General features: G+C 38.9%; 1 protein-coding gene across 1 annotated transcript; it reads left to right on the forward strand.

Annotated features, from left to right (window-relative positions):
* The first annotated feature begins 24,131 nt into the window (after window positions 1–24,131).
* Window positions 24,132–54,404, forward strand: olfml2a (olfactomedin like 2A). Its single transcript, XM_005802176.2, has 8 exons — window positions 24,132–24,429; window positions 35,350–35,613; window positions 38,546–38,653; window positions 38,730–38,906; window positions 43,640–43,886; window positions 47,796–48,101; window positions 48,306–48,491; window positions 51,091–54,404. The coding sequence occupies exons 1-8, from the start codon at window positions 24,340–24,342 to the stop codon at window positions 51,693–51,695; spliced, it is 1,983 nt and encodes a 660-aa protein (XP_005802233.2). The 5' UTR covers window positions 24,132–24,339; the 3' UTR covers window positions 51,696–54,404.
* Window positions 54,405–71,433: the final 17,029 nt, after the last annotated feature.

Here is a 71,433-nt window from a genome sequence, read left to right on the forward strand (position 1 = left end):
ATTTATTAACCCAAGAACTATGTAATTATTGTGTGCATGAAAAGAAAACAAATCAATAGGTGAAGGTCAGCATACATATGTTTCACAAATACAACAGACAGCTGTGGTTCAACAGAGCATTAGCTTTACAAAGTGTTAAAATGGTTCTTCCTAATATTTGTAAGAACTCAATAATTATGAGCAATACTAAAAATCTTACTAACATAAGAAAGTCTTCCTTTTAAATATGCTTTACAGTTGATCTGAATACCTAAATATTTATCACATAAAAAACCTGCAAAACTAAAAGCTTGACTGTCAGTGTTTTGGAGTTGCTTTCATGTTCCTGCAGCTGCACACCCCACTGTTTATTTTTTAGTCATAGTTACTGTTTGTTTTAATATTTCTTGTCTCCTTCTAATTTTATCAAATTTTGTTTTGTATCTTTCAATTTTCATGTTATTTGTTTCCACCTTAGATTTTAGTCATTCATAGTGATATGGTGATAGTTTTCTCAGATTGCTAAAGGGCTAATAATTTGCGAATTTATCATTATCACCATATCAATGTAAACAGTAAGTGTTTGGATTCCAAAAAATTACCTGATTATCCAACTACAACGCATTCAGGCTCTCTATGACAAATACATTTTGAACTTGTTTACTAGAGCAGTATGAAAACTTTCAGATGATAGAAGAGGTGGTGATGCCACCATTAGGTGGTCAAGTCATTATGAAACTACAAGTAAGATGGTTCAATGTCATAACGGAAGATGTTGGCCAAAAATAACTCAATAAATCCTTGCTGTTGTTGTCAATATCTATAGTCTGTATCTTAAGGCAATTCACAGTACGTAATAAAAACATTGTTTTTAGAAATTCTCTGAATAATGGTTTTAAATAACCTAATATTTTAATATCACCAAACAGATTGTGTTCATTATGCTGCCGTTCTAGTCCAAAGTGTTGTCCCATCATGAGTTGGACATTTGACCTCTTACTGCTGTGGAAAATGCTTCCTACCTTACAGAACCCTGCTTGGTGTCACTAATCGTTTTAATCTACTGGGCTGCACACAAATTATGAACCTAACATACACTTGACTTGACACAGAATAATTGTTTTTTGTGTTGCATTTGTATTGAGCCTTTGCACTGATGTTCAACAGAAACACTGTCCACCTCACTATCCATTCATTCACGTCAGGTAATGTGGTTATTATTTTTGCTGTTTTTAGGGAATAGTGTGATGAGTCCTTTCTGTAGACCACCTCACAGACTGTTAGACCAAAAATGTATCTCACAACACAAACTGCTGCATCATTTTTAGCCATAAAATGAAATCAAGCTGGATAATTGGACTAATCGATATAATAAATAATGGACCAATCAACCAATGGACCACACTGTCTGATTTTAATGCACAGCCTGATGTATCATCTGACTCCCATAGCTGAAGAACAATCTGTTTTCTTCAGATCAGTTACCCTCTTGGTGCCAGAATTTATTTTTACCCACTCCCCCCTCCACATCTTACCTCCTTGAGCAGCGCAGCCATCTGTGCGCCCACCAAGTAACCACTTCTCACTTACACAGCGCCCAGTAAGCCACATCATTCATGTCCAGACTGATTCAGACCAAGGGGCCATCAGTATCGAGTCCACCAAACCACTCGCCTCCCCCGATTTGTGTCAGCGTATCTCCGTGCTACCAACAGCTGTAGACCCCTGACCCGACACACGCTAGCTGCCCCCCTGCCCCTCCCACCTCCTGCCCAAAACCAGACCAGCAGTCAACAGCAGCATATGTTCTCCCTGGAGCATACACCAACACACACGTGCCTCAGTCATCTTCCTGCTGAACAGACACACACTTATACAAATGTAACAAGAACAAATGTCTGCAGGCCTCCGCTGAGTCAGTGTACAATCTAGTTCACTGTCGATGTTTCAAATCATGTGATTGGCCATCCTGGTCAACAATAATGGCGATGAACTGATTATTGAAATAATCATCAACTAATTTAGTAATTAAATAATCATTAACTGGAGTATTCACACTAAGGCCATTTGCTAAAAGAACACCACACTCAAATTAAGCCAAAGCTGCATGAAAAATATATGCAGTTTGATTTTTTTTAAAAAACAAAAAACTTCTTTGTCTGTAAATCTCTTCTACTCAGAGCTCCTCAAATGTCAGTTTCAGCTTCACCTGGTTCAAAAGCAAGCAAAAAAAAAAAGATATTATATTATGCACCTTTTGCTATCGGAGTTTTGATTGGTTAATTGGACAACTAAACAGATCAGCCCTCCGCTGTCCTGATGGCTTCAGCTTTACACAGGTTGATGATAGAGGGATTTTCTTAGCCGAGAAAGCATCCTTTGCTGCAAATAATCCAGTGTTCACTGAAGGATAATGTTATTGCATTTTAACCAATATAATGAAATTGAATTATTTATTTATTTGCATTTTTAATTAAATTAAATGGTTAAATGAAAAATTTGCAGAATGTGCCATTTTAAAAAAAATCCAGATTAATCAAAAATATTGTTTGAAAAATAGGATACTCCATTATTAAAATATGTGTTAGCTGCAGCCCTAAATAAATGGCAGATTTTTAGCTGTTGAATTTTCTTATGAAATCATAAATTAAGAATGTCAAAGAATTTGTGAAGTTACAGTGAATGTTCACAACCTAAGAACAAGAGAAAACGGAGCTCTTCTTTAACACAAAGCCAGCTTCACAGTGTACCCCTTGCCCACTGTGAGGGTCCTGGTCCATCAACCCTCCACACATTTCTCTCTGATATTTTTATTGTGATGCTCTCTGGTCAACTAACAACAACATTTCTGAGATCAGAGCCAGGTGTTGTTTCAGTCTACTCTCCAAAGCTTCAATTTTCACCATTACCAGCCCCACAGTACAGAAGAACAGAGAGCTTGAGTGTGTGGTCTCTGTCACTAATCCCCACAACAGCTTATTGACCATCATAGCCTGAGGCTGGACAGGTTTCCAGCAGCAGCTAATACAGCCAGAGCCTGCTCCACTTTGGCCCATTGTCTGCTGACAATGAAAGGCTGCATCTTTAACCTTTCACCTTTAAAACCTTTGCAACCTCCAGCACAATCAGCTCACCATCAAAACAACATATCGTCTTCCCCCCTGGCTCCCTGCTTGTGGATTGGGACGTACGGAGCATGATGGATTTGTGTGGTTTACCACTGAGTGGCTCAACACTGTAGCATCCATCATCTCTGGATGTTCTGATGACTTCCAGCCAGGCTGCATCAGCAGGCTATGATGTACAGCTCGTATTATAGTACGACTCATTCTGTTGTACATAATTAATGGTCTGTTCATAATTAACATGGAAAAATTACTAGGCAGTAATAATCTATAGGGCTACCCCATATCAGGAAAATGGAAATGAATAAATTGATTTATTCATTAAGTTTGTCATTACCAATAAATATTACTGACAGACCCTGAATGTTTGCTGCAGCTCCTTATACAATAAATTATTCTTATTGCAATCCAAGTAGTTTTTTGCTAGGGGTGGGCATTTATCGTATCGTTTCTCATTATAAATTTCTAATAAGAATTTTGATTCATTGTTGTTGCTTTAAATTCCAACTAATTATGCTTTAAAAAAAGCTGTCGGTATTGTTAGGATTTTAAGTTGAACTATTTTCTCTACTGTTTGTTCAATGACAGGGTCAATAAATATTAGTACATTTGAAAATCTGAGTAAATTGCCATTACTGTGTTCAGTTTAGTGATACTAATCTACTTCATGCAACCGGTGTCCTAAAGAAGCGTATAATAAAGGGAAATGTTTTTCAAGAGAAGTATCTCTGTTTGCTCAGTCCTGCTCTCAGAGCCACACAGTTACCTACATAGAACGTAATAAATCATTCTTATTGTCCCTTTTATCGCAATCTTATTGTGACAGTGATAAAGGTTTAATATTTTTAATATATAAAATTTTTATCATTAACACAATAATACCACAAAATACTGTGACAAAAATGTAAGTCCATATACAGCAAAATTGCAATAATAGTGAATGTATGCTATACAGTGTTAAGCAGCTCTGAGAGAAAAGGTGTTAAGAAATTAGGAGTTGTGATGCAGCACAGATTCTGATGTTTATTAATGTAATTGTGTACTAATGTAATTTATGATGACAAAAATGATCATCATAATTTTGATCTATGACCTGCTTCATCCTAGAAGCAGGTCAAAAAGCATCAATCAACAAATCTAATGTGATATTAAGAAGCAAGCACTTGGCAGAGTATGGTAATTTATCGAGGCTCGCTGCAGAGAATAAACCAAAATAAACTCAGTACTGTCAGACAGCAGTTGAAGCAGTCTTCAATTTCCAACACCCAGCAGTATGAGCACGACAGGCAGAAGGCTAAGCAAATAATCCCAAAAATTATTTCATTTTGCAGACATAACCCTGCCCAAGCTCCAGCAGACAGAGTCCTCTCACATCGAACGTCTCCTTAAAAAGGTGTTGTATCTCCAGGATGTTTCACAGCTCATATATGGAGCTGGGACTTCAGTGTTAAGTTTAACATCTCTGCGGAAAAATCCAGATTTTACACTTTAGCACAATATCTGCACCTTACACAAGTGTGAAGAGTAAGCGCTTAAATTCAGTGATGCATCCACCATTGTGGACCAACACAGGAATAGACTCATGACTGGAAAAGCGCAGATCTTGTGCTCTTTATAAAAATAACTTTAGTAAATGCTGTTGAAATTTTTTTTGCCCGTTTAAAGTAAATGCTCTTTAATTTCACTTGTGCCTTTTTCTGCTTCAAGGTCAAGACTAGATTAATATGGTTTAAGTAGCAAATGAGCTTTTAATGTGCATATGAAGCACTGTATTTATTTCTTTTCACATAATAAAAAAGGTAAACACTATTTTTTGAAACAAGGCACAACTGAGTTTGCTCATGCACAAAACAGTGTTGAATGCAACTTTGATTTGACTTTGTTTCCTTTTTTAGCTGGACAATATTTGATATATGCAATGATCTATTTGACTTTCTGCATAATTTAGGCTGCTGAGAGTTTTACTGTTTTCAATCTGTTAAATATTGCATCACTGATAGCAGATTTTTCAGTTGTGGTTTTGACTGAATTGTCATTACTGCAATTTACTTGCAAGGTTTTATATGCGTTTGTGTAAATTAAGGTGATTTTATGGTTCCTTTCCACCAGATCTATGTGATTGGTGTTGTGATCAACACCAATCAGCATTTAGAGCTGATTCAGTAGCATAAAGCCTGATCGGAGCATCCCTACTAATATTTATGCTCCAAAGGAATAGATAAAAGCATTTAAACTTTTTACAGGTTTTCCCCTATGCAGCAGGGGTCTCTAAAGAGAAATGAAGGGCAGCATCAACCCGGTAACCACAGTACATCAGCCTCGACTTTTAAGCCTGTTCTGATCTCAATGTCAAAACCCAAATCATAGTAAATTACCTGTTATTCCAGCAAATAGGTCTGTTTTAAATAAAGAGCTACAGAGAGAAAAGATAAAGAATTTGTTGCTGAATGAGTTTTAACACTGCCCCCCAAAAACTGTTGGTTGTGTGAGGTCCTAGTGGCAGCAAGGTGTTTCTTCCACCTTGTGATCTATGTGATCTATGCCATTACCATGAAGAAACTCATCAGATATTCTCTTTGCCATTGCGACTAAGCTGCCACCTACTGATAGTAAAACGACAATAACAAATTCAATCAACTTTAATGTGAGCACTTTCAAAATTAGGTGGAACAGCAGCTCAAAATCAAAAGGCTGTTCAAACCCTGGCATGTAAATAAACTCACAGATATTTTTTTAAGTATTTTGTCAAACACTCAACAAATTAATTGGATCTAGAAGAAAAAGCCCTTTGAAGGGGAGCAACACCAGTAATCCAATGCATCTTCTTAGACAGGAACAGCTTTTGTACATAGAGTTTCTATGGTGACCAACTGCTATACTGGCCTATAGGTGGTAGTAGTCCATCATTTAATTACAATATCAATCTTTAGCTAGGAGATGTACCACTGATTTAGATCAACCAGCACCAATGGAGCCTGATAGTCCATACTGCTAATAAGTTGTTGCTATGGATAAAACGAACAGTATGCTTGAGTGCACATGCTACACGTAATTCATTCATCCAGCCACTCAGTTTTCATCCATTGTTTTATTTGTCCCTAGTCCTTCCTGTTTAACATGACCAAATCAGTTGTGGGCTCCATCTTAAACAGATGGACAGTCCATCGTAGTTCCAACAAAGAATGAGACAAAAATACATAACATACTAAGTTTATCATCATCATCAATCTAAATTGGTATTTATTATTTAGCATCGGTTGGAAAAAAAAAAGTCTCTTGTGGTTTAGGTTTGTGCTGATTTTTGCGCATTGGGGAGGTGGTTGTGCTCTTGCAAGTCAGGTGCAGTGATAGTTTTGTGCTACCCTCCAATCTGTCTGACCTTTTGTTTTTTCTGACATCTGCTGGTGTCAGCCAGCGGGTGACCTGTCAACTGTTCAGTTTGCGAAACCACAAAAAAAAGCTAATAAACCGGCGACCCGCCAGAACTGCGCACACTGTAAAAAGCTCAGGCGGGCTCTTAGAACTACGGGAGGTTCAAACTCCACTGATTCATGTTTAGCTTACAGAAAAGCGCCAACCCGTGAAATAAACAAAAACAAACTGACCAATAAAGATTTAGGCTTTGGCGTGCCCCACCTCACCAACTTCAAACTCTGAACTAAGAACGTCTGATCACATAATAGCAATTAACCATAGCTGTCCTTACTGATAACTATTGTGAGTAGTCCCTAACATTAATATGATCAGGCAGAAAATGATCATATTTACTTATATGAATTATTGTTATAAAGGCTGAGCCAAGAATATTTAAGTCTGTATCAAACAAGTAGCCCTTCGTGTTACTCTGGACCTGTGAAGTAGCTCCCAGTCTCAAAAAGGTTGGTGATTTAGACCAACTTTCTCAAATTCTCTACTGCTCTGTTCGAATTCTGCAAAATTAGTTCTCTGTCATATGTGTCAAGTAGTATTATTTGAAGACTACTTTTGAGAGTGGTCATAATCTTGGGTTTAAAATCAATCATCATTAAACCTCAACAAAACTGAGCAGAAACATATTAACAATACTTTTACTAAATGAGAACATTCAGTTAGGCTAATGTTTGTCCCTACTAAATAAACACTGATACTTTGAATGTTTCAACCAAATTTATTAAAAGAAACTAATTTGATCTGGTAATCTATGATGTACTGCCAGCATGGTGTTTTGTGTAAATGTAACATGTAAAAAGGAGATAGTCGGTACAATCCTGCTTCCCAGGGTGACCCAAAAGAGGGCAGTGCCATGTTACTAATGCATCCGCACATCCCAGATTACTGGATTCTAATGAGGTTGTTACAGTGACAAAACTTATTTACAGGTGTGTGATGTAGAACAGACAATGAAGATGGACCATTACCTCAGCTGAATAAAGGTCAAAAAAACAGGTCTTAGTTGTGTGACATCAGCGCTCTGCTCAATCAATCACTCTTTCCCACTTGCAAGATGGATGAGAGGAAGCAGTGCCACAGATAGATCATTGTTTTCACTCTGCAGCAGCAGCAGGACATAATGAATCCCATGCTTGCCGAGAGGTCAGAGTAGAGAGGGCTTCTTTACCCCTTGGGCACCACTTTATCCCTCCACCCCCTCCAATAAAGACGTCCATGCATGACAGTAAGGAGTTTCAGTTTGCTTCAGACAGTCTTGAGGGAACAGATGGGGTTATAACAAAGTGAAGAGGGGAGATGTTGCCGCCAGTAACGTGACCACCTGGCTGTGATGTTGTGATAAGACCAAAGCTAGATCAGCTTGTTGTTATCAAAGCTCAACAAGTTCTAAAAAATAATAATAAAAGTCTTAGGAGCTTTATATCAAATGAGACATTTCTTTTTGTGTTTGAAAAGTAAAAAGTAATTTTCTTGAGTTTAACAATTGTTAAAACAAGAGTTTCTTTGTAAACCTGCTACTTGATGATAGGACAAAGAAATCAAAAACCTCTAGAAATCCAAGGGAAGCTAAAAGCACATTTAATGGACATTAAAAAAAAAAAATCAAAGGGTCCATTTTTGTTAATCCCAACAGAAATGTATTTAACCAGGTGATATGAAGACAAATGATATGTTTTGACGAGACATAAGCAGTGTGGGATCGTCTGTGTGCCACTTTCTCAGTATTCTGGTTCTATTTAGTGTCACTTTCCACCTTTTCCAGCACCCTAACAGACCAAGTCATTTTGGATGGAATAAATGCTTATAGATTTTAAGAAAAAGTAACTATCTAAACATGTCTAAAGAGCCAAGGACGTCACAGTGCGTTCAGTATCCTTTTTGCTCATCTAACATCGAGAATTTATTTATTCTGAGTATGTTGATAACAAACCAAATAAGAAATATTACAACAACTATAACACTAGTAATAATGTTAATATTTAAACTTGACTTTGATGAATTTGCAAACAGTAATGATAAAAGAAAATCTCCATATATGCCTATTCTGTAGAAAGAGTAGACTGTAGAAAGAGGATACTTGAAGTCTTCAGTGAGCCAAAAATTAAAAATATAAATTCTTCCTTATACAATTAGGCAAAATTGTAAAAAGTGATAAAAAAATATGTTTAAAATTACTTTTAAACTTGTGATTGTGACTTTGTAGTAATATAGAAATATTAATACATCACTGTTGTCATAGCATCCACCACCTAATTATAAGGCCAAGACAACTAACAACTTAGGACTAAAATGTTCCAACATTTCAGATTGAATAATCTATCAAAACTCAACAACACTATCGATACAGTTATTCCATCCATGTGTATTTAGCTCTTAGCTGAAGTAATACTTCAATCAATCAAAAATCTATCAATCAATTTTTTTATTTGTATAGCACATTTCAGCAGCAAGGCATTTCAAAGTGCTTTAAGTCATATCAAACACAGATATACAATGCAACATAGAATCAACAATCAAACATGACATTAAGTCAAGTTCCATCAATAAATTTGTAATTGATTACATTTCAAATACAATTCTAAACAGGTGGGTTTTTAGTCTAGATTTAAAGGAAGTCAGTGTTTCAGCTGTTTTACAGTTTTCTGGAAGTTTGTCCCAAATTTGTGGTGCATAGATGCTGAAAGCTGCTTCTCCTCGTTTGGTTCTGGTTCTGGGGATGCAGAACAGAACCAGAACTGGAAGACCTGAGAGCTCTGGAAGGTTGATACAACAACAGCAGATCTTTAATGTATTGTGGTGCTAAGCCGTTCAGTGATTTGTAAACTAACAACAGTAAGTTAAAGTCTATTCTTTGAGCTACAGGGAGCCAGTGGAGGGACTTTAAAACTGGTGTTATGTGCTCTATCTTCCTGGTTTTAGTGAGAACGCAAGCAGTAGCATTCTGGATCAGCTGCAGCTGTTTAATTGATTTGTTGGACAGACCTGTGAAGGCGCTGTTGCAATAATCAATACGACTGAAGATAAACGCATGGATTATCTTCCCGTCCAAGAAGAATATTGTGTACATGTAATTTAGAATTCTAATAAAAAGAAACGTGCATTTCAGAAATCTACATTCCTGACTTCTTGCTTACAGTAAAAATTATCCTGCGGAAAAAAGGAAATATTCAAGCGGCCAAAAAAATTTAATAAAAATCCTCAAAGGCACATCCTGAGTTGATTAAAAGATTATTTTAAATATCTTCATTTTATGTTGTAATTCAAGTAATTACAGAATTGCAACCAAGCTTAGTCTTAATCTTAGTAGTTTGCAACATTTGTATCTGTTTCATTATGTCTACATCTAATACGTGATAAAACAACTTTGTTTATTCAGTCAGTATTTAATGCAGCTGACAAAAAAATTAATAAAATATAATGATGTCCTTTTTAGCCTTTCATCTTAGAAATATAGAACTGATTTGTGCTCTTTCGGTACACGCACACACAAATAATACACATTTTTATGTTACACATATCAATTTATCCTACATAAAAAGCTCTGGAACATATGAAGAAACCACTGCACTGAACCCTATAGAAAACCTAGTGGTTATCCCACTAAACATTAATTTCTGAACTCCTCCTGAGTTAAAACATTCATATTGTTGTTTCTATGTGAATATGAACTTGTTTTATTTGCATTATTTAAGGTCTGAAAGCACTGCATCTTCTTTATAATCTTGACCATTTCTAATTTTCTGCAAATAAATATTAAATTTGTTTGCAGAAATGTCCATATCTCTCTCTCGCTCACTCAATCAGTTCTTCATTCCTAAGTGCTGATCAGCAGTCTGCCGTTAGGCCAAGATCAACGAGGAGCCTCTCAGCACACACTGGGGTGGATGCAAGATTTGACAGATTGTGATGGAACTTAAGGGCTGACTTAACAGGCAGTTTCGCAGTCATACGTTGACCTCGACATCTGACCCTTGACCTTGTTGTGTAACAAGGCACAGCACAGCAGATCCACATGTCAGTGCTGTCATACTCAGTGTTTCTGGCTGACAAAAGCATGTAGCCACGTGGTGCTGGCCTCCTAATGCCAGTTAAATTCACGCAACACCTCTACTAAATCTGCTTTTCTCGAAATAATCTCCAGTGGACGACTTTATGTAAAATAGTATAATACTTTTTACTAAAGCTTGGATTTAAGCAGTTTAACAATAACAGCCTCTAAGGAACATTAAAAAATGTAAGTTTTCCATCTGACGACCTAAAGCTAATCAATGCATTTTTTTAAATTGTATTTAAAATACAAAGTTATGGTTAGAGGAGAACTTTCTTCAACTCATTCAAGGGAAATGGCAATTTTTTTTAAACAAGTAAAGATATTCAAAAGAAAAACTTACTGTATTCACAAAACCAATCTGTTACATGAAATCGTCGGGTCAAGCTAAAGCTCTTGCTAGTAACAATTCCACTAACAACTCTGTTTTCAGGATTTCCGGAGACGAACGTAGCCTCTCTACAGCGACTCTGTAGCACACGCTCTCTGTGTACATACACATCAATGAAAATTGCAAAAGAAAACAGCTAGGAGTAGTGCAAATATTGATCCTATAGTTTCTCAGTAGAGCATCTCACAGTTGGATGTTCACAGTTTCGGACATTAATGATCTCAGTCTCACTTTTTTTTTTAATCAGATCTTCCTACTTTAATGATATGAGCAATACAGACGCTTCAGGTCTTCCAAAATACCTAGTTTGATCAAACCCAAAGGAAGAACAAAAACCAGCAGTGAGGAATCATTTTCTTAATATGACCCTCATCTTCCTACAGACATGAGGACATTATTAATGTTTTAAAAGTAAATAGTCTATCTTTTTGGTTATACTGTTCAATACTGCAAATATAGAACACTAATGCCACCAAAAAACTTCAATAATTATTCATTTCTAGTTTCACCTTACTACACATTTCAGCACATTGTTTTCATGCTAAGCCTCGTCTAGCTCATCATTGCTTCATCTCTTGATCTTAAGTAAAGCACACTCCATTACTGTCATGTATAGAGCCTGCTCTAAATAGAGAGACTGATTGTCTAATTGATACACTGACTATACAAAATCAAAGACAAACTGATGGTTACAATACAGCGAAGTAGATTTGTCAACAGAGTTTTGTGGCGGATGTTTTTTTTTTATTGGGGACAGTAGAGAGCCTCCTTTTAAAAAAGGAGGCTCTCTACTCATATCAACAACTGGATAGCCCCCCACTTTTAGATTATTATTTAAAATTGTTGCAGCAAAAAAGTACATGAAGGTAAATAAACCTAAATTGGTTACCCTCTTTAAGACGTCAAACAAACGATGACTTTTATTGTGTTGGTTCCATGCATCCAATCAACATTAACAGTTGATCCTGATGCGTGACTGGGCTCTGGGTCACGCTGTGGTCAGGGAGGGGGGGTGGAGGTGGAGTAGGGACTCTATCACCGCCACTTGACATGCTCAAAGGAGCAACTTCTCTTTCATCATACCAGGGGTCAGAGTTTTATTACCTCACAGAGCCAGCCAGCATATAGCACTGAGCAAACTCAGGCCTACAGCAGCCATCTGATTAGAATTAGCTCCAACCAGACAAAAGACCGTCCCCATCAGCTGGATGTGACTGGCAGCCAATAAACTCTGTGCCTGGACAATCTAGATACAGCCATACCATCCTGATATTAACCCGATATTTGAGAAAAAATTTAATATCCCAAGATTTTAATAAGCTTAAAAACTCTGACTCAGACATGGAGGATGTTGTAGACATCCTCTATAACTTAGTAACTTTGTTGCTACATTTACTGATTTTTCCAACAAAAATAAAAAAGGTATGTCAGCCAAAATCAGAATCAACAAGTCAGGTTTTATAAAGATCCCTGATTGGCCAGAAAACTGCAAATGGTGCACTCCTAAATATTGTGCAGAAGTAATATATTGTTTGTTTAAATATTGCTTGTGTTGATAATAATTGTTAAACAAAAATATGCAAAAACTGTCCTTTCACAACCTGGAGAAGTCTATGTATGCTTGTGTTTAGATAAGAAGAAGAGTTTCTGTTCAACAGGTCTATTTAAAAACCTCTACCTGCACGGCTCCATGTGTCTTTTCTGTTGTAAAACAACTGAAATGCATGATGATGAGACTTATCTGCAGGTTCTGCTACAACCAGCTACTGACAGCAGCTTACAGCCTTCTGGGTATTGAAGAATTTTTAGTTGTGTAGAAAACACAGATCAATGCTGGCTTTTCCTCATTCAATTGAGAGTTTTAGTTGGAACCAAGCTGGTTTCATTCTTTACAGGAGCTGATCTTTTATAACCCCCACCAATAACTGTACCAATCACAGCTGCAGCCTCACAGGAAGGCCCTCACTACACTACATACCAAGTTCAGTGCTTTACAGCTGCCTATAAAATCATCCTCCAACCACACTCAAACTGAAGACATTTACTGCCTCTGGGTTGGCGACGTGATGAATATCACAGAAGACTGACAAAAGCCCAACTTCCAGATCAAGCATCATTGCATCATGATACTCCAGTTCCTTCCATACACCCTCACACAGCAAGCATGGGCTTCCATTAGCATCTGTTGGAGTCCTTCTACCTCTGCCAGGAGCAAGCAGGCAAAGTGCCCCAGTCCTGCAGCTCATGGATCAAGTGGAGGCTGTAAATACTTTGCTGGGTTATGTTGAGGTCAGCCGAGCGCAGCGGCAATAATGCTTCAGGAGCATCATGCCACTGTCCCTGCTCCTCGTTCAAATAGCACTTACCTGCCGCTCCCCCCCACCTGCGTGTCACATGGTATACCTCTCCTCATACACACAATACATTTAGACTTACATTATAAATGAAGAAATTATTTTATATAATTTTTTTCAGTTCCACTGCAAAATTATCAGTTCTCTGATTTTACTTTTTATAGGTGTACGTTTGAGTAAAATGAACATTTTTCTTTTATTCTATGAACTACTGGAAACATGTCTCTGAAATTCCAAGCAAAAATGTATTTTTTGTTTTGCAGAAAATGAGAAATGGTCAAAATCACAAAAATATGCAGTAACAGACCTCAAAAAAAACAAAGAAAACAAGTTCATACTCATTTAGAAACAACAACCTTAATGTCTTAACCCAAGAAGAGTTTAGAAATTAATATTTGGTGGAATAATCATGAGGTTTTCAATGGGGTTCAGTGCAGTGGTCTCTTAATCTTTTCCAGAGCTGTGTGTATGTACATACGTACACACCTACACACATGCATACATAAAATTATTTTATATAATTTTTTTCAGTTCAGTTCCACTGCACTATTATATATATATATATATATATATATATATATATATATATATATATATATATACACTGTATATAATAATTGTAACAATCAGTCTGTCTTTGATCTTGTATATATATACACATCATTAATGAATGAGGATTAACTAAGATTTCAAACTTAGGGCATTAGTAATCTGCATGGACCTCAGTACTGAGCTGCGTTCCAGTGCTGCTGTGGCTATGCATCACCATTTGACCTCCATCAGCCTGACCTCACACATGTTGCCAAGAAACAAGAGCCAAAGCATCAAGGACTTTCAGCCTTTAAGGCTCTGGGGCAAAGGAGACTTCCTGCCACAACACTGCACATAAATGCTTTGTTTAAAGTTCAAAGTTTACATAGCAAAGGGCATACATCAACATTTTACCAATTGTTTTTACTTGCATCCATATTTATGATAAAGTGTGAAAATATGTATAAAAAAATGTGAAAGAAAAAAGCAAGAAAACAGACAGCCAAATTTGCAAGAGAGGTGCCGTTAAATCTAGAAAGCTAAATCATGGCATGGATAACATAATGGCATCCCGAGCCAAGTTCATAAAGTTAGGATGTATATGGCGAATTAGAGGGAACCAAGAGTACTTTTGTAAGAGTGTGACTAGGGTGCACCGACAAGTCAACCAGCCAATAAATTAACCGCAATTTTCTTAATTGTGAGATCAGTGATCGGCTGACACATGTAAAAATGATCTTTTCCACCGATCTCATCTACCTGAGCAAAGACCTGAAAATCAGCCACTGTCCTCTTTTTCTCTGCTGTGTGAGAAGTTTAACTGACAGACCCACATGTTCACAGTTAACAATAGTCACCTCACCGTCACCAACTCTCTTGCTATATTTAGCAACATTTCAGACAATAAATAAATAAATAAATAAATATCGGCAGGTCAAGTGTTTTAAAGATTGGTAATCTGCAAACAGCCAGGAAACTGCAATCGGTGCACCCCTAAATGCAACATTTTGGAGACTTAAACAACCAGGACTATAGGGAGAGACATAAAAGCACCTGGTGGTATAATTTGCCTTTAATTTACCACATAGGGAATGAATACTTGTGCTAAAAACTACAGTTCCAAACTCCTGGCAGAATTATGTTAGATACTGAATGTTACGCTCCTGTTCTAAACAACACGGATTTATAAAGGCAACATGTATAATGATATGTCCGTCCACCATTTTGTACGCTACAAAAAATATGTAGCATACAACATTTTTGTACGCTACAAGTTTCAGAAGTTTTTCCCACTGCAAACTTTACACTCCTCTATACATGAATGACCTGGTCAGGTCTGCTATCGCCTTAGAAACCGAATTTTGTTCTAGTAGGAACACTGTCACCACCATTCTACTGCTGATTACTGCACACACCATTGTTTTTGAAATCTCTAAACTGTGCAATGTAAAACATGTCTGGTCTTCCTTAAAAACAATGTCAGGATTGATAGCAGCATTTCTGTATAAACATTTATAGAAAACAATGGGAATTTGTAAATAATATATAATTCTGAAAAACAACTTCCATCTCTGTCTACTTTTCTTTGAATTCAAAGTATAATTTTTGGGCCTGGAACATTAACAAGTCAATTTAGATTAATCACATACATTTTAAGGCACTAAAAATTTTAATACAATTGTTTTTTGCAAACAACAGTTTTTTATTATTTGGTTCTTCTTCTTTTCTTTTTTTTTTTACATACAAACATTCAGGCAGAATCGTTTTATGTTTGCGACATCAGCAAATAACTGCCATGGAAAACAAAGCTGCTTCTGTTGCCCCACCGGGGGTTGATGTCTGCTTCTAAACCGATCTGATGGCGTGTTGGAAAAGACTTATTTTGTGCCAGTTGTGCTAAAATTAGTTTGTCTATCAGTGAATCTATCTGAGGCTAAAATAGCATCTCAGTGCTAAAGCTGGTGCAACAAGAGTACACTGTGGACAAGAGCAGCGTCCACAGTCCACATTTCTAAAAATAAAAAATAAAAAAGTTTTTTTCAAATAAGTTTCATGAATGATCAGGGCTTCCTGCAACACTGGAAAGCCGAACAGCTAATAGCAATTTGCATTAATCTGATGGTTGAAGAAGCTGAAGCAAAGATTAAAAACTATAAATATATTTGTTGTTGAGTTCATGTCTCTATTTATTCAATTTAGGAGCAAAAATGGTTTTTGAGTTGAAAATATTGAGTATTTTGTCAATATATAGTTTTCAAATAAAATGTGACTAAGTACAGATACTGCAATTGAAGCAATCAAATGTTTTTATTGATTCCCCCCACTAATAATTTTATAAATAGGAACAGTGGGACCATGAGCTATAGAGCAATTTGTGAGAATTATGTAAATAATTCTAAGGTTGGGTCGTATCAATTTCTGGTTCATCATTAAGACCTTCCCAGAATATACTCTAAATTATTTGTCCACCTAGATAGGCTAGTGATATTGAAGTATTACTCTGTGTACTTTTTCATTTAAGTAACCCAATACTTGGCATAATTATTTTTTAATAGACCATTTTGAAATACACTGCATTGCTTTTAGAGTTATAGCAGTCTTGCAAACACCTGCCCATAGGAGGCTTTAGAAGGATAAGAAAAGAGAAAGAATCTAAGAGAAAACTATCATTTGTAAAGCAGAATGTCAGGCCACTGTTAAAAGAACATCCATTCCATTTTCCCATGTAAACAGATTTGAGCTTTTGGGCTCCAATGAAGATGTTAATGTCTGTCTTTAGTTTTTTGGTCTGTATTAAGAAGGTTCCAGAGTTTGGGAGCCTTAAATGAGAAACAAGACTGTCCAAAGGATGTTTTGTATTTGTGTGTGTTTCAAGCATCTCATAAACAGCCTGGTTCTGAGTCTGGTTAAAGAAATATCTGAACCATTGCGCCGGTTATTTTTTTCTGCAGAGTTTTAGGTTTGGTTCAGACTCTTCTCTAGAACTTGCTCCACAGCACACTGTTCTTGCTGGATTCGTGTCAAACTAATCACTCCTCTGATTCCCCTGAGATGTCAAGCAGCAATTCTACAAGCCTTTTGGTGACAAAAACCCAGAGACAAGAAATGCAACATGATGGATTATATCTGCCCCCTCTCCTTTTACTACCCCCTACTCTCCCACCACCACCATCAGCTGCAAGAGAAACCCACTCCCATTCTACTGTACTGGTCATCATTCAATCATCACAGCGGGGGGGCAGGGAGAAGGAAAGAGTGGGGGTCACATCCTGTCCCTGTTCCACTTGCTTACCCTTCCCGAGGGACAGGACAGCCCCTCACCGGCTCCATGGAGCCATAGCAGAGGCTGACAAAGCACTTTCTTTCAGCCTACGCTCCCTGCTCATGCCGGGCCGCCCAAACCCCCAGGATCAGCTCCACATAAACACCAAACCTGTCGTCCTGCTTTACTCCTCCACTGCCTTCAGTCACACCTAACCTGCACACTTCAGGGCAGCTCGTGTGTTGTGTTTGAAGGGATCAATAGAAATTAGGTCTGTTTCCTAAATGTGGTTATGCAGAGGCTCTGAGTGGAGCCAGAGTTGCCCCAAGCTCTAAGCTGCTTTTGTTTCTTCTGAACAATAGTGGATGATGGTAAATAGGCCTGAGGAGTGGACATTGCTATTCAGCAGATAGGAATGGCTTTTCCAGCTGGACCTCAACATCTGGAGGCATCTGTGTCCTGGGGTGGCAGGGATAAAAATGGGAATGGTTTCCAAGGTGACATCTTCAGTGCCTCGCTACCTTTAGAGTTGGAAAACTACAAAAGTTTTATACAGTTCGATAAGAGAGAAAGAAAAGCAGAAGCTTTCCTGTGATCTGTAGGGAGAGAATTTTCTCCTTCCACCAAGTTTTAGGATTTTTAGTCACCTTGTATGTATTTAGGAAAGAAAAAAATCAACAATTGTCTACAGATGTACAGCAACTATATAAAAAATAAGTACTTTTAGAATATTTCCCTAAAGTTCTCCTGTTTTATTGTTAACATTCATACTGAGCATAAATGATCACTTAGACACCCTCACTGTGTGAAGGAGTGACAGGGTTGAGTCAGTAATTATCTAGACATCAACAAATTCTGTTTTCACTAAATCGAACCACATTAGCTTATGTCAAATGAATCTCTCTCTTTCTGTCAATTATAATACACAACATTATGTATTATAATGCTGAGAAATATAAACATTGACAAGAAATGGATAAGAAGCACATTTGATATAAATAAATAGGTTTATAATGAAGGAACAATAAAAAATATATATATTTTTGCTTGGTTATTTGTTTTCAACAAGTCTGCAAATAGATTTCCTTCATTTGAAATGGTTTTGTTTACAGCTTAGTTACTAAGAAAACTGAAGAAGAAGAAAGATGCTTTTCTTCTCTTCTACTGGTCAAAAATTAAAACATATTTAATTAATCAGGTTTCTCACAAATTTTCCATTTGAAAAATTCCATACTTTTTCAAACTCAAATTTGATGGAATATTTTTCCCCACAGGTTTTATTATCATTTGTGTTAACTGTGCACAACATTTTCTTTTATCTACATGGTCCATGGTAAGAAAACAGAATGCTGAATTCAGCTCCTGCTGTTGTTGGACAGAAAAGGGCCATTTCACTAGTTTTGTGGCCCAACTAACACCAGCTCTATAGATCAAAATCTATATTGCTTTGGCTTTTTAAATCTGGGCTGGTCATCGTACATGTAACACTGATTACCTAAAGCTAAATTTGTGACATATCTACACATTCATTCTTATGTATACATAAGAAAAAAAAACATTTGTGGAAACTGTTTGATGAAGCACACTTCAGTCTGAGGGATCACAGGACCAATTTCAAACACTGATACATGAGTCTGAAAAAGCAGTGAAATGAGTGGACATTTACTTGTAACCGGTGTTACTTAAATGAAAACAAAATGTTCAACCAGCTCTGAATGTTCAGTTCTGATGTTAATTTTTACATGAATTACAAATTATTGTAAAAAGCTCTTTTTAAACAGAAAGTGTTTTTTTTTTTTTTAATTATGGGTAAATTCAGCTTGGAAACACAGACATAGTTCCAGACTTTTCCAGACCTGGAAATGGTTTAATAAAACTCAGAATGCCCAGGAACAAGATTGTTATGTAAAGAGAAACTAATTGTGCAAGAGAAAATAACCAGAGAAAATGCAATATTCCAACAACTATTAAAACGTGTCAATTAGTTTTATCTGCATTATAATCATTAATCCTAAGTATATGACCAGCTTCCCAAAATCATTGGAGGGACATTGAATGCTTCCTCCAATGGTTTATTGAATATTTATTGAATTTAAAAGTTGTTATTTTTTTACAAAATCCACAACGAACCTTCAGTGGCGCCAGGACACCATTACTTTTAATCTTGGATGTGACGATAAATTTTGTTCCCGCATGGGGGTTCGAAATGGGACTGGCGCCTGCTGCAAAGTGCTGTGAGGCTCAGTTTGTGTCTGGAATAGGCCGATATCACCAAACAATATCCTATGAAGAAACAATTAATCTTCCAGGCGATCGGAGAAGAGGTTTTTTGTATTCAGTTTTTTTTTCCTCGCAAACTGTAAACCAGGGCCATGTGAGGAGCTGCAGGCAGCAGAACCCCGGTAGAACCCGTTCCTCCATGTCAACCCGTTCTCGTTCTGTTCAGATTTGGGAGACTAACAAGCTAATGGCTGCAGGGCCTTCTCCAAGTTCAAAAGTTCACCTTTTACGATCTCCTCGGGCCTGACTGACCACCTCCAAATAAAAACATTCCGACCTCTGTTCCCAGCAGCTCCAGCATTCACACACACACACACACACGCAACTCAAAATGCAAGTAAACACACATAGACACACTTTGGAATAATAAACCTAATTCATTCGTTCCCTCTTGAGTAGCAAACCAAATTTCGCTTATAATTTTACCCTTTGGTCAGAAAGAGCAAGTTTATAAACCTAAACTACATCCCACCCGCTAAACTACTTCTAGGAATGCAGGTTATTATTTAATTCATTCGTCTCCCTCAGCAACAGTGTGCAGGCGATTCCAGCAGCAGCAGCAGCAGCAACACTGACTCTCTCAGAGGCTCATCAAACATGCAGCCATGTGTTTTGGATGGAGGCGCGGTGCTAGCCTACCGTTCACCGACTTGGCGTTGTTTCTCTCCGGGTAGTCGAACCCATTCGTCCTCTTCTCTATCTCCATCCTCCAGCACGGGCTGATCCGGAGTCAGCCCAGCGTTGCCCCTCACCGCCACACAGCAGGGGGGATGATGGCGGGGTTGAGGGGTGACAGTACCGTTGATGTTGTTATGAAGTGAAACAAGCCGTCCTCAGCTTTGCCGTGTCACCGCTCGGACCGCGGTCCCATGCCGTTCAGCGAACTGTTTCCAGTCAGCAGGGAATTACTGGATCCACACACACACACACACACACACACACACCCACACACACCCAGGAATGGTGCGTTTGAGGTCTGAAAGGAGGGCGGAGTTCAGTAACCTGGGAACTTAAGTAGCTTTTGCCGAATAAAATCTTGGTTTATTGTTAGAGTAAATATCACGCGTGCAGTGCGAACAAATAATTCCTTTCAGTTTGCTATTATCAAACTGTTCATCAAAATACCAGGTTTTAACTCAGAAAACCGAAATGTTAATTAAAATGTACATAATTGGAGCTGACCTTACCTTTTCAGTTCACTAGAAAAGACGTAAACTGAGCAAAGTAAACGCAGGTGGATTTAAGCTTTTTTTTTTTTCTCAACCTTCTGCATTTGAACTGCAACACAAATGTGAAACCTGTTCTGTGCCGAACCAGTTTAAACTAGCCGGGTTGTTTGGAGACGTTCAGGTTTTGGGGCCTATTTTAGTTTCTTCTGCTAAACTGGAAAGCAACATCAGCGCACGCGACAGCCAGCTGCCTTCGCCCTGAGGGAATTATGGGAAGTGAAGTTTAGTGTCCTTCTTGACCACCGAAATCCCAGCTGTTAACTTGAAGATAATGGACTACAACTAACGAACGCATTTCGTTTGTCTTAACTTTTGTGTATCAAATTCGATATCAATTCAAGTTTTTATAGAAAGAATGTTGTAGGATTTTTTCAGTAGACCATGTGTAACGTCCTTCGCTGGATGCTTCACTATGTCTAACTATACTTAAATCACATTTATACTGACATGTATACTGACAAAACCAAACTTTTTCGCACCTTTAGAAAATATGTACCAATGGGACAGTTGTCAGTACATCTAACCATCTTTTCAAAGTTAATGTAACTAATATTATTTGTTTTTTAAGCTGAGAAGAATTTCTGCACTCCCATTAGTATTCATGATTTTCTATTCCTCTGGAGAATAAATATGACACAAAGATAATTTTTTTTCCATCACTGGCCACTAGGCAGGACAAGGACCAATATTTATCTTTGCCACCACACACAGGGAAACAATCTTCAGTGGTCTTCATTGTAGGGAGCTTCAGCAAAGAGGGCCCTCCATGACAACCGTTGCTGTGTCTATGCCAAGTTGACCAGGGGTGGGGCAGGAAAACGCCTTTTCTTTTCTACCATCACAAATATGTAAAAAGATTTTTCTCCTACCAAGTCAGAAGGCACCTGATTACTTCAACTATTCTCCCTCTGATGGACTATTGAAGATCTGCTATTCATGAACTCTTAAACATGAAGAACTGGATCCTTTAAGTCAGGGGTCTCAAACTCCAATCCTCAAGGGTCGGTGTCCTGCAGCTTTTAGATGTGCCTCTGCTGCACCACACCTGAATAGAATAATTAGGTCATTAGCAAGGCTCTGGAGAACTGATCTACACAAGGAGGAGGTGATTAAGACATTTCATTCCAGTGTTTTTTGTACCTGTGGCACATCTAAAAACTGCAGGACAGCGGCCCTCAAGGACTGGAGTTTGAGACCCCTGCTGTAAATTGTAGTTCTCTGTGATTTATGATTAATTGTAGTTATTGAGTACATCATTACAAATAAATTGAAAATGGGTGATGAACGTTGGCCAAATATATGGCCAAATCAAAAGTACATCACCAGACACAGATCATCCCCCAGAGAAAACCCGTGGAGAGCATCAGACAAAACTCAGGACTCTGAATCGTATTGTGAGGCAATGTTGATTAAATCATCTTAGGTTTGTAGAGATTCTTCTCTGAAGGTCTCACATCAACATTTCAATTAGGTTGAGATCTGGCGTTGACTGACTCAGAGCGACAACTTGTTTCTTTTCTTTTTCAGCCAGGTTTGCTGTTTGGGATCATTGTACTGTTGGTGACCTGATTTTGGCCAAGATGCAGCTGTCAGACAGATGGCCTCCCATTTGACTCAAAAATACTTCAGGTACCCAGAGGAGTTCATGGTCAACTGAATAACTGCTTGACTTCACAAGTGGCTGCAAAACAATTCCAACCCATCATTCCTCTATCATCCTGCTCGACAGCCAGTGTCTGTGCTGTTATGCTTTGTGAAGTTTTCTCCCAACATCGTTTTCTACATTATTGAATGCATTGCATTTGAACAGGAGCAGATGGCTGCTTCCATTTACTTTTAAATCTTTTGAGAGTGGTTAGAGTTTACTTGCATCCTTCATGCTCCATGAAACATATTTTCTCTCATATTCTTAGACTTAGAGCAATTATTTTTCAAATTCTGTCAGTCAAATTTATTTATAAAGAACCTTAAAATAATGAGCTTGATCAACGTGCTCAACAGCAAACAAAGTAAAATATTGCAAATCGCAGAAATTAAAATAAACAAACTTAAAAACCAACACAGAAATACAAAAAAAGATTTAAAATCATGATGGATCCTGCCTAATTTGTAGAGACAAACCATTCCACAGTGTCAGAGCCACCACTGCAAAAGCTCATCTCTGGATAACTTTTGGATTTACAGTGAACCTTAGGCACTTTTAAAAGCATCTGACCTGCTGACCTTGGAGTGTGAGTTGGAACACAGGGCTGCAATAATTCAGTGAGGAAAAAGCCAGTTTATTAAAAAACAAACAAGAGAATTTTAAATAGAACCTTAATATCAACTGGACATCAATGAAGTTCAGCTAGAATTGGCATAATGTGCTCTCGTTATCTGGTACCTGTCAAAAACATGTCAGAACCAGATGTAAGTGAGTGAGCAACAGCAGCCTGGGAAACACTGGGAAGAAGTCTATTACAGTTAACAAGCCGAGACGTGATAAAAGCATGGATTACTGTCTCCATTCTCCTGTGAGATAACAACAAATTTAAGCTTTGCTGCCTCAACTGCTAAAAACAAGACTTCACACCTGAGTTTACTTGGCTGTTCATTTTCAGGGGAGGGTTCATTTTTACTTCTAGATATGTTATCGGGGTTTTCCCACTGGGTGCCAAAGATAAAAGGTTAAAATTTGACGTCCTATGAACAGCCATTTAGCCCAAACCAAATTTCCTTTGACTTATTTTCATGAAAATTCAGAAAACGTTGCCAGACATTTAGTGTCTCCTGTTTTTCAAGAGTAAATAGACCTGGCAATCATCTCAAAAAGAGATTCTGTATTTTTATTTTTTTTAAATGACTCCAAATAGCATATCCAAGAATGGAACCCTGTAGTACACCCCAGGATAGTGCAGCAGAGTGAAATGAATATCTATTGGTATACTGTGAATGTTTTCTTCTTCATGGTCGGTGTCAGTGATGGTCTGCTTAAGTCTGCAGGCTTCCCCAAGATTAGACTGTAATATGGCCATAAGAAAACATGTCTGTATTTATAATACTATTGTAATGTAATATTTACATTTTATGGGGAAAAAAACAGAGTTTGAAGTTTTCATTAGCTAGACACCATGACAAAATGAAAGCATATCTGTTGGTGAAGCTTTTTAATCTGTCAGTTGTCCTTCCTAACATGTAGCAGAAACTTAATAAAAGTTTCTGCTGGTTGAACAGGTCTTGTTATTCTATGAACTGACCAGGCGATGGCGCCAAATATCTTTTTAGCTGGAGTCTTAAGGAATTAGGATTTTTAAAAACTTTATCAATAATAAATTAATTAGCTGTGGCTACAACGCGGCATCGTGTGTATTGCCTACATAACCCCAACTAATTCAAACCACATTAACACCGTTTTGTCTTGACTGCCTAACTTTGCCTGTTGCGCGTACTCTGAGCGTACGGTGTGAGTGCGTGTGTAGGCTGCATGTGCGCGTGCGTGTGTGTGTGTGTGTGTGTGTGTCAGAGCCCTCCCATCTGTGGAGGACACCGGATGATGGATGGTGCGCTCGGATGAAGGCAGACCTCAGAGCGCGGCCCAGTGGCATGCAGAGATCCGCGCTGTGCGCTCCTGAAGCCCGTCACCTGCGTGAAGCGGAGATGGAGTTCAGATAGACGCGCCGCTCCAGCCCTGGGACTGATCGCTGCGACTTCCGCTCTGGATTTCTGCACTTCATGTTTAGTCGCCCTGTGAAAATGTGGAGACTCACCAACTTGTTGGCCTGTCTGCTGGTGTTGTGTAAGGACGCGTCCTCACAGAACAAGGTAAGACGGCGCTTTTATTTTACAGCCAGCACGCCTGATTGCATGTTTGCAATCAGAAACTGAACACGGGCTTCTTCAACCGCCTCCACCTCAGTGTCAAAGTGACTGAGCATCTCCTGTACATTTCTGCTTAAGCCCAGCAGATGTTTTTTGTTTGTGTCATTTCTTGTGTTTCGAGAAACTCCCTCCGTGAGAGATTTTGTGTCACACAGATAAACATAATCGCACCTCCACTGTGCGCAGGCCCATTGCCAGCAGAGATGGCACTCAGTGGGGTTAGTGCAATATCAGGCTGGCCGTGTTTGTTCAGCTGCTGGACTGCAGTAACCCCTCACTCTCCCTCAACCTGATTCAGCTCCAAAAACACACAGCCAGAAGGGAGAAAACATGGAGTGTATATTGAATGGAGTGGCTGTCAGCAGATGTCTGCTTTAGAACTAATCATGGAGGTTAAATCAGCTTCAATGCAGTTCAGCAAAAACTTTGATCCTCAGAAAGGCAGTAGCAGGAGTTGCAGCTGTAGTGCTGAGCAGTTTGAATCCTGAGGTTTAAACTGCTTGTCATCAGCTTGTTTGTCCTTTTCCCCTGCAGCATAAAATGATTTTCCCACTTTTTTGTGGATAAACATGACTGCCTCTGAGTGAGCGCTGGTCATTAATGTCTAAGCCAGGGATGGATGGAAACCTCCATGGCGACGCACTCACTTCTTTGTGTCTGATCTAAAGCCTGAAATCAGACAAGTGGAGACAGGAAGCATGCTCAGTATACCTGACCTGTGGAAGTGGATGTGGACTTTGTGCTTTGCAAAGGGAATTCAGCACTGGCTTCAGTGCTAATATAAGCAATATAATAAACATAGTCCTAATGAGGTATGTGCCAAAATTTGCAGAGAATCTTAAGACCACTAATAATCCAGGATTATGTCTCCCTGAAATGCCTGTACCATCCAATTCAACCTAGGAGGAGTTTTCAACATTCAAAATAAACCATTTTGGAAAGTTATTGTGGAGCTAATCTAATTGGGTTCAGTAAAGCAAACATTAAAATCTCTCAGCAAACATTTAGAGGTTGTAATTATATAGGAGCAAGTGCATTTTAGACACAAGGTGTTTGGTAGAAAAAACTAAACACCTTGGAAAAAACGTCAGACATGCTTTACAAACGTATTGATAACCTTTAAACTATTTTTTTTATAAATTGTCAAACAGCTTCAATGTATTTTGTGTAAAATGTATTATGTAAAAAAAATAAAGCTAAAACAAAATGGAGGAAATGTATAGTTTTAATTTTCTTCCACAAATAAATTTCTGAAAAGTGGGACATTCATTGGTGTTCAGGCCCTCTTGGTCTGTCGTCTGTAGAACCACCTTTTAATTCAATTCTAATTGGCAGTCTTTGGGATAAAGTATCTCCATCAGCTTTATATACATAGAGTCTGAATTTTTTACAATTGTCTTCTCCGACACATGAATGATGTAAATCATTCCACTGTAGCTCCGATTTTATGGATGGAAAAATAGGAAGCTGTGTAGAACCTTCAATTCACATTATTTAGAAAACCTGAACTGTTTAGCCACTTTACAGGACCTATAGTTATAGTTATGTAGTAGCTACGTGATTATCATTAGGTAAATTTGCTTGATTTTAACTTAGTCTAATAAAGACCCTCTGCTCAAGGAAACAAGAGGCTCTAACAGCTTTCATCTGCAATTCCATCACTTGGATTAATTATATGGCTTTTAAACATCCGGCCTCATCCGGACAGACAAGAGGGCACAAAAAATAACTACAACTATACCCGCTTCAATCAGGCACAAAAAATAAAGAGCTACACTCCAGTCTTGCTTTTATAAAAGATTTGAGATCTTCTAAATTATATTTTTCATGACATAATACAAGTGTCCTAGTATAAAACCGACCAACAGGAATGTCTGTATGAAAACTCAAATATCAATGTCCAAAAAACAATCAGATATAGGAAGGTGTTTTGATTATACCAACTGGGAAGTGCTTCAAAACAGAGCTAGCAATGACAAGATACAGTCTCTCATTGACCCATTCACAAAGGATATGCTGTCCAACAACCATTCAGCAAGTAAGTTCACATAAGACTGTTCTAGCATCATTTCACATCTGTATTAGTGGGAAACATCACACACACGTCAGTTTTTGCCAGTGTATATGTGTTAAGCTCGAGGCCTGGGGTCCAAATCTAGCCCACCATGGGTTTTTAGGTTTTCAGGTCAAACTATTATTACTAATCTTTTCATTACTTTACAAAAGGTGGGACTATAACTAAACAAAATGTTAAATGTAAACTACTCAAAACGAGTATTTAAAGTACTAATGGCTCTGAACTGAGACAATTCTCATTTCTAAGTTTGTACCAGTTTTGGAGGGGCCTGTTGGTGAACACCTGACTGGTGAGTCAGTAGGTGGCAGTAATGCACCTTTAAGTAGTTTACCAACACAAAGAAAAAGAAGAAGACTGGCCCAATGCATGTTTGTTCTGACTGTGTTGGCTGCATGGGTCGCCTGCTGATCGTGTTGGTTCTGTAGCATTACAATGGCTCCTGGCGCTGTAGCTGTGGATGTCAGCTTTGTTAGTTTGTTCAGTTCTGTTTCTTTTTCTAGCCACCTTATTTGGTTTGGTGGAGAACCTGAAGGGTTCAAGGGATTTTTTTTCATTTGCATTCCCTTGCAAAAGTTGTATATTGTCTTGAGTCCTTTGTCCAAATGGACTTTGAAATCTTGTTCGTGAATCATGAATGTTTCTCTCCCCAACGTCAGATCTTCACCCGGCCAGCCTGTAAAGTGTTACTGAGAGGGAAGTTGTTGAGGAATAGCTGATGACCTGCCAGAAGCTGAGTCTCATTTTTGGGCTCATAGAAACACTCTCCTATTAATTGTTTTGTATTAATGTTTAAAGCTTTACTCAACTGTTTAAAATGTTACTATTGTATAAAAAACCACTTGATTGTGACTATAATTTGCATTGAGTAATTCTAACAAACATGAGTTGTAATTACTGATAAACATAAGCAATGGTTGAGTCAATTAAAGTTTTGAAACCTTGAGTTCTTTAGTAATGGATTATTTTGGACACAAGATTTTATGGAAACAGAGATTGATGGTTTTGGTTTTGGTTTTGATTTTGCAAAAACTAGACCATCCCAGGGCAATCGCTTACCATGCACAGCTTTAGTAACGACTACTAATTTGGGTTTACAGTGTAGGCTATAGAGGGCCACATAAATATAACCTTCAAGATAACAGTTGTCCATCCATCAATCCATCCATTCATTTTCTTTGCACTCTTGTCCCTAGTGGGGTTGGGACGGGTGATAACAATTGTTTTGTTAAATATTATTTTATCAATCAAATCAAAGCACTTTTTATTTGTATCTGGTCAAATTACATCCATGAGAAAAGATCTTTAATGTAATTTAACTTTATACTTTGTAATCATCAAATGCAGAGAACACTATTTATTAATATTTCAACAGTTTAATGGGTAGTTTTACCAATACAATCTGCCACTAACGGCCCTTTGAGGACATTGGTGATCTTGATACGACCCAAAATGAAAATGAGTTTGACACTCCTGAGTTAAAATCTATGGACTGTGGTGCAGTTGGTAGCACTTCACTTGCAGCAAGAAGATCCTGGGTTTGATTCTCTGCGTGAAGTTTGCATGTTCTCCCTGTGCATGTGTGTGTTCTCTCTGGGTACTCTGGCTTCCTCCCACAGTCCAGAAAAAAAAGACTGCCAGGTTGATTGGTCTCTCTAAATTCGGCTTATGTGTGGGTGTGTGCGTGCATGACTGTTTGTCCTGTCTGTCTCTGTGTTGCCATGCGATGGACTGGTGACCTGTCCAGGGTGACCCCACCTCTCAAACTTTGACTAGCACCCCTCACGGTCCCACAGTCCCACTGGTGATTAAGTGTGGATGGATGGATGGATTTAAAACAATTCTAGAAGGAAATAAGTTAAAAAGCTCATCAGAAACTAAACTTGTAAAGATAACAGAACCCACCTGCTAACATTATGTAGCTAATGTATAACTTCAAGAAAATTTTAGAAAGATTAGCATTTACTCTACACTATAATCTATACTTTATTAGCTGAGTTCTTGCCCTCTCCTGTTTACATGGCCAATACCAAGAGCTGCACTGACCCAGTCCAAAGTGCAGGGAAACATGTACCTCTATCCCATTTGTTATTAAGATGGCTGCCACTGTATATCTCCATAAAATATAATAACAGCCATGTGTGAACACACACAGTGTCTCAGTTCCCTCATGCTTACAATTTGTCTGTGGTGCACATTCTTTTGGGTTTTGGTTGACGTTGTTTGTGTCTTGAAACTTAAACACTGTAAACCATTCTGACATCAACAGTATGATGAGAGTGCCCCGGAGGTTAAAGGTGAACAGCTGTGATTGATTGATTACCTGTTACGGCCGCACATTTCCACTGAGTCCGAAGTGGTTTTCCTTATGAGTGTGTTATTTTAGCGAACACCACCACTGTTTGTTTTAGCAAACACTGCTAAAACACCATGTCTCATAATTTCGGTTTTCTGAAATTATGAGATGTGTTGGAGGTTTAAATGATTGAAAACGACTGATACAAAATGCAAAGAACATTTTTGCTAATCCACCCTCTCATTACTTATGTACCATAGCTATGGAAAAGAGGTAATGAGCCCTGTGGACGACCTGATCCATTAGCTAGTTTGTCTGCATTACTTTAGGCAGGGATCTTCCTAATTTTAGGGTCTCACACAGGTTGAAAGGAAGTCTACTCTGTCTGAAATGTAAATCTACATGTGCTAGCCAGATATAACTCCAAAATACCACTGTGTAGGTGTGGAGGCCAAAGAAATATCCTCCAGAGCAAACAAATAGGTCAGGGCTGAGTTCCTACAATAGACCGGTCTAAACACAAAAACCTCTAGCTTGTCTGAATATAGAAAAATGAATTTAAAAGTTGTATTGTGTAAACCATGTCTTCTTAAATACTCATTAGTGGTCCAAAGTAATAGCAGGTTTAACAGAGTCTGTCCACTGACACCAACTTTTGTTTCATTTTATTGACGAGGCTGATGATATGAAAACACAGTTTGCAGGAATAATAATACAAACACCAAGGCATGTCTAAATAAACAGCATGCCTCCATTGCTTTTGTTAATAACCAAATGGGCAACATTTCAGTCTCTAGATGTCTACATGTCAGTGTAAACATGTATAATTTTTCTTTTGCTTCACTATTATCCCTTACCTTGTCTGGTGTCTATTTGATAAAATTCAAATTTCAGGTGGTTAGTTTGGAAATCCATAGCTGTCGTCAATTTGTTGCATTTGTTTTTCTTTTGCTTATTTTTATTTATTTTATTTGTATATTTTTCCGACCAAGCTGTTCATAAGGTAAAGGTTATATCTGCAAACTTTGCAAATTTTTATGATCAACTTTCTCTCATCCACTGATAAAATTTATTGACGAGAAAAAGCACCTGACAAACTGAAGTTCATGGGTTGAGGTAACTGTGGAGTTTTACCCAAGCATTTTATAGATGTACCACCAGTGGGACAGACAGAATCATACCAACTTTTGAGGAAACTAAATTACTCATTAGGTTGCTTGATGTGTTTATTTGATGGTTTAAATGAAATATTGTATTTCCACTTTAGGAGTGGATTATAGCGTGTGTATCCGTAGCAGCAGAGAGCTGCACAGCTTTGTGCCAGATCTAATAAACATCCTTTTGAAGACATCATCTGGGGAAAAGGCATTGGCAGCATCAGTCATTCCTCTCATAATTGAGGTCACCAAACACACACTATTAATTAAGGGACTGTCCCTTTTTTTGCTTATGCTAGGATTATTACAGTGTGTGGATTTTATGAAGGAGTCATGCTGACTGATTTATATGTATCTCTGCATTGCACAAGATTTTCATGTTTAAAACAGACCTGTAGTTTGGTTTAAAGGTTTTTGCCAAGATCTTCAATGAGACTCAAGAGGATAGGTTGGTGTGTTATTGAACTGAGATTCTGTGGTGTTCATAGTAATCATTCTGTTAGCTGTAATAGAAAGATGTCATATAGTAAAATCCACTGAGAGTGGTAGAAAGTTACCTGTTCAGACAAAGCCAGTTGTCTGGCTTTGTCTGATTTTAGTTCCTAAAACTAAAGTCTTCAGGATTTTAGTTCCTGAAGACAAGTCAAACCGAAAATGATGTGTTATTTGGAAATCGTCTGTTAATAACCAAAGTTATGCATGTTGAGTATCAATCAGCTAATTAATCTTATTAACATTTTTCATTTTAGCTATTTTAACTTTTTAACAAACTCATCACTGCATTATGACATCCATCTCCTAGAGTCAAAGACACTGTTACAGGAGCTCACCTCAAAAACTCTGAACTGTCCCTTTAAGTTGAACCTTGACAAATCTTTAGGCCACTACATGTCAGAGCGAGGTCATTATGTTTTAGAGCCCTTCTGCTTCAGACTACCTGGAGACATAAACAGACTCCGCTGGAATGTAGATGTTTGCTTTCAAAAGCAATAAGAGCTTGATAAACTTTGTCTTTGGCTATTTAACAGCCTGGTGCTAATTCCAGTTGTTTAGTTTGACTTTTTTTTTTTTTGACCATGAGCATTAACACTTTTACTAAAGTGCTAGAGTTGAGTAGTGGTTACTATGCACTCTAAGACACTTTAAATTTGTCTCATCTGGATTTGATTTAGAACTAGCTTTGTTCTTTGTCATTATTGTGCAATCAAACTACTGCTCTATCGACGGACAGACAGATCTCAGCAGGCCGAGAGACGTCATCACAGGCTGCATCTTACAGAAACTCCTGTCATGCAGTGTGTTTTGAACAATTCTGGGTTTCACCTTGTAGCTTGTCAGGGTGTGTTAGCTGTAAAAAGTTTCTGCGGCTGATCTAATATGGCTCTCTGCAGCATGCTTGCTCTGCTCCTCTCACTGTGCAGGTTGAGCTGTGTGCTTTCTGACCTAAAACTTGACTGCACTTTAGAGGTCAAAGCTCAAAGCATGCGTTAAATACTCTGCATTCTTAATTATTGCCAATCTTAAGTGTGTTGCCCGTTCTCATGCTGGTAGGTCAGCTTGGCATGAGATTTGGGATAATTAGATACGCTTACTGGTACATGTGACTTGACAGAATGAGGAACTAGCTGGTCTGAAGGATCATTTTGATTCATTCTGATAACCTGCTGCTGTCTCCTGGGAAAGAACACCAATTTAAAGGCTGCAAAGTCAAACTTGCTGGAAATTAACTGCAGCGTCTGAGCAGTGCAGCCAGCAGAATGAAGCCACAGCGTCATGCAGATCCACCTTATTTTCTTGTGGTTGTTGTGTTTGTCAACCTGCTGCTTTTTGCTCAACGTGGGTCAGGATCTGCTCAGCCCCCCAACCCAGAACGTCTGCACTAACAGAGGGGTGAACACACTCTACACCCTCTGCATCTTCCCCATCAGTTGGCCCACATTCCTGCACTAATGAGACCCCCCACACCTCTTCCACCTCTTTTATGACTCATGCCTCTGTTTTTACTAAGCCTGCAGCCTTTCTACCCAAAAAACCCTAAAAGCTTGGAAAAGGTCGAAAATCTGGCAGCTGATCAGTTCTTAACCGCTCTGACATTCCCACATCCGACAGCCTCATTGCCTCTCATTAGCCGTAATATATGTCTTCTTGTCCTCGACTATAACAGTCTGTATTTACTTTCCACGATGGTGGGAAGATTGCCGTGCCATCAACACTTTATGACACGCTTCCTGTTTCTCAGCTTCATTTATCAGAAATAGACAACACTATAATTGTAGAGGCTCTAATGGAATCTGCTTTTTTCTCAGTTTAACAAAAGCTCCCCACAATGCCGTGTGAGCCGAATTGTCCAATAAAGGTTTCCTTTCAGTTTCCAAAACAACTAATCTTGTAGAGTTGGGTGACATGGACTTAAAGTTTTATCATTAAACTTTGTAGTACTATTGTGATGATAATAAAAGTGATGCTATTTATTACTTTTTTTTAGATAACTCTATGCGTGTCTCTTCATTATACAGCAGCCCCACAAACACAAACACTCATCTTGGAAAAACATTCCCATTTATAGTACGCTTCTTTAGGACAGCAGCCACATAAAGAAGAGTGATTTGTGTCACTAAAATGCACACAATAAGTGCATTCAATCATATTTTCTAATTATGAAGATGTAAAAGTGTATTTATTGATACACCTTTATTGAACAACCTATGGACAAAAATTGTAAAAATCTCAACAATATGGACGGCTTACAGGGTTTTAAACCATCATTAGTTGGACTTTGTCATCAAAATCAAAATCTTATTTAGATATGAAACTTATCACAATAAGTGATAAACAATATGACAAATAACCAAGCTTATCTTGTTTTATAAATTTGCAGATGAAACTATCCAGTCAAATTATGACTGAATGCTATTTTCCTGCATCTTAAGAAAAGTCATTTAGAAATTGTTTGCAGTTATCACATTAGGCTTAAATTTGATACATGCAATTACTGGAATGTCCAATATATCTTCTTATGTTGTGTGTTTTTTTAAGGAAGACAGTTGAAAGAGCACAGCTCATTAATAAAAATGATCTGTGAGCTCATGGCACATGAACATCTGTCCTGCAGTTGATCCGGGACCATAAATCTCTCCGAGTGGGATGGCCGTCTCAGCCAGCTGGGGTTCCATGAGCCGTTACTCTGCAGCCAAATCTTCTCAGTCACACAGTAATGAACACCAGAAGGATCATTTCCAGTCAGATCCAATTTAGACTATCAAATGTTATGTTATGCCCCTATTGTGGGGTGAACTGGCTCAGGAGGTAGGAGTACATGTAGCCGGTGGGTTGATGGTTCAAACCCCTGCTCTGTTCGTCTCAGTCTTTGCGTCCTCGGGCACTTCAGGACACTTCAGCCGCCTCGCCTGCTGGTGACCAGAAGACCTGGTGGCAGCCTTGTTTCTGTCAGAATGTCCCAGGGCAGCTGTGGCTACAAGCCACTAGGTCACCACCATCAGCTTGTGAATGACTAAATGTTGTGTACATCGCTTTTGGAGCTCAGACTTAAGGCTGCAAGTAGCTTTTATAAGGAATATAATGTTTTTCTTACATAAAACTATCACTATGTTGTGACAGGTTAATATGAGACAGATAAACTGTGAAAAATGGATCTCCTACACCTCCTCTCTGAGCTACTATTGTCATCTGAAGAACAACCAAGGAGGAGGTTCTTAGCGCTGTTAATCAAATTCATGTACTCGCTGTCGCTGTTAAATGTGCTGATGGCGTAGAAGCAACTTACCGTTCCAGGAAAACTCACGAGATTGTGATTGACAGCGCCTCCTCCTGGCTCTGATTGGTTATTGGGAGAAGATGGAGCTTTTTCACAGATTATCTGTCTCATAATAGATCCTGTCACAACATGGTGACAGTTTCAACAAATTGTATGTTGTATAACATGTAAAAAAAATTTTTTGTAAAAGTTACAAACTGCAGCCTTAATAAGCCACAATAGAGATTCAGGACATTTACAGTATCCTAGTGTTGCACCTGCAGTAGGATCACGGCATCATGCCATTTCCTACTGTGTTAGAGTCGGATGGTTTATCATGAAATTATAACAAATTTTTTGGTCAAAAATTGTATTTCTGACTCAAAACATAAAAAAAACAATTTTTATAAAATTTAAAAGAAAAACAAATGTTTTGATGTTGGGCTTATCAGTTGGAAACTAGATGGCATTATCTGAAACTCAACATTTTTCTGTTATGTTTAGATGAGACATCAAATAGTGAGTAAGCATTTCTTAATGCAGTGGATAAATGACTTCACTTCGTCTCGATTTCAGCATCATGTTGCCACACCGAACTCCCTTAAGGTTCAGATCAGAACACATTAAAGTCGAAGCTGGAAGGTCTGTATAGTCATTCAGGATGGTTTTAGATCCGTTGGAGAATTTTTCAGCAGAACTATCCCAGATGACCAACCCAGCATGAGCATTTTTTTTAGACTTTACAATAAATCTGTCTGGCTGAATTCTTGTGTGAGAGTGATCTTCACTTTATGTAAGGCGGCGTGCCTGACATAGGAAATGTGTGGAATGCCCTGTTCAGACGGCCATGCCTTGCCTCCTGTTTATTAGGTGAACCAAGGAGTCTGCCATCAACCATGGCAGGCAAAGGCCAGCTGTTGAGGCGGCTGACTGAATTATGTATTTCTCAGAGGATTTCATCTGAGTCACACCAGCTTACATTCAAAAGAAAGGAAGCCTGAGTTTATTTTTCAGAATCACTTTCCTTCCTCTGTTTCAGATGACTGGAAAAGGCACCTCAGGTCTTCCTTGCAGGAAGGAACAGAGCACTTTAATTTGTACCCTCAGTAAACAGAACTATTTAAACTGTGAGGAGACTTTTCCACACCATGATTAAATGGTGAAGATGAATAAAATCCAAATTGATAGTTTGAATTTTCTGATCTCTCAAAATAGATTACCTTAATTTTGAGAGATCAGTGATTGGCCGATGCTTACATGTGAAGTTGATCTTTTCCACCGATGCGATCTATGTCAGCAAAGATCTAAACATTAGCCACTGCCCTCTTCTGCTTTGCAGTGAGAGAGATTTGACTGGCAGACCGGCCCACCAGGTCATATCTGTACGTTTGCAGATATTATCAACAATAGTCACCCCACTGTTGCAACTCAGCAACTGTATTGCCATACGTAGCAACATTTCACACAAAAAAATTGGTATTGGCAGGTTAGGCTTTTTAAAGATCGGTCACCGGTGATCAGCCAAAAAACTGCAATGGGTACAGCCCTAAAATAAAATGTTGCTTGACATTGTGTCTTTTAGATCTTTGGGGACACCGAGCCTGTCAGGATGACATCAGAGGGCTCCGACTGCCGCTGTAAGTGCATCATGCGGCCTCTGAGTAAGGACGCCTGCCTGCGGCTGCGCAGCGGCAGCGTGCGCGTGGAGGACTTCTACACTGTAGAGACGGTCAGCTCGGGATCAGACTGTAAGTGCTCCTGCACGGCTCCGCCGTCCTCACTCAACCCCTGTGAGAACGAGTGGAAGATGGAGAAGCTGAAGAAACAGGCGCCGGAGTTATTAAAGGTGAGGACGGTGGAGTCAGGCTGGACAATAAATCAATAACAATAAACATGATAGGCACATGATCAATATCCATAGATTATACATCTGATAAAATATTCAATAATTTAATTGAACTCTGAGCTAGAACTGCACAGCATTCTGGGAGATGTAGGCAGAGGAAAGGTGCTGATAAAGCCACTCAACCTCTCACAGCCAATTAAACTAGCATCAGCTAATTCACTCACTTATTGGTTGCCTAGCAACAGCCTATTGAGTAATGTGCGCAGCAGCAGTTTCAGGTTTCAGTATCTCAGATATTTAAAACAAAAAATCAATCAATAATTTTCTATATCAACCAATATGAAAGACTTATATCATGATACGTTTTTCAGTCACATTGTCCAGCCCTGAACATGATGCACTTCTACTTGCTTTTCTCACACTCACCAAGTTGACCTGATGATGAATTGCTTCTTGTGTTCTTCTTAAACCATTGGCAGCTAATCAACTAATCACACGATAAATTCAAATGATTGTGATCATTTCCATTCTGATGGTTGATCTTTTTTGAAGGGAGATTTTTTTGACAGAGACTTCATAATCCATTTTATTTTGAATCTGTGTTGTTTTATTTTCTTTTCATTGATTGTTTTCATTTGTCGTGTTTTATTTGGAGTATTTAAAATGTCTCCCAGTGCTTGGTGTTCCTTTCAAAATTAAAGTTGATTGGTCTTTGAGGGAGCAAACTTGCATTATTATGCCGTTATCAGTTTATTACTTGAAAATGGTTTCAAGACAACCATATTATACTTTTCTTATCAAGACATGCCTATTCACATGAAGATGTGTTAAATTGATCTTCCTATTATGGATCATACTCTTTAGTCATATTTTTTGTGCTGTACTGAGAGGTTTAGAAACATGTTAATCTGTCAACATGGCTCAGTTTCATCTAGATTTTTCAAAATGTTCTTTTATAGGTTGTGTTTTTCTGAATGTCCTTTTTATGAGCAAATCAACCAGTTTAGATATCTGGAGAGTTCAAACTGAGAATGCTGAACTAAGGAGATTCAAGTGTCCATGAATGAAGGATGACTGATTGTGTGAGATGGGTTCATCTGAGTATTTCAGAAGATCTGCTGGGTTTACAAAGGATGTAAAGAAAGAGGAGGTTCACATGTGTGGACAAAATGCTTCATTAAAGGGGCAGTATGTTGATATTCAGGCATATATAAACTTTTTATAGCACAATCAAGTGACTATGCTACCTTCAGTTGTTCTAAAATGCTATGGATAGTAGCATATCTAACAACCTACTGGTGGGACATCATTTTTCTTCTACATTTTGTTGTTGGACTTTTAAAGCTTGAGAGGATGGAGATTGTTATTGCTTTATTTTTTTCATAAAGGGTTGAAAATCTGCGCTTTTAAAGAAAAACTAGTATCTAGAGGAAGATAGTCAAGGCCCATAAATTACCTGTTGGACACATAATGTCTCTACACACAGAGGAATGTTTAGTGTGTTGTCTTGCATCACTTGGTTTCACTATCAACAGGTTACCCAGCCAAGGTCAGGGGAAAGTATTTGCTGGAAGACAAAACAAGGAAGGATAGAGTTGGGAAAAGTTAAGAAAAAGCAAAGAAAGAGATTACTATAGGATGCTTGTTGAATGCAAATAAAATCCTACAAATGAGAAAGTATCAAGATGTAATCTGGAGATACTGTGGTGATACCCTCTTACCCATTTCTTCTGTTTTTGCTTTTAATTACATTAAAACATTTTAGAAAGGTGTCAAGTTTGGCTATGATTAATTATAATAATTGTTTAAGGAAATTGTTAATAAACAAGTAATGTAGATTAAAAGAAATACTGAGTCAGGGTAACTTTCTCTTGAATTAGTAAACTTATAACCCGCCTGATGAGAGGCTAGGTTTTATAATAACAGATGATTATTATAAAACTTATGCATAGATGCATAATTTCAGCACTGGCGTTATCTGAACAGCAGGATGCTAACATCTATGAAATGAACACAAACATCCATCCATCCATTTTCTAACACCTCTGATCTCTAGTGGGGCCGGGAGGTGCTGGTCTCTATCTCCAGCTAACGTTCTGGGTGAGAGGTGGGGTCACCCTGGACAGGCCGCCAGTCTGTCGCAGGGCTGAACACAAACAACTTCTCTCAAATATAAAAGTTTTATTAATGGAAAAATTCAACTTTATAGTTAAAATATTTTATTCAACAAACAAAGCTAAAGCTATTGAGGAAAATATACAATTATGAAACTAAAACTAAAACTTACTGCACATGAAGTAAAAACAGTAAAAATAGAACCAATAAAATGATGTCAATGTTCAATATGAATTACAAATATTAAATATCCAGATTTAGCTCTGGGGTATTTTGATGTATGTTAATTAGTTTGAACTAATTCAGGTTTGCTTGAACCAAAATATTCTGTGTCTTCTTCACACAGCAAACCAGAATAACCTGCAGGGTATAAAACATGAAATCCATAGAATGATCTATGGTAATATTACAGTCCTGTATGAATATGCACCGTTAAAGTCCAAGGATTCTATTGAAAGGTTTTATCCGTGAAGCTGAGTACAATTTGTTCTGATCAGTGAAAAAAGAGCAAAAAGAGAGGAAATGCGGAAGGTGGCAGATCATTTTTACAGAACTGGAGGGAATGTGATTGTTTCCTGTTGCTACTGATAGAATTTTTTCAGACATGAAACTGAATTAAGACAGATGGACAGTCAACAAGCACCAACATAGAAAAAAACCATCTTTTGCTCTTCTGCTGCAGGTTTTCTCTATTTTAATGCATTGATCTGAATTTAGGCAGCAAATGAAGACTTCCAGACACATAGAGCTGCCAGGCCTGGGTTTATCTGATGGTGAATGACGGACGGTCTTCTGTTTTTCTGGTTTGAATGTGCAGCTCCAGTCCATGGTGGACCTTCTGGAGGGAACCCTGTACAGTATGGATCTACTGAAGGTCCACTCCTATATCAACAAGGTGGTCTCTCAGATGAACACCCTCGAAGAGGTTGGGAACTAGACACACTCACACACTGTGCAGGATTATGTTATTGCATGTCCATTCACTCATGATTGTCTTACAGACCATCAAAACAAACCTTACGCGAGAGAATGAATATGTACGGGACAGCATGACCAGCCTGACCAACCAGTTTAAAAAATATGAGAACTACTCCAACATCATGATGAGCATCAAGAAGGAGATCTCCTCGCTCAGCCTGCAGCTGCTGCAGAAAGACACGTCTGAGAGCAAAGCACAGGTTGGTAACACAGGAAGTAGACTGAATGTGTCTAAATATCAGGTGATAATACAAAAACAATAATGTGTCCATTATCAGTCCTGACACACATTTGTTAGTGCAGGCCAGACGTTCTCCCAAATTCCGCTTATTCTGTTTTTATTATTCTGAATTCCATTTTTTCAGTTTTAGTCAAATTTATTAACCCCAAAAAGCACAGAAGCATGGTGTGAATGAAAACATTATAACAAGTCAATAACCAGAGGTACACATTTAATTTGTTTTCTTTTTCACAAACACAAAAGACTGAACATTGGCTTTACAAGGAGTCAAGACATGTTTCCCCTCATTTTTATGAACTCAAACTTTATGAGCTAAACTAAAACTCTCATTTTGAAGCTGACAGAAAATCTCCCTTTAAAAATGCTTTAAAATTAAACTGAACACTAAAAACAAAAAGCAAACTAAAAAGTAAAAGTTTGTGCTCACTTCCCTAGTGATCAGGATTTGGGAGATGGAGAAATAATCACCTCCAACTTTCACTTCCACTCATTTATTTAAATGTTCAACAGTTGGCAGATGTGACTGGCTGAAGTTAGTTTCTTCTCTTCTGTGTTCCTTAATAATTGTGATTTCGTTGCACCTCCAGTCAACCGGGTGCCGACAAAACATAGAGACAGGTTCACTTGTATTCAGAAAACTTTCTGGCCTGGAACCTTGCTCTAAGCTTTGAGTTATGTATTTATTTTTTAGGGAAGAGTTTTTTTTCCATGGCTGACTGGGTCATTCCGTCTGTGTGGAGGGGAGAGCCGAGCCTGGCCTAACCAAGTAACACCAACAGAGAAGTGATATTTTGCTGATATCACTTCTCACTGATATCAGCAAATTCTGTGAAATTCCACATTTTATTGTGGATTCTATTTTGTTTATTAAATTCCACACATGTTTTCCACATCACTGAAATCTAAGGGCCCTACCAGAGTAAAAACACAAGCTTCAGACTGCATTGTAAAATCCATTTTGGTCATCAGACATTTAGTTTATTCACATAATTCTTTGACATTTAAGTCCTTTGACACATTCCAGAAATCTGGGATAAAGTCATTTTTGTGGTTTTCAAACATGAGGCAGTATTGCACCCTAAACCTAGATTTGGTACTGAAGTAGTTCCCCTGAGACAAGTGAAGCTTTAGGAGCCGTTGATGGTCATCTGAACCCAGTGAGTGCGTTCTGGCAGGTCACAGTGAGCTTTATTTTTCATAAAACATGGCTGACGGTAGCTTTTTCTAAACTCAGTATCAACTTCTCAGAGCGCTGAGACATCTGGGTTTGTTGTTGGGAGGATCAATAAGAAACAGAGACCATAAGCTCCAGATCAGGAAGAAAGGACCACTTAGAGCTAGCAACATAAAATGGAACAGTGAACTTTGTGCAGTGCTGCAAACTTGAATTAACTTACAAGGAAGCTGATAAAAACTAATATCTGGACTACTTGGTAAGTTGGTTTTCCTGAAACACCAAAGAAGAGTGTGACACACCGCTGAAAGGATCAGGGTAAATTTAATCTGATTTCAAATTATCTCTAAGAACTGCAATCGACAGCTATGTCAATTCTTTTTATAGGAGTGCAGATGATGTCACACTGTGTGAGTGAGAGAGTAGAGACTGTAAAACACAATTTTAATCATTTATTTTAAATAAAACAACTACATTATCTCACAATAGCAAACGGCAAAGTTGCAGTAGTAATCAATGAACTAGAATCATATTGAAAAAGTTCATTTATCTGTGATATACTGTATCCCAGATTAATTTCACACACACTTTTCAAGCATTAATTTATGCAAATCATGATGTTTTTTTTGCTTGCAGCTAATGAAAAATTGACATTTAAGTTTAGAATGCTACATCACACCAATAAAAACATTTTTAATACAAATGTGAGTTTAATGAAAAGTAATCAGCACTAATATACACTGCCTGGCCAAAAAAAAAAGTCGCCACCTGGATTAAACTAAGCAAATAGGTACAAGCCTCCTATTGGATAAGTACTGCATTGGCGATTATCTTTCAGCTGGCAACAAGTTATGTAACCCCAGCTGATGCAATGAGTAACTAATGAGTAACTCCTCATTTCATTTGGGGCGTGCTGTGGTGGCGCAGTGGGTTAGCACGCCCCACATTTGGAGGCCTTAGACCCGTGGACGTCATGGGTTCGACTCCCGACGACCTCTGCCACATGTCCTCCTTCAAAAAAATGGCGCTGTAACTGCGAAATAATTTCCCTGCTGGGATGAATAAAGTAAAAATTATTATTATTATCAAAAGACACATCCTGTGGTCATGTTAGTCTGTTTAAGAAGGGTCAAATCATTGGCATGCATCAAGCAGAGAAAACATCTAAGGAGATTGCAGAAACTACTAGAATTGGGTTAAGAACTGTCCAACGCATCATTAAAAACTGGAAGGATGGTGGGGAACCATCGTCTTCCAGGAAGAAATGTGGTCGGAAAAAAATCTTGAATGATCGTGATCGGCGATTACTTAAACGTTTGGTCAAATCAAATCGAAGAAAAACAACAGCAGAACTCAGGAGTATGTTTAATTGTGAACGCAAAAGCATTTCCACACGCACAATGCGAAGGGAACTCAAGGGGTTGGGATTGAACAGCTGTGTAGCCGTAAGAAAACCTCTAATCAGTAAGGCTAACCAGAAAAAAGGCTTCAGTTTGCTAGGGAACATAAAGATTGGACTCTGGAGGAATGGAAGAGGGTCATGTGGTCTGATGAGTCCAGATTTACCCTGTTCCAGAGTGATGGGCGCATCAGGGTAAGAAGAGAGGCAGGTGAAGTGATGCACCCATCATGCCTAGTGCCTACTGTACAAGCCTGTGGGGGCAGTGCTATGATCTGGGGTTGCTGCAGTTGGTCAGGTCTAGGTTCAGCAACATTGTGTGCCCAAAGAATGAGGTCAGCTGACTACCTGAATATACTGAATGACCAGGTTATTCCATCAATGGATTTTGTCTTCCCAAATGGAACGGGCATATTCCAAGATGACAATGCCAGGATTCATCGGACTCACATTGTGAAAGAGTGGTTCAGGGAGCATGAGACATCTTTTTCACACATGGATTGGCCACCACAGAGTCCAGACCTTAACCCCACTGAGAATCTTTGGGATGTGCTGGAGAAGGCTTTGCGCAGTGGTCAGACTCTCCCATCATCAATACAAGATCTTGGTGAAAGATTAATGCAACATTGGATGGAAATAAATCTTGTGACACTGCAGAAGCTTATTGAAACAATGCCACAGCGAATGTAATCAAAGCTAAAGGCGGTCCAACAAAATATTAGAGAGTGTGACCATTTTTTGGTGGCGACTTTTTTTTGGCCAGGCAGTGTATTAGAAATGGCTGTGATGCAGTTAGGTTGTGCTTAGTTGGACCAGATTGTTCCAACTAAGTGAAACTGTGAGTGGCTCATTGAATCAGTTATGGTTCCTTTTTTTGGTACATTTACCGTACCAAAAAACTTTTACTGTGATATTAAAGTGCACTGTAAATAAAAGTCTCTAATTCACCGTAAAATACTGGCAGCTGTGGTTACTGAAAATTTACCGTATAAATACGTTAAAATCCATATTTATACAATAAAATTCTGTGGTTGCCAGTATTTTACAGACAATTTTTTCTCTTTTTTTCTTTCATACTTTTTTTTACAGTGTAGATATATCGTACTTTTAAATCCTTTTTCACATGTAAATCATTATTATTTGGAGCATGTCGTTTTCCCTCGTTTCAAAAGAGAGAAAAGGGACTGAGGTTGCTGAAGCAGTGCTCCAAAAACTGATGTGGTACATGCCTGAGAATAATCTCATTTAATCAGACAGTTTGAAGAGGCTTTGATGTAAGGACTGCTGTGCATTAACACAAACTAGAACCAAACATTTTGACTTGTCTACTTGCAATTTTGGCATAACTGAAATTGCAAGTAGACAATTTCAGTTACATGCGAGGGGGAAAAAATGGCGGCTTCACAAAACCAATTTGCTGGAAGTCATGACCTTGTTTAGCAGTTCCACAGCAAATGTGATGACATCATAGCCAAGAAAACGTCATAGCAAATAGAGAGAAATGAACAGACTGAAAAATATAGTCCAAAAAGAAAATAAAGGTATCCAGCACCTGGAGAGAATATGAATGTAAAAGACTCTGAAAGTACCATATACAAAATAGTGGATTTTGCAAGATATGTCCCCTTGAAAACACGCAGTGAGCTTTTTAGGTCAGTTTAAATTTCTAATTACCGTAATTTAATTTGGTAAAAACCAGAATAACGAGATGCAGTGATTTATGCCACAGGAGCCCTAAACAAGTACTGAGTGCACAGAAATAAGTCTGAGATTTATGTTTAAAATTAGGGCTCAAAATGTAATGAGTAATATTGTAATCTTCTAAGACACAGATTGTCGGGTTTTCATTCTCTGCAAGCCATAATCATGAAATTTTTATTTATTTTTGACTTTGTGTGTAAAGAACCTATATGAGTTCACTTTTCTGAAATCCGTGACCAAAAATATAATTTTTCAAATATTCACTTTTTTTTTACCTGTAATAGTTTTCTAAATCATGAACAAAGACATTTTATGCTATTTTTATAGAAGTTATCCCACACCTTAAAAATACACCACAAATCATGTAACTCCATAAGAAGCACTTTAGCCTATTTCCAACTCTCTCGTGTTTTCACAGGACACTCATGATGAGAAAGTCAAGCCTCCAGGAAAGGTAGCAAACAAAAAGACCCCTGTTGCCAAAACACCTCCAAAGGCACCCAAAGAAAAACCAGTCAAGCCCAAGAAAGAGGTCATAAAGCCTGGGAAACCGATTAAGCCCGACCCAACTCCAAAATCGAAGGTGGTTGGCCAGCAGCCTGGTGTGGTGAGGAGCATCACATACTACAAGGCCTCTAAGACCAACCAAGACGACCAAAGAGGAGGTACGAGTTATAACTTTGATCTAAACAACCTGTATACTCTCCAGTCAACATTCATGAAGGGCAAGTCAATGTGAGGTAAATATGTTCAACAATCTGCAGTGAGTGTGGTCGTCTGGGTCTGATCCACTGTGGGTGTTGATAACAATCCATTAGTCTCTGAGCCCTCATGACTCTGAATCAGAAAACAACAGGCAAGTAGGGTCAGTATTTACTGGGACAGTAGGAGTGTTCCCAGAACAGCCTTTAAATAACTGCAGGATAAGGCTCTCATTGTTTCGCTCATTTTTTAAAATTTGAAGCGAAAGGAACGATTATAGAAAACGACCCTGTGCAGCTCTTTATCTGCTCTGGCCTTGGGGTTTCTATTAGCAGGAAATCAAAGCTTTTCTACATCAGCGGTAGAAATGGACGTCATTGAGGACAGTCTGAATGCAGAGCTGCCATGTTCATGACGAGCCTCAGCTCTGCTCCTCTCAGTGAGGCAGAAGGACCCTGACATCGAAGAGAAAGCGTTTCCTGAATCCTCTTCAGGTCTGTAGAGGGGTGATTAGGGCTGCTGCGTTTTCACAGCATAGAGCTGTCAGACGCTATGTTCTGCCATGTATGTGAATCTGACAGAGCCCAAGCACTTTTGTCAAACATCTGCACCTGTTGCTTCTGCTGAGACAGGATGCAGTGACCCTTAAATAGCCAGAAAAGGCAGTTACAAATCCAGACTTTCATCACATGTAGTTAGGGCCAAAAATCCCATTTCAAATACGGGGGCAGGGAGTGACATCTTTTTAAAAAGGAGGAGAAGGGTCACCTTTCCTGTGTCCCTGTCTGCCTATATATAATAGGGCTGTCAAAATTAACATGTTAATGCATGTAGTTAATCTGAAAATGTTAAAGCGATAATATTACATCATATAGATTAATCAAAAGCTTCTCTCCTGTGGGTGGTTGTGTAGTTCATCAGCTCGACAGACGGTGAGCGACAAACGACAGAGAAAGGTCAAAGTTCTCTGTGACTACAGACAGAAACAAAAGTTGAACATTTTTAACTTTTTATTTATTTGCTTTTTAATTATGGCGGTCGCTCAGCTGGATGAGAACAAGGGACTGTCGCCTCATCGCACAAGTTCCATGGGGAATGAATGGAGTGGGACGTTTCTAGCATGGATATAAAAACATGAAAAACTGAGAAGTGTCTATAGCCAAATATCAACTTGTTCTAGGGAATTCTCTCTTCATTTTTAATGTCTGTCAGCACAGAACAGTCGTCTACATGTCAGGCTGTAGCTTTTTATGGAATCCAAAAAGAAGCAATGTTACAGAAAGAAAGGGATAGAAAAACCCAGATCAATACCGACCCAAATCATTTCGACCCAGCCCGATTTTTGAGTCTGGTTCAGGTCGGGCTCAGAGAACAAATCTAAACTCTGATCTCCATTCAACTCACTGAGAAACTATCAACTGGCTGGACCTGTGTTGAATTAGGCCAGTCATTTTTAATGATAAAATTATAAAATCATTTACTTTATGCAAAAAAGGAAAATTGGCATTTTGTAGAAATCAGTATTCACTTTGACATTGAAGGGTTTTTTTTTGTAAAATGGCTCATTTTATTGATCCTGATTGATTTGTAAAATCAATAAAATGATAAAACATTCAAGAGGTGAATATTTTTTTTATAAGCCCTATACATGTTGACCTGAAAATCCTCTGAAATCTGTCTTAAACAAAAGAGATCAAAATGAAAAACCTGTATTTCTTTTCTATTTTGAAGTGGGCATTCTAACAACACATCATGTGGCTTCAGAGACAATATCACTGCATTACTGCTCTTCATGTTTAATAAATGCAATACTTCATTGTACTTGTACAATTCAATATTGTCATGCAACTAGAATGTTGGACATGTGGTATAAATCGTGCAAAAAATGACTCAATTATAAATGCTTACAGTGCCTCATTATAATATCAAGCTTCATTTAAGAGTGTTTGATCTTTTCTAACACAGCATATTTTTTATGTCCCTTGTGTGTGCCTTATTAAGCACAGATATCTGTCCCATCAATCAACAATGAAATGATGTTATCTGTTATATAACCTCAAAGCAGTCTGCTGCTAAGGACACTTTGCTTTCTCTGGGCTGGTAGTTTGTGCAACACATCCAAGTGAATCGGTGACCGTCAGACATCCATACAGTTTAAACGGATCGGCTTTAACAAGTGCCATAAAACATGTTTATTTCTGCTGTGGCCCTGCTGCCGCTAATCTCTGGAACAATCCAAACCTCTGCGAAGGATCTCCTGATACCAAGAACGCTTAATTGCTTGACATCTTTGCAGAAGAAGCAGCTTCTTCTCGCTGTCCTCAGGTCCATGTGGTGTCAGCATGCGTGTCAGGAAGACTTTCCCCACACATCTGTCAGCCAGCTTGGAATGCAGCAGTTTCAGGACCAGTGGAAGGCTGCCCCACCATCAGACTGTCAACTTTTTAGCAGGAGAAATTGCAATTGAGACTGGAGTTGACTGATAAAACATTTAAACAGTTCTTCCATGAGAAGTTTTTAATAAAATTGATCCTAAACTTCAGTCGACGTTTAGACAGTCAAAGGCTTTTTGTACTGTGTTTCCACTCTTACAGTTTTCTTGTTTCCAACCAAATTTTGTTGCCCTTTTTGCTTGGTGAGAGTTGCTTTTTAATGTTGACAAATAGTAATAATGCTGTATTTTTAATCTGATATTTTTCGTGTAAAGCTCCTGTTGTTTCTCATCTGGCTGTTCTGTTCCACAACTCCTGCTCTTCTCCTCAACAAGCCAAGTACAAGTCGCTTTTTTTAAATTATTTTTCTTTTGCCATTCTGACCTGGGATTTATCCAATTACTTACTGACCATTGTTTTGTTTTGAGATATTTTATGTTTTGCATATGAACATTTCCAAATGCATGCAGTGGAAAAATATCCACCACTGGTTACTATATATAAAAGGTCGGCCCTCAATTTCTTGCTTTACAAAAAACTCCATATATCAAATATCTTTCTGTAGTGCAGCGGCCCTTAGAAACAGATACTTTTCAGTTGCACACTTGGTAATAAAGAGGCAGAAATTGACTGATACAGGCTTTTTAAGGATGGTGTGGATACTGATGATTTTGACATCAGTCTAACCGATCCCCAACATCTGTGGCCGATTTTTTCTGGCCAACTCTTGAAGCTGATATTTCTTTTTCTTCCTCCACTTATATGATAAAAATGACACAATGATGACAAATGTTAAAAGCCTCAATTTAAACAAAAAGGAAACATTTATTAACAAAACAAGGAAAACATACTAAAAATGGGTAACAAACAACGTAGAACATTTAACACCGCTGTTCCACCGCTCACAGTGAGACAAAGACTTTCAAAGATGCAGCTAAATTAGACAGCTAAATATGTATTAAAATGTTAAAACTTACGCTGGTTGTTGTTGGCACTCAGTCTTACAACATTACCAGCTGCTCTCTGCCTGGATGGAGAAGCAATGTATGAGGTCATGTGATCTCAAGGCATAGCTGCTGCTCTAACGACCTGGCAAGCAAATGCACGCATTGGCCGATGTCAATACAAGAAATGAACACAAATATTGACACAAAATGTCGGCCGGCTGACGTATCCATCGACCTGTGCTGAGAGGGAATAAATATGCTTACAAATACACACCCAAATGTTAACATTTTTGTTTTACATATTTTTGATAATAAAGCAAAAACCTGTGTTGAAACGATGACCTTGATGCTTTGGTCATAATGGCTCAATGATGCAATGATGGCTCATGAGGTTAGAAGAAGAAAGCAGTGTTTATCCGTTCTAACAGCAGTCATCCTCCAGGTATTGTCTCTCTTATTCTGATTCCCCTTATCATCTGCTCCTTCATCTCAGACCACTCTGTGAAAACACACCCGGTCCATCATCTAACAGAAAATGAGCCTGAGGATGGAGGGACTGAAACTATCCTAGAGCCTGTTGAGGGAACTGTGGCTGAGACCTTTGACCCCACTACAGCTCCCACTGCTACCATTACCACCACCACCACTACTACCGCCACCACCACCACAACGTCCACCACCACAGAGCCCACTACTACCACTATCCAAAGCACGCCCCGGTCTGAAAGACCAGCTCCTACTATTGTGCTGGTGCTGGACAACTCCAACAACAACAGTCGGCCCAGCCTCCACAGAGAAGGTATGTGTTGAACTCTGTGCTGTGATAAGATCAGTATTTTGCTGCATGCTGTCACGACAGTGAGGCCGCCCAACTGAGCAGCAGAAGATCGTGCAGTCTTGAGCTGCCAAGACATGTAGAAGCATGGAATCAATTTAAGCTCATGTTAATGCGAATCATTCTCTCCCGGACATGCAGGTTGAATTTTCTGCTTGTTACTTCCAGGGAAGATTCTCAACTGTGAAGGAACTCTGGCATCCATTGAGCAACCGGAGAAACAACACAGTTATGGGCGCAATGAGGGAGCCTGGATGAAGGATCCTTTGGCTAAGGACTCCAAGATCTACGTGACTAATTACTACTATGGCAACAACCTGGTGGAGTTCCGTAACCTGGATAACTTCAAACAAGGTACGCATCATTCTGGTGTTTTTGAGAAAATGCATATAATCTACAAGATATAGTTCATCCCTGTGTTTGGACTTCAAGCTTTGTTTTAGTTTTATTCCAGACATTTGAGTTTGTGGGAATATTTAAAGTTAAGGCATTTCAGTGGCTGATGTCATTATGTTCTATCAATTCATTTCAATAGCCATGTATTTGTAAGATGGTTATTTTTGCACAATTTACCCAAAGACTGAGCAAATGGACTGTGATCCACAGCATTATTGACCAAGCAGGAAAGCATAACATGCATAAAGAGTAAACCAATGGCTGCTCTTTATGTATGTTAACCTGGTAACGCTGGTAATGTACAGTGACATGGACGATAAAAACCCCTAACAGATTTGTAGCGTTTTTGCATATTTTGTCATGCAACCACACTGAAGGGTTTTTAAGGAATGGCCAGCTTAAGATCATTGTTTTATTGTTTTATAAGTGTTTTATCTAGATTTAAGTTGCAAAATCTTTTTTAACGAGTTTTTCAGTGGTGGATTTGTTGGTGTGATTTGGAGCAATGTCCCGCTGTATAACTCAGGTCAAGAACGGATGGATGTAAGTTTTCCTTCAGTATCTTCTGGTAGAGAGTAGAATTCATGGTCCATCAGTGACAACAAGAGGACCAAGAACATCACATTACATCCACCATGTTTGACTGCTGACATGGAGATCTTTTTCATCAAGTCCTAAACCCTTTAATGCCAGACCTAATGGGACACACACATTCCAAACACTTTTGTCTTTACCTTCCACACAGTATTTTTCCAAAGCTTTGGTTTAGAAAAACATGTAGTATTTGCTATAATTCCTGTTTGACTTAATAAAAGTATGAACAGACACCAATATGCAACATGATGAATACACAGATGAGACAGTTTACCGTTCCTATGTCCGAATGAACTGCAGACTTGTAACATTCTTTCTGGGAGCGTGGAGAAGATCTGCACATGTTGGATTTGACTTGTTGATTTAGATATGTTTAGACATTGGGTTTACTAAATGCACTTACATGTGAGGCATCCTGTGGTGTGGTGAGCTCACAGCTGTGTGCGGATGACTAGGTATCTCTGTGAGTAGCGGTGCTTCCTGCTGTTCCTTGACATGTGCTTTGGCCTTTCTTTTTGAACTAAATCCAGCAGAAGAGGATTAAGAGAGCCGGTTGGCCTCAGGGGTAGGACCAGAGAGAGTGGGGTTAAGAGTGGGGGTGGAGGGGTTCTGCTCCACATTGTTTTTGTTCTTCACAGGCTTCAGTTTATCTACATCGGACTTCCTGAGATTGGAGGGTTAGAATGGGAAATAGGATGTGATTAGAAAGTGACACCTATAGTACAAAGTGTGTTAGTTCAGGGGGGAAATCCTACACAAACAGGATCACTGTTACGCTAAGCCTGTGCACATACAGTCTGGTACTGTGAAAAAAATCAGCTTAGCAAGGGAAGCTTCATGTTTGCAACTCACAGTAAGTAAAGCATAATGCATCTCTTATCCAGTATTGTCTGTGTGGCTGCTATTTCCTTTGTAGTAATGAACAACTGACCAAACTGTCTGTTTTTTGCAGACTGGCTTTAGACATGTAGAAATTATATTTTATGTTATTGTTCTCAGTTTACATGGCTGAGATCAAGACCTCTCTATGTTTTGCAAAATGCACCTTTTTTTTTTTTTTACTGATTCAGGTGTTAACAAGTTACAACACTTCTCAAATATATTGTGGAGTTAAATTGTCTTTGAACTTTGATGCACCATAAGTAGGCCTGATTTGTTCAGCTTCAGTCAAACAGAGGGAATAAATTCACAGTCAGATTTTATGTTTTTTGGCAGATGCAACTCCCTACAGAAAGTGATGGAAGCCAAGCAACAGCCATAAAGAGTGGCCCTTAATTTGATGGCTCCGTTTATGGGAGCTAGAATGGATAAAATAACAACTCTATCAACATCTCTGTCTTTTGTCTTTTATCTAAATTAAACACAAATGTGTTAACTTGTTGGGACACATCAGTGCCTTTACCTGTAGAGACCATTTATGTCCAGAAGTAGAACCAGAGGGAGAGGACTCTTTTCTCAATAAGCTATCAGAATTCAAGATGTAGCTGCAGATGCTAAATGAACAGTTAGAGTTAGACGCTCAATAAAGTATCTGTGAAGATACTTACCACCTGTTTGAAGACAGTCTTTTTATTTTATCTAAGTGGGCATGTGCAGATGTTTGACTGTGGTAGTGTGTGTTTTTGTTGGCAGATAAGACTTTTGGATCAAGTGTTCATAGCTGAGTCCAGGCCATGCAGTCTCAAGAGATGCATTACGATAAGGGAGGGAGCATGCCTGGGGCTGGGAAGATGACTAAAGATTAAAGAAATATTCTCTCTGAGGGCCAAAGCACAGCCTGGTTTTTCTTGGATCACAGTATCCCAGTCATGGGATAACATAAACATTGACATTATTGGTTGTCACGCAGGCAGATTGCATCAGTGATGATACGATGTTAAAGCAGAATGTGTTCATTGGCAAATGAGACTTGAGTGTCGTAATGAAGGAGCAAAAGCTAATCCTGTTCTGTCATTTGTTCTAGGGCGTTGGAGTAATCTTTACAAACTGCCCTATAACTGGATCGGGACTGGCCATGTGGTTTATAACGGAGCGTTCTACTACAACAGGGCCTTCACTAAGAACATCATTAAGTATGATCTGAGGATGCGATATATGGCAGCGTGGACTCTGCTGCACGATGTCGTCTATGAGGACACCAACCGCTGGAAGTGGAGGGGACACTCGGATATTGACTTTGCAGTTGACGAAAGTGGTCTGTGGGTAATCTACCCATCTCTGGACTATGACTACAACCAGCAAGAGTTGATTGTGATTAGCAAACTGGATCCCGGAGACCTGTCCCTGAAAAAGGAAACGACCTACCGAACAGGCCTCAAGCGGAACTCTTATGGAAACTGCTTCATCATCTGTGGTGTCCTGTACGCTGTCGATGTGTACAACCAGAAAGAAGCTGAGGTGAACTATGCTTATGACACCCACACAAACACGGAGGCAATCCCACGTTTGCCATTCACCAACGAGTACTCCTTCACCACCCAGATCGACTACAACCCAAAGGATAAGCTTCTGTATGCATGGGACAATGGCAATCAGGTCACATATCAGGTGAACTTCATTGAGGAATGAGCACAGGTAATTTGTATCCAGGCTTGCCAGGATGGCAACCAGTTAGAGGATTCTCAGTATTTATCTGTAAGAACTCATGTAGAACCTATCATTGGACGTAGATCTATTTTTGGGCCTCAGTCAGGCTTTACAGCCTTTCCTGTTATCTTCTAAAGCATGTTGTTATACAATTTTCCAATCCTTTAATTTGTTTTGCACAGCTTTGGATAATCAATTATAATAACAAACTGAAAACAATATTATTTTCCTGCTATATTACCAATCAGCTGACTACTGAATACAACCTGGGGCAGAAAATATCTTTCTTAGAATATATTTGATCAGTTTTTCTATTTTGTTGTCAAAAAAACCCCTAAAACAAGACAAAAAACCAAAAAAAAAAAACCCCAGATATGACCCAAAGCTGGTCTATTTAGTAAATAGTATGCCTGTCACTCTAGTAATTTTTTCTGGATGATAAATTGCCCCAGAAATTATTGAGATAAACAATAACATTATGGTTTTGAAACCATTTTCAACTATATAATGATAATGGCATAATAATACAAGTTCACCATTGCATTATTGAGGATGAACTCAATGCAAAATTTCAAAGAAATTGTGTTCTTTACAAACGAAACTCACAACAACCAAAATCTATAAATAAAAAAGGAAATAAACTCCACAATAAAAACTCAAAACCTTTAATAAATTGGATTATTTAGTTTCCAAACAAAATTGCCCTTCAATAAATATGAATCATCAGAAGCAATCAATTTCATGTTGTCTCATAAAAGTGATTGATTAATTGCTTATTGCGACAGGTTCAGCTACCACCATTCTGTGGTCACATTTACTGTCTTCACCAGGAGCAAAGTGGAGCCGAAGTCCAAGTTTTTGTTTGGGTGCACAAACGTGGTGAAAAAAAGTTGATTCTGATTCTAGCTGAACGTTCAATCTTTGTCAAACATCTCAAGATATACTGTATATACAAAACAAAGTTGCCTCATTGGTGTATCATTTTTCACATTATGGATTGAAAAGAAATGTAATCATTTGGTGTTGAGGAAATGAACAAAAAAGGCAGAGCCTTTTCATTTACCTTGTTTTTCAGTTTCCACCATATACTTTCAGTTTGTTTGAAATCCAGACTATGTCTGGAAAGGTCACTGAGCTGATCTGCCTTTCCTGAAGAGAAGTTTGAACGCTCTTTGCTTGGTGTAAAGTTGCGTTATTATTCTGACAAATCTTGATTTCATTATTAAGCTTTCTTTGGATTGATGGAATAAGAAATGTTAGTAATGTGCGTGTCAGGAGTCTGAGCTCTCCATTAACCCAGAGCTCATCCTCGCTGCTGCTGTAGTAGATCCACAAGCAGAATTAGCGAAATCACTTAGTGGCGGCAGACTCACTTCAAACACCGCAGACTTAGAAGATTCTGTCTGGAGTAGGCAGACAGTGATTTGTGGAATATATGATGATTCAGTTAAACAATTTTTTTACTCTGAATCTCTGACTGCATGCATTTTAAACAGCCATACAACCATCGGTCAAATGGCACCAGGAGCAGAAGAATTATTATTAACAGTGACTGTTGGGAACTAAACAAAAACTGTATTGATTTGCCTTTTACGTTTCTTCTTCTTCTTCTTCTTCATGTGTTCAACCCATCACACAATCATCCTCTCAGGCCACAACCGCTTTTTTGGCAACAAAACTGACTCAAGTGTCTCCAGGAAACTGGATCAATTTAAACAACTGGAGTCCATAAATGGAACTGAGTTGATCACGCCAAAGTGTTATGCTAACAGATAATGAAATTATGAATTAATAAGCAGCTATCTCTGAACGTTAGGAAAATAATGCTCAGTAAAACAACTCATCAAGCAACCACCAGGAGTACTGATTCCATATTTTTCATCAGAGGTTGTGTTTGTCATTTACCTAAGATATCAGACTTTCCAATGGCTGTTGAGATTCATTCTGGAGTGTTTTTGTTTTTAATAGTTTTTGAAAAATGTTTTCTCTTTTTGGCATTTAACTCAGCTGGTGATATTACTTCAGCCTGTTCTAGCAGACAGGCTTCTGAGAAAGGTTCCCAGGGCCTAAGTATCAGTCATGTCATCATTTTCCCATCCTGTGACCAAACATTTATTCAGGAATTTGCTTTATTATTATCCATGCATCCTGTTTCTTCACCAGAGAAATGTCGAGGAGTGTGCTGATTAAACTGTATGAAAAAATGTACACTTTACTTTTATATTTGTTCACAATATGATTTGATGATGTAATGAATCTGTTATTGTTTCTTCATAAAAAGATCCAGTTTTTACCATGCCAATAACCTTTCATAGCCACTGTATATATTGTAAATGAGCATTTGAATGTTTGCACTTCAAACCGGGATCATCATGTTCTAACAAAAGTGCAATGTAGCCATGTTATTTTGTTTCAGATTTACATGTTTTACCACCCATGATGTAAGGCTTACACAAATCTAGAATGTTTTTTTTGGGGGGGTTCTTGCAACAACATTGTTGCAGGAACATTGTTGTTCCTGCAACAATGATTCATAACCACAATGTTTTTTTAAAAAAGCTTATTACTGAAATCATGTCAGTATCAATAAAGTCATTTGTTTAAGTCTACACATAGAAACAGAAACATAATATTGTGTTGAAACAAGTTGAGCATGTGCTTGTGTCATGAAATAAAATGTTCACTCTGAAATCCTGTTGTGAGCTCTGTACATAAATCCACCGTGACCAATAAATGCCACAGGATAACAGCCTCACCCTCCTTGTTTGAAAGGGAGGAAGACAAGTTAGTCAAACTTTCCGATTTCCGGATAACAGAGGTTTCTGGTTTAAAGTAAAAGTAACAATGTTGCTTAATCTTAGTCCAGGTATACAAAACATACATAACATAGTCATAATATGGCCTGAGTCATAATAATACAGCCATTATCGTATGTATTTTGGATAGATTTCAAAATGTAATACTTAGTCTCCAAGTCATGTAACTCTGGAAGAAGACAGAAATTAATCATGAGGTGAATTGTGGGTGTGGTGTTTTAACACATGTGGTTTCTCATTTGACACCAAGAAGAAAAAAAAAAGCCTTGTTTCTCTGTGTTGTTCTGAATACCAGTGACGGGCCGGTTCAGTTCAGTAATGATGTCAGTCTTGGCCCCGCTAAGGTCTGATGAGCGCACCACTGACGGTGCGGCCAATCATGAACTCTGTCATGAAATGTTGGCATGTTGTGGCGATGGAACAATCACACTCTCACTGACTGTGTTGATGAGTGCTGACAATTCACATGACCTGTGCCACTTCGGCCCCAGACGCCCGGGGTCAGCACAAAGCCTTGACCCTGTTCACATCAGCAGGGCCTCCTGTTCATCGGCAGCACATACTGTATGCATCACGCACCATCATGTCCTCCCAGCGGCCGGGATGTGAAGCCTTTGTCTCCATGGGACATTCCTGGATCTGGATCACTCAATCACATCTAAGAGCGAATCTACTTAAAAGTATGTAACTTTTCTAAAGAAAAACAAACAAACAAACAAAAAAATTTCACGTATTTGTTAAAACTGCTACCATGTAATGACAGAATGTTATGAAACAGATAATCTGTGGAAATATCAATCTACACCTCTTCCCTGAGCTACTACTGCCATCTGCAGAAATGCACCGCTCCCGGTCAAAAACAACCAATCAGAGCCAGGGGGAGGGGCTAAGCAGTGTCAATCATCCATGTGTATATGCTGCCCACATTCTCTTCCTTTCTCTCTGCTACACTACAGCTGGTTCACCTCAACATAGTGTGCCACAAATGCTATGGCTTGTTAGCATAGCATAGTTTGAGGCATATTGCATATTATAGAGAGTTAAGATGTTGTGGCCCTTCTCCAACTAGCATTTAGCCTTAGCCTCAGGGACCAACTAGTCTGGATTGTTTAAATGAATATTTATTTATTGCAAAACAAAGTTCTGGTTTTCACTGAAGATCAGTTCACCACCAGACAGCATCAAGGCTCGGGGCAGAGCAGCAACCAGCACTGCTTGTTTTAACCTGGGTCTGATCTGCAAGGAGACTCTGATGTTCTGATGGAGCATGAAATATTCTAAAGTGGAGCATGAGGCAACTAGCATCTTCTGCTAGAAAAATATTTCCAAATACCCATTTCCTTTATAAAGGCAGAACAATAGCTTGGATAATAAGTCCCTCATTTTCCAAACCTGTGAAATTGTCGGCGATGTTTTGTGAAATTTGTCACCTTCTTTCAATTACTGCTCCCAACATACCAGGCATAAGAAACTGAAAACAGGAAACCAAACATGGCCACACAATGTCAGAGGAATGCACACCCTCTCACCTCTAATAAATACTAGCTTGTGTGTTGAAAAATGATATTTTTGTTTTTGTTTCTTTCTGTCTCTTCTATACTTCTGGTTGCTGGTCTGTTCGAACACGCAGTCCAGTCCAGTTTTCTCCCTCAGACAATAAGACCATTAAGATAACAGTGGGTTTCAACTCTGCTGGTAAACGTTGAAATTGAAATACTGCTTTGAATCTCAATTTTATAATCTGAAGGCATGAAAGGAAGGCTGCCTGGCGGCTCTTTACCTCTATGAGAGCTTTGGTCTTCCTGATCCTGACAGAACACGTTTCACTCACATCACAGGACACAATGAAAACTGTAAACTGAAGCTTCAGTGTGGCTTTAATTAAGGGTTATTTCCTGTGGCAGCCAGGAAAATGTTGCTGTTAGGCAGAACAAGAATACCAAACCTTTTTCTAAATGTGCATGTAAATGTCTGCTGGGTCAGTCTTCTGTCTCTCCCTTAAGCTTTGTGAAATCTCATGTGTAAAATAAGGCCTGAAGGTTTAATCCTCAATAAAACTCCAATTAAAAGGGCTTTTGTTTGGGCTTGTCCAGAGAAACCTGCAGACACTGAATAATGAAGCTTGTTCTCTAAGAGGGGGCTTTCCTGCATAAAGTCTAGGGAAGTGTCCAAAGAGGACCCTGAAGAAGACCATTGTGTGGGATACAATGGTGGCTTTCAGAGAGGAGCGAGGCGGAGTGGTCGTGTCAGGACCTCACATCAATATTTTGGAGCAGAGGTGGAGATAAATATCTTCCAAAACCACCCACAGGTTTTTGCCTTGTTGCTGAGCCAACAGACTGCAGGGCATAAACAAAACTCAACACAGATTATTTATGGACATGAAATCATTTTTTCACATGAGCCTCGGGTCGACTTGACGATTGCCAAGTCATATCAAATATGGATGGGAGGAGTCTGTAGATAAAAAGATAGCAGGTAAATAGCTTGCCAAGGCTTTTCCCAAATAGATTAAAGTTGGGTTAAAATCCCCATGTGTTAACAATGGGGACAGGAAATACATCTGTCAACAATAAGATCAAATCAAGCTGTACAGCATCTGGACCTTATCTGAAATGATTCAACTCATCCATGCATTAAAGCAAACTAAGCATCTGTATTAGTTCACCATGCTACACAGCCAGAACATGGTTCTGACCCGGGTCGGGGTTCTTCACAGCTTCAATCAGCCATAAATGACATTCAGTCCCAGCTTTCCTTTGCCAACAGATTTCTGTTGAGGTGAGCTTAAAGCTGCAGTATGGAACTTTTATAAAAACATATATTTATTACATATTTGTTGAAACTGTCGCTATGTTGTGACAGTATATTATGAGACAAATAATCTGTGAAAAAAATGCCACTGCCTTCTCTCAGTGCTAACAAGAAACAACCAATCAGAGCCAGGAGGCGGGGCTTAGCGCTGTCAGTCTTGTCCATGTGCAGGGCTCCCTCCTCCCAGCATGCCTCTCTGCTATGATACTGCGTCTCTCCATCCTGACTGTTGTTCCCCAACCTGTTGTGAATGCTAAAGATAGTTAGCATGGCCACTGATGACAGCGCATAAACAGTTTTCCTGTAAAGGTGAATTGCATTGAGAAGTGAGTACATGAGAATGATTGACAGCGCTAAGCCCCTCCTTCTGGCTCTGATTGGTTGTTTTTGACTGGGAGTGGTGCATTTCTACAGACAGCAATAGAAGCTTAGAGAGGAGGTGGAGGATAGCCATCTTTTCACAAACTGATAACAAACTGCTTGTTAAAACTATCGCCATAACATGGCGATAGTTTTAACAAATATGTAAATAACATGTTTTTTTAATAAAAGCGACATACTGCAGCTTAAAGCTACATTTTAGAAACTAATCTAAAAGACGTGACTTATCTCAATCAACCATATCAAATTCTAAAATATGAAAGTTTTAAGTCAAAAATTGCAAATTAGCAAGTCTCTCAGGAATTAGATCATGCAGCATTTCATATTACAGTGCTTTAAAACTAACACAAAGGCACCAAACTCTCCAACTCCTCACTAATGAAATGCTGAATGAATTTAGTGTTTTTGGGTCTTTGCTGGTGGTGAATACTGCACAGCCTGATTAGTCCAGTGATGTCACAGCATGGTCCTGGGCCAGGGCCTTTCTGTGTGGCTTTTTCATGTTTCTTTCCTCCTGTACACCAAGTATCTCGTCATCTCAACTGGAGATTCTGCATTACCCACAGGCATGAGTGTGCATGTCAACGGTTGTTTTTGTCCTGTCCCTGGTTTGACCCTTCAAGGGACTAGTAATGTGTCCAGGGTGTTCCCTGTATCCCACACACTGACCTCTGAAAACAGCCAATAGTTTCCTCCAGTCCTCTCACAGTCACTGTGTAAACTAGAGAAAAGCACAAGTAAAACAAAACTTCAGTGTACTCCATTTTATATAATTTTTGTAGTCCCGAGGTGGAAAGTCAGATTTCAGCACCAGCAACAACCTTCAAGGAAAATTTGATGTAAAATTGACTTTTGTCAGCTTTATACCGTGTTATAATGTTATTCCCTCATCAAACAAATACCTGCAGTGTTGCTTTGACCCATTTATGCATGTTTTAGGAACGCCTGTTCATAGATTGCACCTCATACTTACCTGAAGCTCTGCCTTGGAGCTTCAGTCTTCAGTTGCGTTTCCACCCCATTGAACACCCCAACCCCACACACCCCCACATAGCTCCTCCAGACTAGCGGCAGCAGCAATTAGCAAAAGCCTGGTGGAACTGCACACCTATTTACCTCATCATATGAACTACTTCTCAATCCAGTGCATTAAAAGACATGGAGAAGTACCGAAGTGTTTAAAAGAGCAGGAGCTTCTTAAAGACAAAGATAATTCCAAAGCACCAGGTTGTGATGCAAAGTATAATTTCTTTTAAGTTGTCCCATATATAGATATAGCTTTTTATAACAACTGAAGGTAACATTGTTATTTGATTGTGCTATAAAATGGCACTATATGCCTGGAAAAATACATTACAGCCTCTTCCAATTCAATATGGATGCTGCACACATAAAACACACTGAATGTTGCAGAAATGAACTGTGCTCTGTTATTATAGCTGACAGTTTGAATTTCATTAAGTCAGCCACACTGTGTAACCAGACATTTCCTGATTTTAATGTTATCTTTGAAAACCTGACAGCAGCATCTCACAGACAAACCCATATCAACCCTGTTGATTTATATTTGTCAAATTACTGGACAGTCTCTCTCCTCTCTGGTTTGTGGGCGCATTGTTGGCAATCCAGTGAAAAATAATCGACTAGCTCAAATATCTCATGTGAAAGCCCCTCACAGTAAACACTGTCCTTACAGAGGCATCCAGCTGATGGTAACTACATGGTAACAGAAGCAGCTGCACTTCTGTAAGCACATTTGCTCTTAGTACTGAATCACTAAATATGTCACTATTTCTGTGAACATTTTTATATAAATAATTCCATCACTTTTTTCCAACCATGTTTTTAAAATGTTCTTGAGGATGCTGCCTTTGTATAAAAATGAAAAGTGAGATTATTTTCAAATACCCGGTTGAAGAAGTGCTTTGGACCATTGTCCAGCTGCATAGTCCAAATGTCCTTGGACTGAAGGAATTGTAAACTGACAAGTTACAATTTAACAACAGGGGCTGATATGCTTTCACAGAGAGCCAGGTGCTTCCTGGAGGAGGGCACCAGCTGAGATGATGCTGCCATCAAATAAGCATTCTTTTTCTCCTGCTAGTAACTTTTTACTTTTCACTAACACAGAAGGAACTCCTACGTCAGCTCTTCTTTTTTTATGTCTCTGCTCTGGCTTCTCAAACCTCCAGGCGGTCGTGGCAGATGGCCGCTTGTACTGAACCAGGTTCTGGTCCTGCTGGAGGTTTCTTCCTGTTAAAGATGAGTTTTTCCCCTCCACTGTTGCTACATGACTGCTCGGTATGAGGGATTGCTGTAAAGTCAACACAATCCAAGTAATTCTCTGCTGTCGCTATGTCGATGCTTGTCGATGTAGGAGAAGTGAACGCTGCAGGTCAACGCTGGGTTTCCTTAGAGAGAACGCGCCTAAAACTCGGGATCAATTTGTTTGATTTTAAAATTGGTTTGATGATGTGAAACTCTGAAACATAAAGCAAGCAAAAACAGAGAAAAAATTTCAGGGAGGGCAAATATTTGTGATAGCACTGTGGGAATAACTTGAAAATTATTTCAAGGCAACAAATATATTTAAGAAATTGCTTAGAATGAAAATGGAGTCGTCCTTTATGCCTGGTGCACGTGCTTAAATGGTCTGACTGAAGATTGCTGTCCAAGTCATTTCTGTTGAGTTTGTTTTTCTTAGTGTTGAAATATAAGCCATATCTTTACATAACATGATTTTTAAATGTTATTTTTAAATCACACATCTTGTTTAGCTTAGCTAATCGTACTTTGCTTCCCAGTAAGGACTCCTCTGCAGATTAGACTGTAGAAAAGTTGACTCATTTTTCCTAAAGACCTTGACAAGGGACTCCTGACAAAAGGACACACATCCATCTTGAATTTTTGGCCATGAACAAAGTTACGTGGGGTTAACTCAATATTTGGCTTAATGAAAATGACAGCCTGCCAGTGCCGTCCAACAGCTGCCCCAACTGGCACTAATGGAGCCAGAACAGCCTTAAAGTCAGTCAGCCATCAGTCACACTGCCCCACCCAGAGCCAGACATCGCTTCCAGTGCAGCGAGGGGTTGAGGGCACGAGGGGGGATGCATCCCAGAAGTTCTGGGATAGTGGAGGGAACTGAGAAAAACTTGATTCTGGGCCAGAACCAAGTTTTCCTCAGTTCCCTCCACTATCCATCCGTTTCCTGTCTGCAGTGTTGTGGGGGTTGTTTCCTTTTAAAGGTGCGATATGTACATTTTAATTAAAGTAAATGATTTTTACATATTTGTTAAAGTTGTTCTGTGAAAAGATCGGTCTCCGCCACCTCCTCCCAGAGCTCCTGTTGAACAAATGCACCTCTTCTGACCAAAAAAGACCAATTAGAGCCAAGAGGGGGGTCTACCGCTGTCAATCAAACTCATGTATTCACTGTTCAATGTGCTAATGGCAGAAAAACAACTTACCATTACAAGATAACCACTTATGTGCCATCATCAGTGGCTATGCTAACTAGTCTGAGCGTTCACAAAAGGACCTGCTAGCCTCAGTATAGCAGAGAGTAAGGGGGGGAGGGAGAAAAGGGCTGGGTAGCACAGCATTGCGCATGATTAACAGCACTAAGGCACACCTCCTGGTTCTGAGTGGCTGTTTCTAAATAGGACTGAACTGTAAAACATTTGAGCTGCATTTAGTTGTGCTAGCCATCTTCTACTCTTTAAGTCAAATAAATTAAGGAGTTTTAGATTTTGAACCTAAATGTGTGAGTTTGTGAAAGATAAACTAGCAGCAGTAAGTTGTGTTAACGTATTAATTTTGTCAAATCTCCAAGAATTGAATGAATTAGAATTTTTAAGTTAGCACTAAAAAAATTACGGCTAAAAAAGTCAGAAGTGGGAACTATTTCTGAGTGTTAAGCAGCATGTTTTTGTATCCTGTAATGCAACGTGAGCGAGACGGAAGTGTGTTACATTGATCTGACTCTTGTGCGTTATTAAGGCAAATGTTTATTTTAATGCAACTGTCAGTTTGCAAAGCTTGAGGATGATGTTCTGTTCACACTAAATGTTTCAGAGCAGAATTCATTGTGATGTTTAATAAAACTCCTTATCAGATCAGAAATTTTGTTCATGAAATTTGAAACAAGAATTTAATTCATTCTAAAGTAAAATAAGTATTTATTTTAACTTGATATTGTGAGTGAAAATAACAGAGAAATGTGGCTCTCTTGCTAGATTAGGGAAGTTTTTTTCTTCCATATTGTGAAATTATTATAATTGCAGCATTAAGTTAAAACTCAGAATTCAAGATTAATAAAAAAAAATGTTTGGAAAGTTCAGTGACTGAATACTTCTGAGAGGCTTTGTATCTCACTGCACTTAAAAGTTGCTATGCAAGCTAAACATGTTTGTTGTTGTTGTTGTTGTTGTTGTTGTTGTTGTTGTTGTTGTTGTTGTTGTTTTTAGCAACAATAAGAACACATGAGCGCTTCTTGCTAAATGTTTTATTATTTTGCTGTAAAACTAAATCCTGTTTAATCCTCCTGGAGCCGATCCCAGCAGTCAGCGGGTCAGAGGTGGGTGAAACCCTGAGGAGTTCCCTAAACTGTCCCAAGGGCAGCAAAGTTAAAAAATACAACGTTTTGTATTTTTTAACTTTGCTGCATTCAAATCTGTCTTTGAATAATCTGAGTACAATGAAGCATCAAATCTACACAGATTTCTCCTATTTTTTTGATAACTGATCAAATAGATTTAGACTAAACACAATAATTGATTCAGTAAAATGAAAAGAAAACAACCTATTCAAATATCAGCTTGTTAAACCACTGTTTATTCTTGTTAGTCATATTTTATTTTGAAAGCTGAGTTCAATTTCTGTAGCTGGACTCAGAGTTTTGACAGAGTTTCTGTTTCTGAATTGATACAGTTGAACCTGTCTGACAGCATGAAGTAGGGTAAGAGATTTCCAAACACACATCATCCTGCACCAGTCTAAAGAAAATGTAAGACAGATGTGAAACAGAGTCACTGACAGTCTGGACAAACTACCAGTCTGGAAAGGGGGGGTCCAGTGAACAACACTGGGGGACATGATCCACACATGGAGAAAGCTTGGAACAGTGCTGACCCTGGAGTGGGTCGCCCACCAAAATGACTCCATGAGTTCATCAGTGACTTACCCAAAAGGTCAAAGAAGAAGCTGCAAGAAAGAGCAAAAAGTTCTAAGGCAGAAACTACTCCAGGCAAAAAAGAACAGGAAGGTGTTCAGCTGGTTCTTCCTTGGTACATTACCCTAAAAACATTCTGATGGTCTCCAAGACTGTCAGGAAAATATTCTGTGGACTGCTGAGTCAGGAAATAGTTTTAGTTTGTTTGTGACCTTAAGAACTCTTGGGTTAAGCATGAATACAATGAACCAAAATAGACCAGCAAGTAAACTGCTGAATCTGACTTTAACATGATGAACCTGAAGGCTTTGGAGTGGCATAATCAAAGTCTGGACTTAAACCCAATTGAGGTTCTGCACTTTAACTTTGCATGAACAGATCTTTCATGCTTTAAAACCCCCCACTGTGGCAGAATTAAAACAATCCCATCCAGAAGATTTGACCAATATTCATACACTGTCATATAAAGACTGTGTCAGTTCTTCCAAACACTTAAAGACAGATTTAAAGTTGGTTCAGATCATTTTTTCTTTTCTTTTCACAAATGAAATTGACATTTGAAAACTGCATTTTGAATTTACTTAAGTTAGATGAAAGTTTTCAGTTTGGCCAAAAAACAAACAAACAAAAAAAAAAACTGAAACTGAAAAAAATTCATGGGTGTTTTTTTTTTTTGTATTGCACCATAAATATAAACAGTTCTACATGTTGATTTTAATTATGCTGTATGCATATTTAAAGCTTTGATGAATTGTGTTGAAGTGCACAAAAGACCTATCTCCTCCACTCCACCACAGGACAACTGAACTCCTTGTGTATTTAGTCTGAATTTGTAGAAGCAGAAATCCATTACTCTCTGACTTTGATCAAACTTTTCTTTTTTCTTTCTCTTTTTAATTCTAAAATCCAGACATACTTGACATTCAGCTACAAAGCGAGTCTCCTACTTCCCCCCAGCCATGAGGCATGCTGGCTTGGTTACAGCTAAAATCTAGGTTAATAAAGAATGTGAGCATTGTAGTGATGCTGGGATCGTTCAGCGGCGGCACAGACAGCTGCTGTCTGCAAACTAAAGGGACATGACACATATTTCTCCAGAGTAAAAATACTCACATTGTATTGAGCCAACAGGAAAGTTTGGAAGCAACTTCTGGATCACTAATAAAGATAAGGACATGACGTAATCTTGTTGCTAAGGCAACAAAGCTGTGGGATTTTATCAAAGAGGGCTTAAATCTATTGCTAGATCAAAGTAGATTACAGAAGACATTTTATTTTACCAGCTTCATTTGATTTTTTTAGTATTAGCATTTTACCTTGTAGCATACAACACTTGCAGTACTTTCACCTGGAAACATGTTTTGTTTTTTATTTAATTATTTTGGGAACAAAAAATTTATTGAGTCCATCAAAAGTCTAATGGAGCAACGAGAAAATGTGAGTCATTAAAAGGTCAAGGTCAGTGGAGACCATCAGCTGCGACCGCTCTCATTTAGATGGACTAAATATTTTACTTATATTCCCAAGACAAACTCAGATCAGTTGTACCATATATTCTGTGATCCGCGACTTCAATTCAGATTAAAAGTCTTGATTAATTTCAGAAGAAACTAAATATTTTCATAACTCGTATCCAATTTTAATCAGAGATGTTGTGTCCTCCTCTGCCCTGTAGCAGTCAGTATTACAGTGAATCTGAAGAAGCCTCTGATGGAAAACACTCTGCTGTATCGTATCCGATGAAGACGATGGTCAGTGTAGTCCGTCATGTTCTTCATTACATCCTTCTTTAACCAGTGGTTGTTGGCAGCTGGGGCCTGCACTGGGGTGCAGCAAGACTGTGAGTCCCGGCCCAGTGTCAGGGCGTCTGCATCAAGGTGACTGCAGTGTGACTGTGTTGCTCTGTCTGTGGACTCCATGTCCAGAGATGGAGGTCCACGCCCGGTTTGACCCCAGGTTTATCTGGAACGTGTCTGTTACTGTTTGAACCTTCTCCTAATCAACCAACTTGCTGATACTTGAAGATCTGACAATAACCAATATTAAAACAAAAGACTTTCCTTTAACAACATGCCTTTCTGGCTAAATCACAGAGACATGCATCAATGTCTGCAAATCAGTTTCGCTAGTGGATGTGAAGAGGCTCACATCTTTAAAGCCCTTAATGCCTCCAGCTCCATGGGGATGTGTCAGACATCCAACACCTCACGCTGCCTTTCCCACACAGGGAATTCCCAGGCAGCGCTGAGGGTGGGACACTGAGAAGGAACAGCTCAGCAACCATAACCATGTTGGCACAATGAGACGAGGTTTATACGGCCATAGTGAGTCATGCCTTCAAGAATGACATTCATAATGCTGTTCTGGCATAATGTTGCATGGTAAGATACGCTTTATGCTTGAAATCATATTGTGGTTAATCAAATGAGTGAAGAATGCATATGAAACACTACAAGCACATATGGGACAATGAAAACCAGAGAAAATAAAACCTGATGGGTTGATGTAAGAGAAGAAGCATTTGGTTGAAAAAAAAGAAGTCATTTTTTTGTGTAAAGATCCCAGAGTTCCTGAAGGCTCCAAAGCCCTCCTCCATCAGCTTACACGAAAAGCTGCTCAGGAGATCAGAACAAGCACATGGCAGTGAGCAAAGCAGAAGTCAGAATCCAAAATATAATTGATCGTCTCTGGAAAAAAAGAGAATAGGAACCAATGAACTTATCTTTGTGTCTGTATGGCCGCATATCAAGCAGGACCACCGTTACTCTCCTGTGGAACGAAAGTGTTTGAGAAGACATGCACCAGAAAGAACAATATGGAAGATTGATGAATAAGGTTGGCTGCACTGGACGTCATTTAAGGTGCTGAGAATAAGTCGGCCAAATAGTAAACAAAGTCCACCTGTGTGTGTTTGAGTTGCAGCCATGAAGACAGCTGCACTGTGACGGGAAAATGCCTTCAAGGTCTTTGTGGTGCAGCTGCAGCTCAGTGGGAAGAGGAGTTGTCAATTAGAAGGTCATGAGTTCTATTCCAGGTTCCCCTGACCGCATGTGGACACGTCCATGGGCAAGGCACTAAACCTTCCCAATAATGAAGGGAATGGTTGGGTTTGCATGGATGAGTGAAGTTTCTGCTATCGTATAAAAGTGCTTTGAGTGATCAGAATGAGCAGAAGAGTTTGTTTCATCTACACACAGTTGGTGAGCAATCAGTCCGATGAAGACCAAGGAACAGACGGGTCAGGGAGGCGGGAGTGGAGGAACAGAAAAGGCTCTGTTCAATCCATCAACCTCGAATGGTAGAAGTTATATGGTAAATCTGGAGGAGCCACAACTTCTCATAGATAAATTGAGAGAGAAACAGTAAATGTGGCCTTTTATGGAAGAATGGCAGAAAAAAAACAGTGTTGAACCAGAACTATAAGTTATGACATCAATACCCAGATGAAAAATAATCTACTTAAGTATATTTTAAATAGGCTGCATCTTTCTGAAATACATTTCAAATATATTATCAGCTGGATGTAAGAATACAGTACATTCCAAATTTAAAATAATATTGAATGTGCCACAATAAAACCTCATCAGTTGAACTACATTAAAGTAAAATTCGGGCCACATTGACAGTAAGGAGCATTTGGAGCCTTTTTTAATACAAAGGCTCCATGTTTCTGGGTTCAATACAAACCCAGAAACATCGTTGAAACAAAGCTTTAATGGTGAAGCTTTGTTTCATCGTTGCTGTGGTGCCGTCACTGACCTAACTATAACAGGGACAAATCGGTCATTTAATTGGTGCTGAAATTTACAAGGAACACCAAACTGCATGTGCTTAACCGTGACGAGTTAAACGTTGGTCTTCCTCACATAAACCTCAATTTCTATATTAATGACTCGAAACACAAGTCAGTGAGATGATGAAAAACAGCCAGGTGATTTGAATTAAATATCCTGTTTCACTGGAAATGATCTAAAAGGAGCCAATCAGGCTCTTCTCATCAGCTTCCTTCCACATTTATGACTGTTTACTGTTAGAATGAGTCTAGTCCAGGCACACCCGGTTTCTCTCCACATGTGTGACAATCACCTCTTTAACATTTCATCAGAATGTAAATGGTCCATCCCTTCATGTTGAGCTGGTGGGGCCAGTTGTGTTTGATTACCATGACTGGCACTGGCAGCATCCATCACCATGGGAACAGCTCCAGCAGACACTGGAAGGTTCAGAGTGGGCCAGGTTAGTGGGACGTACACAGTGGGTTCTGTAAACTACTACCTGCTGCTGCATCAATGAAACTGCTGCAGCTCAGAAACATAAAACAATGAGCAGAAACACGATGAGCAGAGGTGGAAGTTTGACATCTCTACATACACCCTTACATCATTTGTTCCGTGTTTGAAAATACAAATAGTTGCCAGCAAAATTTCTCTGCAGTTTACTCTGGATTCCAGTGAAGTTTCACACACAAACACTAAGTCGTTTGTTGGGATCACCGTATGTCACTTGGCTTATTGTCAGGAAGTCTGACCCCGGCTCTCCCTGCAGAGCTGACCTCAACATGAGAAACAAATCAAGACTCTAAAGTAAATTCTGATTCTGCAAAAAGGATATTTTCTCAGGATTCAAGATTCATGTGCAAAATCATTTCCCCCTTGAAAGGCACCGTACAAAAACACTTCGTTCTGGCATCAGAGCACATCAGAATCCTCATGAAAAACTCAAACAGTCAAACAGCCAAGAGGATGTGGAAACCCTCGCTTGAACGCTGCTCCCCGGAGGACTGTCAATCTCCACCGGGAAAAACATCTCTAACAAATTTAAGAAACATACAGACAAGTTGAATAATCTCAATTTCACAAAACGTCCGTCAGCATGAGTGCAAGTTTTCGACACATCCCTTCTAGATGAATCGATAGTTTGCTGTTGCTTCCCCAGAATCTGGACCGTTTGGTATTCAGCCCTAAGTTAGAAACCATTACATCATTATTCAGTTCCTCCAGGCCTGGACATAACAATGTTCCATGTCATCAGGAACCAATTCCACCAGTTACCATTAATATTTATATTACTAAAACTCGACCAAATGGGAGCTGAATGGCAGCGCTGTGGTTAACAGGCATGCCTCACACACACACACCCACGCACACACACCCCTTCACATCAGCTCTCATCTTCTGGATGTGTTCTGCTTGATCAAGAAACATTTGAATCATGATCACGTTGATCATGATGAAAGTCACAATCAGCCAAACATAAGCTGACATCACAGGAAGTGCCCTGCCATGTTTGCTGTTTAGAATGTATCATGCTTAAAAAGTGGAGCATGAGAGATGAAAATAAATGTTGCTTTGTTGTTTTTGTGATCATGTGGAGAGAAAATCCAGACTGAGTGATAAATCTGATTAACTTTCTGCATGCCGGTCTTTCTTCATGCAGGCCCTCCAGCTGCCTCTCACTCTGCCATGACTTCAAAATCTCCCAAGAAAAGTTTCTTTATTATTGGGGCCTGCCATGCAAAGCAATGGCAGGAACCTATTACTATTGTCGGAGAGAAGCGTCTCTTTAATATTCTTTATTTTTCTTCAGTAATCGTTAATGCGGCTCATACCGCTGGGTGCACACCTACAAATGAGGTATCAAAACGTGCAGAAAATTCACGCCATTGGAGCTACTATTTTTGTGGGATTCGGGGTTAACATGGCGACATAATTCGCAAAAAACTGCGAAAAAAACCCCATTATAAGTCAATGGGAAAAATCCTAGAAATACCCTATTTTTGAGGATTTTCTGTGTCGTCACAAATTCACCTAGAAATGCTTTATGTGACTTTTTTATCCAAAGCACTGATACACATGGGATTCGTTCGGAACTTTAAAATGGAGCATAATAATAATTTCAAAATAAAAGCCTTGAATATTTTTACATGACGTATTTGCTCTTTTTGGCTTTATTTGACTTTTCATCCAAAGCAGTGTTACACATGGTATTAGTTCGGAACTTTAAAATGAAGCATACTGAAAATTTCAAAATAAAAGCCTTGAATATTTTTACATCAGCTACTTGTGTTTTGAGCATTATATAACTATTTTAACCCAAGGACTATTACGCATGGGATTAGTTTGGCCCTTTGAAATGAAGTTTAACAAAACTTCCAAAATAAAAGCCTTGAGAAAATTTTAAATCATACTGAATGGTGCACGTCCACCTTACTTAACGTTCTTGCGGTTCTCCACATGCCACTGATTACGTTGTGGCGTTCTTTAGCATCGATGCCAATTTGTAGCGTGACAACGCCGGGCCCAAACCCCACGGGCGCGCCTTGGCAGGCCCCGGCTAAATTTCTTCCGAAATTTTCTAGTTGGGGCCTGCCATGCAAAGCAATGGCAGGAACCTATTACTCTACACCCAACAAGGGTCTCTTTAATCTTTATTTCTCTTCCGTAACCGTTAATGCGGCTCATACCGCTGCGTGCACACCTACAAATGAGGTATCAAAACGTGCCGAAAATTCACGCCATTGGAGCTATTACTTTTGTGGGATTCGGGGTTAACATGGCGACATAATTCGCAAAAAACTACGAAAAAACCCCATTATAAGTCAATGGGAAAAATCCTAAAAATACCCTATTTTTGAGGATTTTCTGTGTCGTCACGAATTCACGTAGAAATGCCATTCAAATTTCATTTTGTAGATACGTCTGTGATCTCTTCGAAAGTGAAGACGGCTCGTCGATACCAATTACGGTTTGTCCACAATTTGTCTCTAAGTGACCCAACGTTTTTCATTTTTCCTAAAATTAGAGTGTGCCTCAGACTGATTGCCCCTCTGCTAGAGTGAGAAATGAAGAGAATTTTTGACCCCAAAATAATTTTGAAATCACGCCATCACGCCCACAAATATCGCACGATTGGTATCAAAATCGGTCCTGACATTGATATGCATGCCTGCTCCGGTAAAATGTTTTCGAAATTTATCTAGACCGTACGGTTTTCTGTCACGGTGCTTCAGAGCAAAGTCATGCGACAGGATTTTCTGAGGCTCTCTGAGGCTGTCTCCCATGTATTTGACTAAAATTTCAGATCTGGGCTTACAGTACGCCATGGTTGTTGCTTTTCTTCCTGCTTACACGTATCAGGACGCAGAATAGTGACGTTTGTCGAGTATCAATGACATTCAGGTTGGATGAATCCCACCAGGACGTTAGATCACCTTTGAATCGGATACGCATCCGATCGGTCTGTGTCTTTCTAAGCAGTCATTCCTCCTGTTGCTTCTTATCATTAATGGGTGTTTATGTGTTCAGTTTTAAATTTTTCTTATAGAGAGACTGGTCCCTCTATTGTGAATTTCTTTCAATAATCAATTGACATTACAACGACTTAATAGCCTTATAATTATAATGGATGAATAAATGTTTGTTTTTAGTTTCACCAAGGGATTGTGCCTCTTCCTGGAAACCAACAAAGGCAGCAGAAAGTTTTCTGTGCATGGAGATTCAAATTAAAGTGGGCTTCATGCATAACACTCAGGGTGGCCATGGTGACAGGATGTCAGGCTCTTCAGGAGTTGAACCCCTCTGAGATCAAAAATCACAGGAAGGCTGAAGCGAACCGCTTTGGCTGTTTTTGTTTGAGCCACGATGTGACTGTTTGGAAGTTTACGCTTTCTTTAAAACTCTTTGACACTTGATGATAGACTTGATGTACTTTGATATTTAAATATTGATGTGAAAGCAGGTGAATGCTCGTGTTCTTGTTGGAGCTCTTTAACAAATTCTATTAAATCTAGCCATGAATGCTTATATGATTGCTTTTTCTCTAATAGATTGATTACAATAGCCTGTCATCAGCAATAGTTGATTCTGACTATCTGTAGTTTTATTGTCTTATTTGCCCAGTTTTCTCTGTCTTACTTTTCAGATACAAGATTGTTTTATTTCGGAGCTTACTCATTTTCTTTTCTTTCCTTTGCCATCCTCTTACGGTGTCTCTCAGTTTCAACCTCCACACTTGACTTATTCTTGTTTTTCTAACAGATTCTTAATCGGCAATTACTACAGCAACAAAAAAGGTTATGCACAGGAGTTGACAGAATTGTGTTGTCATGGGATGTGCTAAAGGCAAAACGCAGCATCCACTGAGTTTAATGATCCTGAGTGCCTCTGTTTAAAATCTGTCTCTAAATCACGCATGTACATGACACAGTTGGTTAAAGAGCTGCGAGTGTGATTTTGCCTACATGGATGCACACAAGCAGGCCGTCGATGATGGATGACCTCAAGTTTTGGATAAACCATATTTGCATCAGTCTGCTTTCCTAAAACGGCAACGTTTCGTAGTCAAATTACTGAGTTTATTTATACAGAGCTGGTTTACAACAAGACATATCAAAACAAACATTTCTATTTCATATAGAAACAATTTTTTCAAATCAATCTAGCTGTAAAGACAGGTTATATACATTCCAATTCAATCCCAGTTGTATTACAATTAAGTTAGTTTGTAATGCCAGCTGGCTCAAATTTAATTGGTCAAG

This window comes from Xiphophorus maculatus, chromosome 11 (assembly GCF_002775205.1).
Source record: "Xiphophorus maculatus strain JP 163 A chromosome 11, X_maculatus-5.0-male, whole genome shotgun sequence".
NCBI classification, from domain to species: Eukaryota; Metazoa; Chordata; class Actinopteri; order Cyprinodontiformes; family Poeciliidae; genus Xiphophorus; species Xiphophorus maculatus.

Coding starts and splice junctions, on each gene's coding strand:
- olfml2a (XM_005802176.2), top strand. CDS start 24,340: ATGTTTAGTCGCCCTGTGAAAATGTGGAGACTCACCAACTTGTTGGCC. Junction 38,907..43,639: donor CGTCTGAGAGCAAAGCACAG/GTTGGTAACACA, acceptor GTGTTTTCACAG/GACACTCATGATGAGAAAGT. Junction 48,492..51,090: donor CCTGGATAACTTCAAACAAG/GTACGCATCATT, acceptor CATTTGTTCTAG/GGCGTTGGAGTAATCTTTAC.